Source organism: Helianthus annuus, chromosome 11 (genome assembly GCF_002127325.2).
Source record: "Helianthus annuus cultivar XRQ/B chromosome 11, HanXRQr2.0-SUNRISE, whole genome shotgun sequence".
Lineage (NCBI taxonomy): Eukaryota > Viridiplantae > Streptophyta > Magnoliopsida > Asterales > Asteraceae > Helianthus > Helianthus annuus.
The window spans coordinates 163,884,631-163,956,719 of NC_035443.2; the positions used below are offsets into that span (position 1 = coordinate 163,884,631).

The 72,089-nt window shown below is 36.8% G+C and overlaps 1 protein-coding gene across 1 annotated transcript; it reads right to left on the reverse strand.

The window, feature by feature from the left end:
* Positions 1-8,463: 8,463 nt before the first annotated feature.
* Positions 8,464-26,069, reverse strand: LOC110927144 (linoleate 13S-lipoxygenase 2-1, chloroplastic). The gene is made up of 9 exons (XM_022170757.2): positions 25,633-26,069; positions 15,704-15,972; positions 12,905-13,151; positions 11,481-11,801; positions 11,308-11,393; positions 10,602-10,712; positions 10,193-10,497; positions 9,843-10,109; positions 8,464-9,280 (listed from the first exon to the last, which is right to left on the reverse strand). Exons 1-9 carry the CDS (start codon positions 26,015-26,017, stop codon positions 8,521-8,523), a joined length of 2,751 nt encoding a protein of 916 aa, XP_022026449.1. The 5' UTR covers positions 26,018-26,069; the 3' UTR covers positions 8,464-8,520.
* Positions 26,070-72,089: the final 46,020 nt, after the last annotated feature.

Consider the following 72,089-nt stretch of genomic DNA (forward strand, 5'->3'; position numbering starts at 1 on the left):
TTCGGTGGATCCCGGAAGTTTAGGATAGTTTGTTATTTTATCTTTACTATAAATAGATAGGGGCGGATCAGTTTAAGGCACACAATCTCCACTAACACTCTCGCATACTTTCACTTTCTAGCTCATTGCAAACAACACACTTGTATTCAAATTTCGTTGTAACACTTAGTCGATCCGCACCACATCCTGCACTGTATCCTGATATTTGAAGCAATAGAAGAACAAGGCAGCTGCGATTGTCAGCTCCCGAGGTTTTATGCCGGCGATCTAGATTGATCAAGGGCTTTCCTCGTACATCTCGTGTCATTTACTTTACTTTTTTGCTCATTGTTTGATCACAGATACGACTCTATATCCTGAGCCGTATCCTGAAACTGTTCTTGCAAATAACTCAATTAACATATTTTTGAACACATTCTCTTAGCACACTACCTCACTTAACTAATTTGATCACTTAATTGCTTCGGTAATTTTTGACCAAAACATTCATCGTGTGAGTAACATCCTTCTTTCTCAAGGGGGAAATTAAGACTCGCTTTGCGCCCATGTATTTCAAAACAAGCTTTATCATAAGCTCTAGCAACTTCAATGGCAGAGTAGAAGGTACCTAACCAAACCCTAGCTGCGAGTTTCGGATCTTGGATCTCGGCGGCGTACTTTCCCTACGGCTGCCACCGCACTCCTCTGTACTGTATCTTCACCTCCTCGACACTCTTTGTGTTCTCCGAATTCGGTGTTCCAGGAGTACAGTCCATCAATGTCAATTGAAGCGGAAAAAGGTAATTTGGAGTCGTAAACGTGGTTTAAGACTTGAAAGGTGATCGATTCGAAAGGATGAAAAGTCAACAAATGGGGTTTTGGTTTATTTGTAGCCGGGTAGGAAGGAGGATGTGGCTGGCTGAATTTATGATTGGAAATGGGGTCACCATTGTTGACTTTCTTTTGCCAAATACACGGATTGGGGGTTAGTAAGTGAATTTGGATTCACAGTGGTGGTGGTGGTCGTGCGATGAGAGAGGTGGGTGGTGGTGGCGGCAACAAGTGGGTGGTGGTGGGTGGTTAGAGTGAGAAATAATGTAGAGATAGAGAGAGAATGTATGTGTGTGTTTGCATATGTATAACTAATATATAAACAAAATTCTTTTATTTATTATTTTTTATAATTGTTTATTTTATTTATTAAAGTAAAATGACCAAAATACCCTTATGTGGGTTCCACTAGATCAGATTTAACCATAAAAAATAACTGAGTTAGTGCTAAAGGACATACTTGCAAAGGTTTGCAAATATTGAGTACGTTTTTTTGTAACTTTTAAAGATAAAGTACACACTTTGCAATATAGTGTCAAGATAAACAACGATTTTTGTAATTTACTCTAACGGAAAAGGTTCTTTGTGTTAAACTTATGACAAGTTTCATAAGGTTGATTGTAATCAAAATGTTTTAAATCAAGATCATGTTTTATAACCTTTAATACACTCTCTGAAGAATGTACAAATCTAGCATGCCATAAACAAGCCCAAGTTTTAATCAACATTTAACATGCTAAAAAACAAACAACAAACATTAAAAGTATAATTATAGAATAATGTTTTATATAAAAGTGAATATACGTTTATATTTTTAACATGGACATAACTTACTCTTTTGGTTATTAGAGTAGTTAGTGCTCTAGTAAATTCCAAATTAATACATTGATTTGCCGAATTTTCTTTATATTCTTTTTTGACTTGTAAATTCTAAACAAGCCCAAGTTTTAATCAACATTTAACATGCTAAAAAACAAACAACAAACATTAAAAGTATAATTATAGAATAATGTTTTATATAAAAGTGAATATACGTTTATATTTTTAACATGGACATAACTTACTCTTTTGGTTATTAGAGTAGTTAGTGCTCTAGTAAATTCCAAATTAATACATTGATTTGCCGAATTTTCTTTATATTCTTTTTTGACTTGTAAATTCTAAATTCTAATTCTAAATTTATATATAATAAAATTCAAACTCAATGAACAGTGTTCATTTACTATTAAATTATAATATAATTAGAATTAGAACATCATTTAAGAGATGAGCAAATGGTATCGGGTATAGGTACCGGTCTCAAATTTACTAAACCGGTGTATTTTTTTTACCGGTTCTGCACAGGTATTCACCGGTTTTTACCTTCAAATACCGGTACCGTACCAGTATCTACCGGTACCGAACCGTACCATACTAGGTATATTCGGTACCGGTACCCACTTTTGGGGATTTCGGTAACGGTATTTTCGGTACCGGTTGGTACCGAGCTCATCAAATCCTGTAGCAACGCAGCAATGCAAGTAATTGCACCGTTTAGATTACTTTTCATACACACAGTAAGTAAACTGTATTTCGTTTGAATGAAGTTTTATAACACAACAACTTATTTTGCTTTTGTTTTTTGTCTTTTTCTGTAATGAATGAATTGTAACATGTAAAATTAACTTGGATATTTAGAATACTGATGAGCAAATCGTATCAAATCCTGTAAACGAAGATACGATCCTGTAAACGAACCGGTATCGTATTGATACCAAATTTACAATACCAAATCATTTTCGGTACCAATTTGGTACCCACCTTTTGGCGTTTTCAGAGTCGTTACTTTCGGTTCGACACCGGTCTAGCACCATACCTGTATTTATTGATTTTTACCTTCAAATACCATACCGTATTGTACCGAGCATTTTTTATGCCGGTACCTAATTTCAATGATTTTTCGGATCGGTACTTTCGCTACCGTTACCGGTACCGACCTCATTCATATTTTATTAATACATTGATTTGCCGAATTTTGTTTATATTCTTTTTTTACTTTATTTTTTTATGCTTGTAAGGCTACTGGGTATGGGGACCGTCCCCGGATAGTCCAGGAACAACGCCCCCAACACCATGCCGTCTGGACCGTCCCCGTCTTGACCGTCCTCACCTAGACGTTTGAAACGGGCCATGTGAAGACAAAAAAGCAAGCCCCCAAATACAAGTTACCGTTTAAAAAAAAATCCAAATTCAATTTAAAAAGTAACGGTAATATTTTAAATATTTACCAAAATATCCCCTAAAATTATATAAAACCCCCTTTTTTACACCATTTTCCTACTTTTCATCTACCACAACTTATTTCTCTCTCTCTCTCTCTCTTATTTTTTATAAACATCTTCAACATAAAATTATTTTCTACCATGGATTATTTATCTAAAATCCTGATGACTTGATTTTGTAAAAAAAAAAAAACACAATTTTGATATGATAGATACCATTTATATAATATTTACATGGTAGATTGCATTTCTTTTAATTTGTTTTTATATTGAGTAAATTACACAAATAGTAACTATTGAATTATCTTAGTAAGTTGCACTAATAGTCTTAGGTGAATTAATGAAATACACTTTCAAAAAGTAGCAAAATTTTAACAGTATTAGTTTTATGGAATAAAATGGCAAAAAAAACACCACCACATAGACCAGATACTAAAACAATGAAAAATGTACTATAGGCCTATAGCTATGATTTTCATCAAGTTCTATAGATATAAACTGTAGTTTGTTCTAGAAAATATTACCATTAAACCTGGAGCGGAGGTAGAGTCTTAACAGGGGCAGCACGGGTTAAGGCTCAATTCATCTTCATAATGTATTTTTTTCTACAAAGGATACCATTGAACAAATATGAGAATACACCTGAAAAAATAGGATACTTAAGTTTATTAAAATCCATAATTCTTTTTAAGCCCAAACTTTGTATAGCGCCAAATTTGTATAATTAATAAGCCCAAATGATAAAATTAGTCCAAATTAAGAATAGTTTAATTGAAAGGAGGCCCATTTAATAAATTTAACCCAATCCCTAAAATCCAAAACAATAAATTATTCAACTTTGATTAAGGGCGGCAATTAGAATTTGGAAACGACTTGTCGTTGGACACTGGAGACGAGTTGCACGCTGATATCACCCATGCTGCAGACTGCAGTGTTGATCGCCATTGACCGACGTTGACCTGCATTTGACCTTGGTGCTTTGTGAGTGTTTCTTGTCCTTTGATTTCATTTTTGTCATTATTGATTAGATAGAATTTTATAAAAATGTATACTTTTCTACTTTTTTTTTTTTTGTTAAACTAGGGACTTGAATTCTTTGAAATTTAAAGATGATTCCTTGAAGTGAAGATTAAACTACAATCTAAAAAACAATCTCTAATTGGGAATTTTTTTTCAAAAGAAAATTTGAGAAATTTGATGAAAATCGGGTTGCTAATGATACAATTCCAAATGATACAAGTGATAAATGGAACAAAACAAGCACTAAATGATTTAAGACAAAATGGGTATGAGGACTCTTTTAGGTGATGTTGAGACCTTTTTGTTGTAAAAAAAAAAAATTAGAATGTTGGACATGACGGAAAGTTATGGTAATCAAAAGAAATCGAAAGAATGGTATTACAAATCGAGACCTTTTTGAAGTTGAAATTTTTAGTAAGGGTTTGGATATTCAAATTCAAGAACAAGGGAAATTGATTTAGTAAGATAAGAACTAGTTTGATTGAAAATATGTCAGGTTTAAATCGTTGTAACGAGTATCGAAGTTTGACCCATCGAAGATAGTGGCGTTTGTTGAGATGCATCCGGATGATTTTACTACACAAGAAATAAGGACTCTTTTAGGTGATGTTGAGATCTTTTGTCACACTATAAGCGATGATGATAGATTTGCAAACTTGAATAGAATAAGTGATCTTGCTCATCTTATGGTGACCGGACACATAGTTGTTGTCCTTTGATTTATCAGTAAATGGGGCTAGCTTTGGTTTTACTGGTTGCAACCGAAACCGTTGAAAGATATGTTTCTAAATTGGATCTTGTCAAGACGAATTTACGCAATTGAATAGACACGAAATATTTGAACAATGTTATGGTTTGTACGATAGAAAACGAAACTTTTGTTAAAGCAAAAGACGACAATGTAATGGAACAATTTCAAGTTATGAAAACATGAAGAGGACAAATCTATTAGACATTTGTTTACCTTTATTTATTAACATGTTTTTTTTATTGTTGTATGATAGTAAGATAAAAAAAAAAAAAATTAAAAATTAATATCCTTGAATTAATGGTCCGCCACTAAACTAAAGTATAGTTTAATTAAGAAAAGAAAGGCCGGTAATACCTTATGATTCATTAAAAAAAGTTAGAGCACATGATTTGACACATTAGGTTATAGAAGTGTATGATCAATAATCAAAATATCTCGAGTATTTCTTTTGGCATGAATATAGGAAAAGTTCTTAAGTTATAGAAGTTTATGATCAATAGTTAAAATTTGTCTAGTTATTCCTTTTAATATGAATATAGGAAATGTTGTTAGGAAAATATTTTTTAAAATATTATATTTGACGATGTGAATAAATAAAAGTATATTTCTCATCAGTAGAAGAAGTGTTCCAATTTATTTATTTATATTTATAGGACAACATTAACCGCAAGTGTCCTATTTTACAAGTCATTGTCATCATTTTGGTCAATTATTTTTAATCATCAGGAGATGTTATTTGAAAACTTAAAGAATCTCGTCAATACTATACTAATCAACAAAATCATGTAAGTAATTTGTACTAGACATGTGACAAAAAGTTATGATAAAAACTAGTAAAAACAGTAGTCCAAAACAAAATCATTTCCTCTGCTAACAATTCACGTAGTGGGACACTTTTCAAGTATAAAATTATTTATTTTAATGAAAGTTCATTTCTTTAAATCATTGATGTATTGTACATGTATCTTTAATTCCTTATCTAAAATAATCAAACTTTTAATACTAAGTCACGAACTTTATATGAAAGTTCTAAGTTTATGAAATTTATTTTAACTAAACCTAATAGAAACAATTATTTTGTATAACCCTTGAGTATATTCTTTATCAAACTTAACAACTTGTGTCGTAGAGAAGTGAAATATAAAATGTAACAGTAAGTTGAGACGACACTATATGATTGGGTTATATATAATTTTATATAATAAAAAATAAATAAATTAAATGTGTCCTTAAGTGCGCGAGTCCACTGACATCCACCGCCCTAACTCCCATCGCTGCCCATGTGGTGGGGCTTAGCGTCCCATCATAATCCTCATAATATATGCCTAACTAATGAAAAACATTAATGACCTAACTAATGAAAAACACTAAAGCCAATCAGATTTGGAATCATACACCAAGAACATGCACACTCAATTCACTAATTAAATACGTTGAGGACATGTACAATCACGCATAGCGACGCATACAATCTCACATAAAATGTTAGAAGATTTTTTAGATGTTATGGATTGCTTAAGAAAAATTTGTACAAAGCTTTTTGAGCATTAATGATATATTCCATTACCACACATTTGTTTTTAAAAAAAAAAGAAAAAAGAAAAACTCTTGTTAATAGAAACGGAATATTAATTTCATTGCATAAATAAATAATAAATTCCATACAAGACTTGAGATCAAGATTTCTTGCCCCATTAGTTATCACCCACTCAAAATTCAAAACAAAAGCCCTTTATTAGAGCACTCGGGGCGGTACGTGATGAAGCTCGGACAACGCGTGAAACTATCACGCTACACCGTCGCCGCCGGTTTTATAACGCGTGAACAATATAACGCGTTAACTGTGTCACGCGTTGAACTTTTGAAATTTTCGAACGTTGGTTTATTTGACCGTTTTAAAACGGTAACAATGTTTAAAAAAAAAAAAAAAAAACCTTTCAACCATTTATCTATTTAATATCTCCATTTTAAAAAAAAAATTCACACACCAATCTACATCCTTTAAACCCATTTCACAATTTTTATATCTTTCTCAAATGGAATTCCCTACGGATTCGACGTTTCCGATGTCTAGCGATACCGATTCCGAGTCGTCTTCCGACAACGACACGCTAAACTATTTTGTGTCGGTGTATAACGAGCTTGATGCCGAGTCGTCCCGCCCAAAGAAGAAGATGGTCGACCGTGATCGTATACGTGCCAACGAAGTTTTGATGAATGATTATTTTGTGGAAAACCCGCTATACAATGCCGAAACGTTTAGAGATCGGTTTCATTTACCCAAAGAATTATTTTTAAAGATTGTTGGAGACATCGAAGCAAGCGAGGAATGGTTTCAAGAACGTTACGATGCGAGGGGCAAACCAAGTTTCACGCCGATACAAAAATGCACGTCCGCCATTCGCCAACTAGCGACAGGTAACCCACCCGATCAATATAATGATACCTAGCTATGTCTGAAAGAACTTCACGTGAATGTTTGCAATTTTTTTGCAATGCGGTCATTAAGTTGTATGCTAACGAGTTTTTACGTAAACCGACGAGCCACGACATCTCACGTATTTATGCCGCACACGACGCTAGATGGCATTTTCCCGGGATGCTCGGTAGCATCGATTGTACACATATCGAGTGGAAAAATTGTCCAAGAGAGTTGCGAAGGGCGTATGTGAGGGGAGACATCAAAAGACCAACCATCATGCTAGAAGCGGTGGCGTCGAATGATTTTTGGATTTGGCATTCGTATTTCGGTGTTCCAGGTTCAAACAACGACATCAATGTGTTGCACACGTCGCCATTGTTCCAAAGCGTAACGGATGGTACCGCACCTTCCTCTCCTTTCTATGTTAACGGTCGACATTACAGACGAGGCTTTTATCTTGTGGATGTTATCTACCCGTCTTGGTCTGTTTTTGTGAAAGCTCCCTCATTTCCTGTCAAGGCTAAAGAAAAGGCGTTCAAAAAATTGCAAGAATCGGCAAGAAAAGATGTTGAGAGGGCATTTGGTGTTTTAAAGGGTAGATGGGGTATACTACACCGACCGGTTCGTTCGATGACCAATAAATCAATACATAGCATAGTATATGCATGTATCATATTGCACAATATGCTGATCAAACAAGACGGACGTGCAATATCCCCGGATTGGGTGCCGGATCCTCCTACATAAGTTCAAGTTCCACAAGATATCCATTTACAATGGCGTAACGAAGAAACTCACTTTCGGTTGAGATTCGATTTAATCGAACTAGTAGGTTCTCTAGGTTTGGAGTTTCCGGATTCGGACGAGGAGTAGGTTTTTTTTTAAAATTGTATGTTTCTAGTATGTTAAATTGAAGTAGCATGTTTTAAATTTAATGAAATTTTTAATTTTAGTGTTTTATTGTTAATTTCTAATTTAAAATAAAAAATTAAAAGTTTAGTGAAATTTATAATTTTAAAATAAAAATTAAAAAAAAATTGGGAGTGATAGAATTTCATCACTAGTGATTCCACCCCTGCTACATTTCTATCACTAGTGATGGAAATTTGGTTGATGACATGGCATGATTTTATTGGACATTGAGAGTGATAAATTCTATCACTAGTGAACCACCCCTCCTCCCCTTATCACCTTAACAATTCAAAACAAGAACCCTTTATTATCACTTTAACAAATATACATATTCAACCAACCATTTAGATAGAAATACTATTTGGAATTCCTTGGCCAGTCACACCAGGGTCTGAATAAGGTTTTAGAAGGTTATAGGGCACAACACCAGCTCCATTTCTATTCTTCAGGTTCTCATCAGCATTCCTACCATCAATAATCCCTTCCAACTCCTTCAACCTCCCTGCAAACATTTCATAGGCAGCTTTTATCTCTGGAACTGCCTCAAAAGGTGTCTCCTTTGTAGCCCCAATATACTCCTCATCGGGCGAATGGTTCGATAACACATCCAAAACCGCCATAATCTTGGTGGCTTGAACCTGAGAAGGAAGTGTAGACAAAAGTTCATCTTCAGGCCTACGTTTAAAAGTTTCCCATTCATCATCAGTCGGGTCTTCACATGGCATCTTAACCCGGGCTATGGTGGCCCGGTTCGGAACATAACCTGCATAGTCATACTGCCCGAAGTTAACAGCTGCATGGTGGCCTGATGCTACCCATATGATTGTTGTGAGAATGCCGATAAGGTCGTTTGGTGTGTTGAGAACGGGCCACCATGGTTCGTCTTTTTTGTCTGCATGGCCCATTGTTCGGATTTCGGTCCACCATGCTTGGAGTTCTTGATCAGATTTTACAAGATTCTCTTCAGGGTAGTAGTGGTTCACGTAGTTTGTCACCCAATCTTTGATGATATCCCAAAGGATTAAACCGTCATTTGCATAAGGGTAATCTTCTATAGATAGCTTCAAACCATGTGGAGAATCTGGATCTTCCACAGCCAGACCCCTTAAAATAGTAATAGTAATATTTAATATAGTTAGATAAGTCAATTCAACACATTAGCGTGTAGAAACACAGCGTGGGAGTTGGCTACAAAGTCTATTTTTCCTACAAAGTGTAAAAAGTCATAAAACACCATAATCTCAACCATAAAACACTCTCAAACCCCATAAATAACAAAGTGAAGATTACTAAAATGTCATATTTGCGGGTTTTGTGTTGTGTTTTGGATGATAAGGCTCTGATTATCGACTTACTAACATTAGTGTGTTTTAAGTTGATTATCATGTTGTGTTTTATATTCATAGTTCTACGATGATGTGTTTAAAGTTTTTATGGATTGTTATGGTTTGGATATTGTGTTTTATTGATCTTCACTCTGTTATTTGTGGGTTTTTAGTGTGTTTTATGGCTAAAATTGTAGTGTTTTATGACTTTGTACACTTTGTAGGAAAAATAGACTTTGTAGCTGAACCCCACCCTATATATACACACATATATTGTATTCGAAGAAAATACAAAATGCGATAAAGGTTGGACCATATTCACCAAAAAAAAGATGAGTTACCTAGCAATAAGGTCAGCTGGCAATGCTTCATGATCAAAACGCCATTGTGCACCGTATACAGCTGAACTCATCTCAATACTATACTTCCCTGGTGAAAAGCCACCTTCGATAACGCCAGCACAGTTTATGAGTGCTTCTCGAGCCAAGGCATTAATCTCCATCGTGTACCGGAAATGAGGGTGTAAAAGATTATGTATTGGGTGCATTTTACTAAGCTGGCGATTAGTTGCAATTATATAAGGCTCGGTGCAACAATGTGTTCTCAACCTGAAAAATATATGATATCAAATTGTTATTTATAAAGACTAATTTTTTTTATTGGGACCAATAAAGGGTGGGTACTTAATTACCAGTGACTAACAAGCTGATGGTAACCACTATCATGAGCAAGAACATGCAGCTTAGCCAGCTTCCATAGCCACATGCCGGTTGCGTCCCAACAAGGAGTGAATACTCGTTTCCATTGAGGCTTGTCATCTTTAGGTGGGCGAACCAACTCGATGGCTAATGGTCTCAGCGTTCCAGTTGGAGTAAGGTACAACAGAGTTCTTGATCCATATAGAGTTGTTCTCATTTTCTGTTCTCTAACTTTGTGCACGTAAGGCAGGAAGAGATCATGATAGTCAAGTATGTAAAGCTTCTTGTTCTCTATTGCCTGCGTATGATTTTGGACTTTATGCTTAATTAATGAACTAGTATCTCTTTAATTTTACCTAGTTGGTCAAACTGATATCCTTAACTTTAGATAACAAATCATACCTCCTCAAGTGTGCAATAGCCTCTGATCTCTCTCTCAACAATCTCTTTGGTTATTGCAGATTCAGGGGGACCGTATTCCTTAGGGTCAAGTTTACTTTTCAATGGCCATTCCTGCACATATTCATATTTATACAATCTAACAAAAACGATGGTGGTGACAAAGTTATTAATAATAATGTTTTATTTTATTTTATTTTTTTTCGTTTTTCACGTTTATATGAATTTGGGTGCATTAATGATATGTCCAACATGGGTTTTATTTACTTCTACACAACATTTATTTTTAATTTCAAATCATTTATGATGTATTAATTTGATAAAATAACAAAACTATGATTAGCTTATATACATTTTACACTATCGTTTTCTTTTAGTTTATACTATGTTTTATTTTGGATAAACTATTTTTATATCAAAGTACTTATTTATAGCAAGTTGATTAAGCTTTTATAAATAGTATAATTCGGTATTAAAAAACAATTTGAATATTGAAGATGCATAAAAATGTGATGATATGAACATGTAAGTATTTGTAAGAATATTTGTTTTTAAAATCTTTGTGGAATTAACCTTATGTTCTCCAATAGAAAAAAAAACCTGTCATCCAACCACTTCCTTATTGGCGGAAAAAAATGCTCCGGCACGAATTATCAGGACCGGCCGTTGATAATATGAATATTTTATGGAAGGTAACTGAAAAACATACCTTTACCAAGGTTATACTCAACGGATTAAGACCAGCTAGAGTTTGGCGACCAAATTCTGCATCCTTCATCCAACCAAACTTATCTCCTGCGAATCATCAAGCGTAAAAACCTTTAAACATGACAAAAAAGAATTAAGAGTCTTTGTATCAAAGAATGAGAGAGTTGTAGTTACTATCAATCATTTCAGGAGTCTCAAAAAGCAAGACATTATTTTGGGCATCTGATATCGACTTTAAAAGTCTCGGTAGAACATTCCCAAGAAACACTTTGCTTTCGATCGTTGGCAAATTAACACCCTCATTGAACAGAGAATCAATGGCTGTGAAGTATGGGAACCCAAGATCCTGGTCAATCATTGACGTTTCGACTGAAGGTATCACTGCTTTCAGCACTGAAAATACAGTCTTGGCGTTAAACGTTAGGTTCTTTATCTCAGAAAAGGCTTCATCCCTTGGCACGTAAACGTCGCTGCTTCTTGATTCTGATAATGGATCTGCAATTGCATTATTTCTATTTAGTAAAATGTGGTTTAAACAAAGAATTATATAATTTTGTATAAAAGATTTGTTATTCTTAGCACTTATGTGCAGGGGCGGACCCACATTAAGCGGAACGGGGTCCTCCGACCCCAATCTTTTTTTAAAAGTAGTAGAAGCGGTATATAAAATTTTTTATGAGACCCCATAAAATAATTTATTTGGACCCCATAACAATGAGTGAGTCTGGTGCATTGGTAAAACCCCTTGTTTAAACATAAAAGGTCCTGAGTTCAATACTTGTTTGTTCCGGTTTTTTTATGTGTGTGTGTGTGTTTTTTTAAATCTGATTTTAAAGGGTATTAATTAAACTTTCAAAAGAACAAAATCACACAACGAAACCAAAAGTCATGCTTTGTTTTCTCCTGCGCACCATCCATAAAAGAAACCCTCCACCTTCTCCGGTTCTCCGATTCCTGCCTCCCTTCTCCTCCGCCTCCGGCCTCCCACCATCGGCTCCCCCTTCCTCCGCCCTCTCCGCCGCCCTCCGCCGCCCTATCCGCTGCCACTGGTAAGTTTCATTTTGGTATATATTTAGTTGTTTAAGGTTTGCTAATTTTGCTATGAATCTTTGTATATATCTACAGAATTTTTTTTTTGTTCTGTAACTTGAATTTAGGGTTTAGGGTTTGCTATGAAATTTTTTTTACTTTTGTTAGAAGTTCATGTCTCAGAAGTTCTGTAACTTGAACTTGTAATGATTTTTTTTTCGTTTCGAAAGACATCATGTGTTTATTATGTGTTTTCTAATGAGTAATGATTATATAATTTTGTTATGGTATTGTATTTTATTATGATCCTCATCCTGACCAAAACGATGACGACCCGAAAATTTTAACTTTTGTTTGTCAAAAATTTGAACACAGAAAAAAGTGGAATCCCATTGAAAAAAAAAATCCTGAGTTTGTTACTGTTTATTTGTTAGCTACAAAGATCAACCAATAGCCTTTAGCCTGTTGGACTAGTAGTGCCAAGTATAAATTTTAAAGAGTGTATGTTCATTGTTCAAGAGAAAAAGTTGCAAAGATAAGAATTAAACATAAAGAAAACAATTGGAGACCTGATTTGGTTGGAGGTCGGCCCGTTTTGCAACGCCTAGGGTATGGGTTTTTTTCAGTGCCGAGTACACAGCGGGCCAATTCAGGATCCTTGTCTGGATCGCCGAGATCATTATACACGTCATAATCATAAATTCTATCTTCCTTTTTCCGTGGTCCATCGGGGGCACCCTCACCACGAAGAGTCGCTAGTTCCTTCTCTCGGAAATTCTTCAGGCCGCTTGGCGTCTCAGATGGTAGGCATGCTACCTGCTCATGCATGCAAGAAAAAAGGTAGTCACACAACACAACTATAAAGTTAAAGGATGGATATGACAAAATATCAATAAAATGTTTAGAGAAACTTTTAAAGCCATCTTTAGTCACACATACTTAAATTTTTTTACAACGGTTACCTAATTAAAATCTTCAATTATACGCTAGTTTCTAAAGAATCTTAAACATGTCTGTTCATTTATCCTTTTAATTATTTTATAAGACGACAGGGTATGGGATCGGGGAGGCCATTGGTGAGCTGAGTTGGCCTTGGCCCCCGATCGGGAACAACTATAAAGTTAAAGGATGGATATGACAAAATATCAACAAAATGTTTAGAGAAACTTTTAAAGCCATCTTCAGTCACACATACTTAAATTTTTTACAACGGTTATCTAATTAAAATCTTCAATTATACGCAAAGACGACAGGGTATGGGATCGGGGAGGCCATTGGTGAGCTGAGTTGGCCTTGGCCCCCGATCGGGAACAAACCCCCCCCCCCCCCCCCCCCCCCAAGAGATTTCGGTGGAGAAGAGAAAGAAACGTTGGAAAGAGACGTTGTGCCACGGTTCAATTTTTTTTTAAACCTTTAATTAATTTTTTCTATTTAAACCCCTTTAACCATTTTTCATTTCACATTCTAAATTTCTCTCAACTATTCTTCAGCATTTTACCAAAAAAAATCATGTATCCGAGCCGATCAAACCCACGTCCATTCTTTCCGAACACCCCTGCTACTCCTTCGACTCAACCTCCACTCGTGTACCCCACGACACCGATGGTTCCATTTTCGATTAGTGGTTTTAGCCAAACTCCAAATGCTTGGCAAATTCAATACCAACATCAACAACATCAAATGCAAATGCAATCACAACTACCACAAATGCCGCCATCCCAACCGTTAGTCAAACCGCAACCGAGTTTGAAGACTACGTTTCTTTAGCCGTAAAGGACGATGTTATACTCGAAAACCCGACTAATGAGAACCGACATCAAAGCCGTACCAGAAAGACACCGTGCGGTGCTTTCAAGAATGAAAGACAATATCGCGAAGAAATGGCTTGGAGGAAGTGGAAGTGGGCTTTAGTTTTTATTTTTTAAGTTATGTTTATTTAAATTATGTTTTTTAATTATGTTTTTTTCAAGTCTATGTAATTTTAATTTAATTAATGAAAACTTTATTTTAAATTATGTATAAAAAAATTAAAAAAAAAATGAAAGGGGGAAGAGGAAAGAAAGGGGAACCGCACCCCATCCATTGGAGAGTAGTGATGAGGTGGACTGGGTGGTGAGATAACGTCTAAGTAGCCATGGGAACGGGAAAGTACACCCCATGGCCTAAATTTTAAATAGGTCATACTTTCTAAGGGTTATATTAAATACACTTAAAAGTCAACTTTTAAAGGGGTAGGTAGGAGAGAGAAAAGTTAATAGTAATCATGAATTATTAATTAACTATTTATTACTCAATTATTTGGCTTTATTATTAATTTTTTTTTGCTCCAAGTCTTATAAAAATTGAAAGACAACTTTGAAGACGTATTTCTTTTAAAAAGATCATTGATTTGAGTTATATAAAATATAAAACATAAAGTTAAAAAAAATATTTTTTTGAATATTAAAATATTTTTTTTATTAAATCTACTTTGGAAGAAAAGTTAAAAAATTATTTTAATAATAAGTCAAATTTATATACGGTAATTTGTGTATTTCCTTTCATTTACGTTTTTTATATAAATAACAAAATACAGTATAATTTTATAAAACTAATCACATTAGTTATAAGATATCTTCAATACAATGAATGAAAGATGTAAAAATATTTGATAGACAAATTTTTTTTATCAAAACAAAAATGTACTATTTAATTGGTAAAAATAAATAAATACTTTCCTACTATAAGATTTTCTTTGTTTTTTAAACGTTGTTGATTTAACTAGCACGAAAGAGTTCGTGAGTTCAAATTTAATCTTGATTATTTATTTATTAATATTGATATTCATACTAATAATAGTATAACAAAATATTAAAAAGTAATAAAAGTATTATAAAATAAAATAACATAAAAAACATAATTATTACTTTTGACTTTAGAATAAAATAATGTACTAAAATAGTTAATGATTACCAAGTTTGATCAATTTAATATATTAATCCATATGTTGTGTGTATTTATCACACCCCTTTTTAATCTAACTACTAATTATACCCGTGCGCGCGTTAATAGCTTACATTGTTATAAAATTCTGGTCCTAATACGTTAAACATATGTAAAAAACGTATTTTTAGTTTTGTTTATTTTTTCAACAAATCTAAAGTTATATATGCAAACAAATAAAATGAAATTTTATTGATAAATAAATCTCATCAATCAATAATTTGGTGACAAATAATACCTTATAACATCACAGCTATCGATTTGACCATTGTTTTTGGACTCATCCATTTTACGTGTTAGTTCATCTAATTCAGATGGTGATTTTTGTGATTGTTATCGTGATAAATTATGTGTGAACATTATTATTAAGAGAGATAGTTGCTAACCTTGTCAACGTAGAAAACACGACCCTCTGGGTTGTTGAATTTGGATTGAACCCATGACTCACATTGGACAGTAATAGGACCGATGGCGGAGCCTTCTATTACAACAGATTCAACGAATACCTCTTTATGGTGTTCGTTTTCTATCTTAATCGCTCCAATTGTACCAAAATCTTCTGGTACTTCAAATTCTGCTAAATATGTTACATCGTCTGCTTTTTTACCAGTTCGATGAGCATAATCCTTGATTGTATCTTTTAGCAATCCCGTCGCTTCCAAAACCAGAATGCAAGAATTAATATTATTAAATTAATTATGTATAAATTAGTTTAAGAAACAGATTCTTACATACAAATTTACAATATTTGAAATAATCTAAAACTTCCTGTTTTGAAAATAATACATCTATAATCTATAAAATTAACAACAATTCCTAACTATGAAAATAATGTCTTGGCAATCAAAAAATTAAAATCTTATTACAATATGAGACAAAGCTTATTTCCCTAGGCTATGGAGTATGGACCACGAGTACATGATGCCATAAACCTCCATCTCAACTTTACTGATACGGGTCCTTGATGTCGTTTACATCATTTTCCTATTTGTTATTTACTAGATTTTGCTCCGCCCGCGTAGCGGGGCACTAAGCCGAATATTTCTCTCTCATAACATGTATGTATGTGTTTTGGTTACTTGTACATACTAACAAAAAAATTACATTGAGTCAACCAATTAGATTAAAACACTATAATACTTTTGCTTAAGAAAAACAAAAACGATAGGAAAACAATAATTTTAAACTGGGGGAAAAATCGTAATTTTTCAGGATAGATGAGCGTGTGCCAAGCAGCCGCCTAACACAAATAAAAATTACACCGAGTCAAAAGATTAAAACAAATCAGTACTATAGCTTTGTCAAAAAAAAAAAAAAAAAAAAAAAAACACTAAAACGATGGCATGACTGTAATTTTACACTTGGGCAAAATCGTAATTTGACTAGGAAAACAAAGGAAAACGATGGCAAAAATGTAAATTTAGATTGAGGGCAAAATTGTAATTTGGCTGGGTGGGGAAAAACAAAACTAATGACAAAAATGCAAATTTAAACGGGTCAAAATCGTAATTTTGAATCAAGGGCAAAATGGTAATTTTTAGTTGGGGCAAAAGCATAATTTTTTTTCAACTGTGTGTAAAAACGTAATTTTGAATTGATTGCAAAATCGTAATTTTAAAGCGAGGATAAAATCTTAAATTGGTTGGGTCATTGGGGGAGTGCCAGACAACTTGCTATCACTATTCCCCCATCTTGTGTCTGTAGTTATACACTGGGGGCAAAATCGTAATTTTATTGGGAAAACAAACAAAAAATGATAAGAAAAATGTAAATTTAAATTGAGGGCAAAATCGTAATTTAGCTGCGAGGAACAAAACAAAACTAATGGCGAAACTGTAAATTTAGATGTGGCAAAATCGTAATTTTGAACCGAGGGTAAAATTGTAAATTTCAACTGGGGCAAAAGCATAATTTTATTTTGAAATGGAGGTAAAAACGTAATTCTAAACTATTAACAAAATCGTAATTTTAAAGCGGGGATAAAATCGTAATTTGATTTGGCCCAAACCCTAAAAGCTATGAGGTAAAACTAGGGTGCAAACGAGCCGAGCCGAGCCCGAGCTCGACCAGGCTCGAGCTCGAGCTCGTTTAACATATGAAAGCTCGAGCTCGAGCTCGGCTCGATTCGAGCTTTATTTCTAAAGCTCGAGCTCGGCTCGAAGGTAACTTTTCAAGCTCGAGCTCGGCTCGGGCTCGACTCATTTAGTATTTATTAATTATTAATTAATTTATATTAATTATAATTATTATTATACATATAATTAAGTTATTTTTTTATATTTATATAAATGGTAATTATTATTATATAAATATATGTTTAATATATTAATAAAAAAGATATAAACAGAAAGCTCGTTTAGGCTCGCGAGCCGGCTCGAGCTCGATAAACGAAGCTCGGGCTCGTGCTCGTTTACTAAACGAGCTTGTTTTTTAGGCTCGGGCTCGGGCTCGAGCTCGTTTAAGCTCGGCTCGTTCGAGCTGTTTTTCGAGCCGAGCTCGAGTAGCTCGCGAGTAGCTCGGCTCGTTTGCACCCCTAGGTAAAACTATAAAAATAAAAACATAAAAAGAGAAAAGAGGAAAAAAGTAAAAAAAAAAACAAAAAACAAAAAAAACCACTGTTCATGAAAGTTCGTAAATGTTATGTAGATAATAATAATAATAATGTCTATTCATGAAAGTTCGTAAATGTTATGTAGATAATATCGTATTCATTTCACCTAACGATCTAAAATGAGACCAACAAAAACATTAACTTTTAATGATCTTTCATTTAAATGGAATATCACACTATTTTTATTTTTATTTATATTAAAACAAATGTTATCTTTTTTATACCAATTTTCGCTATTTGAACTATATAAAAAATCTTATTTCTCAAAAAAAAAAAAATTGCAGTACATATGTGTAATAATACACATGTGTACTATTACACGCACTACAAAAAAAATTTATATAGTTCAAATAGCGAAAATTGGTATAAAAAAAATTTGGTATGTTTTTAGGTTTTTTTAGTTAGTTTTGGAGTTTTCGCGTTAACTAGTGGTTTTCATTTGAACCTTATATATATATATATATATATATATATATATATATATATATATATATGGATAGTTTAAATGAAAACCACTTTTATTGTGAAAACTCGAAAACTAACTAAAATAAGCCTAAAAGAACACACAAAAAAAAAATTTCAATTTTTTTTATAAAAATCGCAGTTTTTATATATAAAAAAAACTTTTTTTAAAAAAAAAATTGTATTACACATGTGTAATAATACACATGTGTAATAATACACATGTGTAGTACACATATACAGGTGTAGTATTACACATGTGCACTACACAAAAAAAAATATTTTTTTTATATATAAAAACCTGCGAAAATGAGTTTGAAAAAAAAATTGGCATGTTTTTTTTGGCTTTTTTAATTAGTTTTCGAGTTTTCACAATAAATAGTGGTTTTCATTTGAACCTTCCCCTATATATATATATATATGGAGAACTTTAAAAACTATACATATATATATATATATATATGAAAAACTTTAAAAACTAAATCTCCACCGTTTAAAAAAAATCTAAGATTAAGATATAATATTACATAAAGCAGCTTTTCCGACCATGTAATAGACTGACCAAAATTACAAGTAACAACTTTTCGTTTTTTCATTTTTCTAACTGACACACAGACACGTAGCAGGTTTGTCTGTTACACTAATTTTTTCTATAAAACATGTAACATATTTTTTACATACACTACACATTGAAAACTCAAAAAATTTAAGTTTGAAAATGTTACACTTCGTAAAACTTGTAAATTTTGCTATTGAAAACAAAAAAAAAGTGTAATATAACGTAAACGAACGAAAGATGTGTAACATATCAACTTTTTCTCTCCTAACAAAAGTTGTTACATATCAAAATTCTGAAAAAGGTTGTAACGCGTGACAACATATGATCCATCCATTAAATTTTGTAGAGTTTTTTGAACTTAAAAGCAATATTTTAAAAACCGGATTTTAAATCAGATCAGGTTTGACTCTAAAATGGTTTAACCTGTTGAACCAGGTTGTATCGGCCGGTTCAACCAGGTTACTAGTTAACCCTATAATTTCATAAAATACAATTTTATCTAAAGAAATAATCTAATATCTATTAGGATTTATATAACTGATCATGGTTTTATTTATAAAAACCATTTTCTTGTAAAATATTTTGCATTTTCAGAGGATTTTTATTACTTATAAACAATATTATATCGGACGAGGTGAATAACAGTTTCAATAGTGATAGAATATTAAAATGGAAGGCAATTTGTTAATTACTCGAAATATGGAAGGTAAATATTACCTTTATATTGTATTTTATTAAAATTAGAAAATAAAATTTTAAGAAAATGCAAACCAGTTCAACGGTTTGAACCGGTAGAACCGGATTTACCGCCGGTACATAAGACATACCGTATTCAGATTTTACCGGGCTTTATCGTACCGAACTGGTGTCCGATATCCTGTTAAACCGGTATAACCGGTCAGTTCATACCGGTATTTAAAACATTGCTTAAGAGAGTTTTTCCTCTATAATTGCCATATATATGTATATATACCTCTTTTACAGTTTTTACATGTAACAACTTTTGTCAAGAGAGAGAAAGTTAATATGTTACATCTCTTTTGTCATTTACATAGAGTTAACATCACATCATGTTACATTTTTTTTCAATAACACTTTTTGCCGGTTTACGTGCTTTTTAAGAAAAAAAAGTTAGTGTAACAGACAATCCTGTTACATGACATTGGTCAAATAAAAAACTGAAAAAACAAAAAGCTTTTATATGTACTTTTTTCACTATATGACATGTTTCTGAAAACTTACTTTATGTAACATGCAATCTTAATCATAGGAATTCTAGATAGACAGTGGAGATTGAGTTTCTTGAGTTTTTTAACTTATAAGAGTTTTCTTATTATCCTCTCCCTATATATATATATATATATATATATATATATATATATATATATATATATATATATATATATATATATATATTATGTTATATCTCTTTCGCCATTTACGTAGAGTTAACATCACATGTTATATTTTTTTTCAATAACACATTTTGCCGATTTTATGTGTTTTTTAAGAAAAAAAATTAGTGTAACAGACAATTCTCATACATGACAGTGATCAAATAAAAAAATTGAAAAAACAAAAAGTTGTTATATGTACTTTTGTCACTATGTGACATGTTGAAAAGTTACTTTATGTAATATGCAATCTAAATCATAGGAATTCTAGATGGATAGTGGAGATTGAGTTTCTTGAGTTTTTTAACTTATAAGAGTTTTCTTATTATCCCCTCTCTCTCTATATTATATATATATATATATATATATATATATATATAGGGGGCTGCTAGAATGAAAACCACCCCGAGTTGTAAGAACCGCGAGAACTACACCCCACGGAGCGCCGTTCGCCATGATTTTTTTTTACAAGTAGATGTGTGTATTATAAACACAGCCTTAAAAAATCATGGCGACCGGCGCTCCGTGGGGTGTAGTTTTTTACACCACAAGTTTGGTGTTTTTAATTTTTTTTCTTTTTTCTTTTTTTTTTCACCAAACTTGTGGTGTAAAAAACTACACCCCACGGAGCGCCGTTCGCCATGATTTTTTACGGCTGTGTTTATAATATACACATCTACTTGTAAAAAAAAAATCATGGCGAACGGCGCTCCGTGGGGTGTAGTTCTCGCGGTTCTTACAACTCGAGGTGGTTTTCATTCTAGCGGCTCCCTATATATATATATATATAGAGAGAGAGAGAAAGTATAATGTACTTCAGGGCTTAACCTACATTAACATACATGACAAAAAATATAACGTGCGTTATTATCATAGAACGTGCGTGATTATAGTCCCATGCGTGATTATGTGGTCCATGCGTGATTATGTGGTCCCATGTGGTCCCATGCGTGATTATACCCCTGATCCAACGGTTACCATTGTCTCCTACGTGATGTATGATAAGGCTTTTTGTATGTTAACCTTACTCTATATATATATATATATATATATATATATATATATATATATAGGGGAAGGTTCATTTGAGAAGAAAAATTTAATTGAGAAGAAAAAGAACAAAGGGTAATTTTGTAAAACATTAAATAGTTTGTTCACTTATCTTATTTATTATCATTTTTAACTAATTAATTAGTCATAAAGACTAGTATCCTCCACACTAACTTTTTTTGCCTACACACATCAAAAGTTATCTTACATATTTCGGAATTCATTCTACACGTTGAAATTTATCCTACACAACTTGTAATTTATCCTACACAACTCGTGATTTATCCTACACTTTAAATTATTTTATTTTATTTTTTTGAAAAAATATATATTTTGAAGTTAAGCTACAAAAAATTTAATGTAGTTAGCTATTAAAAAGGAAAACTAGAAATTAATTACCTATGTAGATTTACCAATGTACCCTTATAGTAACATTAAATACTTATATTAAATGAAGTAAAATAAAGCATTCTTATTGGTTAAAATTTCTTCTTTTTTCTTCTTACAAAAAATTTCTTCTCATTTGAACTCTCCACTATATATGTATACACACACATATATATAGGTTTTGGTTCATGTAAAAGGGTAAAGTTTGTGAGAAGTGTGAGAAATATTATTAAGACGACACATGACATTATTTTATTTTATAGATTAAGGATAATTAGGTAATTAACTTCAAAAACCAATTTAATTATAAAATATATTGTAACAACTTTAGGAGTTATTTTAGTAGATAATTCTTTTTTTACATATCAATAATTGGTCATCGTGTTTTATCACCTGCATTTTTTTTTGTTATTTTACAGGAATAAAACATCATACAGATTCCAAAAACACCACGACTTGAATCATAATACAGTCATGGTGTTTTAACATCTGGAATGATTGTATTATTATTCAAGTCATGGTGTTTAACAGCAACTAGAGATGTTTGTATTGATATTCCAGATGTTAAAATACCATGACTTGAATAGCAATAAAATCATTATAGATGTTAAAACAACATGATTTGAATCACAATACAATGTTTTTAGATGTTAGATGTTAAAACACCCTAACTTGAATCACAATACACAATGTTTCCAAATGTATAAAACATCACGCCTTTAATCACAATACAATTAAAACACCATTGTATGAACATAGAAACACAACATGGACTAAATCATCTGAGTCAAACGTATTTGATTCTCTATATAACTATAGCAATACGATAGGCTTATTAAAGATAAAAAATGATCGTTATTATGATGTATTTTTTTTAAAGTTACATATAAAAAGTTATTGACTTTTAAAAAAGACGGGGGAACGTGCATGTGCATTGAGGTTGATGACAATTTCTTTATTTAAACAAAAAGAGACAATTACCCCTAATCTAGCCAAATTAGTCAAAAAATTAAAACATAATTTACATTTTAAGCCCATTTTAATCTCAACCATTAACCACAAAATCTAACGGTTTAAAACATTCTCATAAAAAACCCCTTTTTACAATAAACTCACCCTATATATATAGAGAGAGAGAGAGAGACAATTGAAACTAACATTCCATAAAAAATCTACAAAGGAGTTAGATACATAAGAAAATACACCAAGAAAATGAAGGAAACACCAAAAAAAAAAAAAAAAACAAAAGACTTGTTAAAAATGAAAGTAGTTAAGAAAAAGAAAATAAGTTCAAGCTAAGTTTTGTATCATATCTTGGTAATTGGAAAAGGAAGTTAGTGTTTTTGTTATATGCATCTCTAAGAACATTTGTAGTGGAATAGTTTTGGGCGTTTTTCTCTAAACACGCCCAATCATGTGTCACCCTCAATCTCATGGGTGTTTTCTAGTGTTTTTTAAACCACGCTAAACATTCAATTGTTTGGCCAATCACATGCCTTTTTTACTATGCTTGCCCAATACCATTTTTTGGATGTTTTTTTATTTAATTGTTTAACACCTCTTTTTAATATAATGCCCATATCCCCACTACACCCATTTTAGAAAAACGTCCAATAATGCCCCTTGCTGACTGTAATGCCACATGGCGGAAAACGCCCAAGGGTAGGAGCTTTATTCACGCAAACCACTACACATGGTCTAACAAAGAACTGTTCGGTAGGCCTGTAAACGAACCAAACGTTCATGAAGTATTCATGAACTCGTTCGGCGGGAAGTTCGTTTATGTTCGTTTTTTAATAAACGAACGAACACGAACAAAAAATTTTGTTCGTTTAATTAAATGAACAAACATGAACACACCTTGTGTTTGTTCATTTATGATCGTCAACGTTCGTCTATGTTCATTTAAATAACATTAAATACATAAATAGTTATATTTATATAAATATTAGGTTTTTTAACTGCTTATATAAACATAACTTGAACACATAAATAGTTATATTTATATAAATATTAGGTTTTCTAACTACTTTTATAAACATAACTAATTAGTAATTGAGTTATCTAGTAATAGATATGAAATTTAAAATTTTTTCTTAGATCGTAATTGATAACTTACTTAATATTTATAGAAAAAACTATTAAATTTTAGTATCCATGAGTCCTAATTTAGATGTGTTTTCGGATGAACTGTAACATATTAGACTTGTTTGTTTGTATTCACTAATGTTAAATTGTGTTTGTTTATATATGTACAATTACGTTCATTTGTGTTCGTTTATGTTTGTTTAATAAATATTTATTTATGTTTATTTATGTTTATTCAAATATGTTCAGTTAATTTTAGTTTATTTGTGTTCGTTTATGTTCGTGAACTGTTCGTTTAGGCTTTAAACGAACAAACATAAACGAACACGAACATGCCTGATTTCTTAATGAACGAACACGAACAAAAAAATGTGTTCGATTATATGTTCGTGTTCATGTTCGTGTTCGGTTAAAGTTAAATAAACGAACACAAAGATGTCTGTGTTCGTGTTCGTTCGGTTTGTTTACAGGCCTACTGTTCGGTGTGTTTATACGAAAAAACCGAGTAAAAATTGCTCTCGAATTGATGTCGATATCTTCAATAAATAAAGGAAAAAAGCGATTGCGGCTATTATTGTAAAGTTAAGATTTGGATTTGATGTAGACTATTGTCCTAGATTAAGATGCAAGTGAATCCAATTTGCGACATCCATTGGGTTCTCATGTAAAATGCAACATGCTTGCTCTTGGTGAAACACTCATCTTGGTTTAGAGAGGTTGAAACTTAAAGATGCCAATTAAGACACCATCATAAGCATAGCTAATAATTTTAATAACTTGTTATTAAAAGGAGTTGTAAATCTGGTTTTTTTATTTGAAAGTGTGAAATTATATATCTCATGCTACTTTTTATTCTTTTAAGTGATGATCGACTACGAAAAGGAAATTCTAAGGGGCGGAGGTTGGTGCCAGAGAAAACAAATAAGAAAGTAGTTTGAAAACCGAGTTCATTTCTGGAAAATGTGAAAGTATATACTTTATGCTACTTTTTAATTCTTCTAAGGGTACTAGATGTATTCATCACACTATTACACTCAATTACCATTTGATACCTCATTCCATCATATTCCATCACATTATTACCAAAACACTGTAACACCTATCTTATTCAATCACACCCACTAAACCGTTGCCTAACGTTCATATCTAATCCATTTTCAATTATGACGGCCATTATGTACATCACACCCATCACAATCACTGTGTGAAAATGGGCCTTGAAGTGGTGTTTCACATGTCCAAGAAGAATTCTAAACATTAATCGAAGGTGATAAATGCCTAATATATGGAATGACATGTGAACAACCCGACATGGCTTGTAATTTTCATTATCGTGCTTTAATTTTCAACATGACGTCTTAATTTTTGATTTGATGTTTTAATCTATTTTAACATGGTGCTTTGATAACCACGTCTTATTTATTCCAAAAATGGCAACCAATGATATTTGTGACGTATTTATCCTTAGCCACGAGGGGCTTCCTGGTAGCTTCCTATATGGTAGCTTACAATACTTTTTATTGAAAGAACAAAAGAAAGAAATCTAGATCGTTAAACTAATTGTATCCTACATGTTTTAGTTTTGTACAGTTTCATACACATGTATATGTTATATATGTTATATACGGAAATCAAACTAATTTGTGCATACACTTTTTTTGTTAAATTTTGAGGAGAGTGTAAACCAGAACAATTATATTTTAACCATTTTTCTATTGGGTGACTTATATTTATTTCATAAAATACACTAGGATGTACAGTTACCAGGGTCAGTCTCGGCTGCAACAAGCTCCATAAGCAAAGATTTTCCAAGCAAATCGGTGAGGTCATCTAACCCTTTCGTTAAAATGTTTGATAAGAACCCACCCACGGTCACATTGACTGTAATCACGGCTTTGAGGCTGATGGTTTTGACGGTACTGGCAGTGGTGGATTCTCTAGCAATGGCTTTGATTCGGCCAGTTGAGTTGCCTGTGTGCCGCCGTGAAGCGAAATGAGTTTGACGTTTGACGGGCAACGCAAGCGTGTTATGTGATAGAAAGGAAGTAGGGTTTCCATTGTTGGAGATAAAAGACTTGTTTCCCTGTGTGGCTAACGGTGGAGTGGGGCATCTGTGATTGTAGAGGTTCTTGACTTGAGGTTTCAACATGTTTTGTGGTTATTGATTTACTGAATGTCTAGCATTCTTGTAGCTTTACTTATATAGAAGATCTAGTAGGGGACCGACGTTATAATAAGAACTAAAATAACAAAAAGAGTAAAATGTAAAAATGGTCCATGAGGTTTTGGCACTTTTGTCACTTTAGTCTAAATTTGAAATCTTTTGTATCTGGTCCATGAGGTTTTGGCAGTTTTGTCACTTTAGTCTAAATTTAAATCTTTTGTATCTGGGTAATTGTGGTTTCATTTTTTTTGCCATTTTGGTCCAAAATTGTAACAGAGTTAAATTTTTCTGTTAACACCAGGGTTTTGTCGTTTTCCTCCCTTTTAATGAAGGGTAGAATCATTACGATTTTGGATCAAAAAAATTTAACTCTGTTACGATTTTGGATCAAAATGGCAAAAAATGAAACCACGGGAACCCATATGCAAAAGATTTCAAATTTGGACTAAAGTGGCAAAATTGCCCAAACCTCAGGGACCATTTTGGCACTTTACTCTAACAAAAATGAATTCATCATGATGATGATCATCATCATCCCACCAATAACAAAGCTAAGCTAGGGTCTGAGAAGGGTGAGATATAGACAACCTTACCTCTACCCCGTAGGAATAGAGAGACTGCTTCCAATGTGACCCTCCGTTCGATAGTAGTTTTGTATCAACCCTTGGACATAAGGCACATAACACTCAACAATTGAGAAAAACGCCGATTAGTGCATGTACCCCCTTGTCTTTCGGTTATCAACACCACCACATGATGCATGATTAACCATCTCCCTCTTTTAATGTTATTTTCACGAAATTAGTAAAATAACATTAAAATTAGTGCACTTTCACTCCCCCCCCCCGAGCGCCCACACATGTATATATTATATGAGCCCGAGGCGTAAAATAACACAAATGAATGAATGACCCCAGAAAAAAAAAATCAATGCTTGCAACTATTGTTAATTTGGTTATCTTTATGGGTGTTATTAAGCTACACCTGATTGGATTATTTGACAACCAATATAAGACTCGGGATCTTTTGACACCCTAACATATATACACGATTTGTATAGAGCATATACGACTCATATGTTCCTTTTTACATGAACTCTACAATCCGTGTATAAATATACAAGTCATACATAGATACCTCAGTTGACATATAGGCTGTAAACGAATCGAACGAACACGAACAAGGCCATGTTTGTGTTTGTTCGTTAAGGAAATTAACATGTTCGCGAACTGTTTACGAACGCATACCGAACATAAGTTTATGTTCGTGTTCGTTCATTAAGGAAATTCAGTTGTTCACAAACAGTTCGTGAACACTGGTCTCGAACACAAACGAACACAAGCAAATAGAAATGAACGCAAACGAACATTTAACTTGAAAATAAAAAAGTAAAAATATTGTTATCCTTAAACATTGGATATAAGTAGTTAAATACAACCATCAAATGATAAATCAAAACACAAAAAGTCTACTACACCACCAAAAGAGATGAATCAAGTTTAACTAACTTAGCATAATTATCCCCAAAAATGTTTTAGAATGTTCAAATTTTAGCTAACTTAGAAAAAAAGCAGGGTTTCAAGTTTTCAAAATGTTTGGATAAAAGATTTATTATTTATTATTTTTTTCATATAATCAAACGAACACGCACGAACGTGACCGAACATATTACTAAACGTTCACGAACGCAGTCGAATGAACGAGACCTGTGTTCGTGTTCGTTCGTTAAGCTAACCGAACAAATTTTTTTTTTCGTGTTCGTTCGTTAAGCTAATCGAACCAACATAAACGAACTTCCCGCCGAACGATCCACGAACTGTTGCTGAACGTTTGGTTTGTTTATAGCCCTATTGACATATGACTTGTATATTTATATATGGGTTGTATAGTTGATGTAAAAATGGGATATGTGAGTCCTATATGATTTATACGGACCGTATATATATGTCTTGGTGTAAAAAAATACATTATGCGTATGTAAATTTCTTGAGCCTTTTTTTTTTTGTTATGCTTACTTAAATGTTAGTTTAAACAAAATGATCCATTGTTCTGCTCAATGACTATCTAAAATTTATTATGCAGGAAGTTAGTTTTATCATAAATCAATTTGGTACACAAAACAATGACCAAAAAAGAATATTGTTATGATGATAATAATTATACAAGTAATTAAGCTGAAAATAAAAAATTGTTACATATTTTTTATATACAAGTAATTAAGCTGAAAATAAAAATAAAAATAAAAATAAAAAATTGTTACATATTTTTTATAAGTTTTCGACGTCTCTATACCTACCAACCCAGTACCCACACATGTGTGGTACAAATTGTCCTGACATAATCCAACATGTTTTACACAACTTTTACAATATTATAAGAAAAGTTTTCATTCTAGAAGAGGAACAAGTTAGGTTGATTATAAATAATTCACATTCTTTTTTTGTTATGTTAGGGGATGTTTGGTAGCCTCTAGATGGTTATTAAAAGGCTACCTTTTAATGGAACCATTAAGAATTTTACCAATGAGAAGGTAGAAGAATGTGACATGTGATGATTTACCATTCAGAGGTTACCTCTTAACCATTCAGACTTGATTTACCAATAAGAAGGTAGAAGAATGTGACATGTGATGATTTACCATTCAGAGGTTATCTTTTATTTATCTGAATGGTCATTAAGAAGCTACCAAACAGCCCCTTAGTTGACTCAAGTAATACAATAGACCTTGTTACACATATTATTTATATAACTCTTTGCAAACTTTGGACGTGAGCATTCACTAAGGGCTTGCTTTGGATGTCAGCATGCACTAATGACATCGTCGCTAATATTCTTTTGTCGCTGCTAAAGTGTCGTCACTAAAGGCTTAAGTAATTTTGTAAATGCAGCACGTACCAATTTGCCATGCGTCGTGAGTAACCCCCAGTGCCAAATCAACAGGGGGCGTTAAACACCACATTGTGGGCGTTATTGAGGAGTGTCAAGGGCACCTCTGTGAGTGCAGTAACAAGCGCTGTTCTTGAATTCTGACATATGTGTGCGTTGGATTTGTTCCAGCCAATTATAGGGGCACAAAGTGACAGCAGGGACGCCGTGAGGTGGGACCACAATGCCCAACCCAAGTACCATTAACGCTACTCAGATTCATATTACATTTACAACCTAACCCAATCTAACCTATAATAAAAATAACAAAGTCTGTATCTTCCATCTACACGACTTTACCCAATTCAATTTTTGACACAAATTCCCAATTGAACCCAACCCAACCTAACCTAAGTTTTTATTAAAAAATGTAGCATGTGATTATTTTTTGTTCTATTAAAATGTCACACCCCAACCGACGGCGGAAACATCGGGGCGAGACGAGGACGAGATTGCTTGAGACTTCATAACACTATTTGCGACAATATTTAATCAAAACCGATTTTATTTCATTGCATAATTGTCAAGTACAACATTTGGAAATCAAAGTACAACAATTGTTTCGAATACAACATGGTACAACAAGAAACATAATACTTTGAGAATCATGAACAATACAACAAAATACTAGGTGTTCTAATCGAGTTTCTAGCCAAACCTACTCAATTTCATCATCATCAACGTCATCATCCTGCAACATGTTCAAAGTATAGTTCAATACAACAAGCATTGGCGAGTATACAAGTTTGATAATATCATAAGTATATAAAATGTTTAAACGAATCCACATGGCAAAATAGTTATCTAGATTAACGTAAAGCTGGCATGCAACTATACGTATCAAACCAAAGATTACCGCTAGCGTAATCCTATCGTAGCAACTATAGGACCGTTCTGTTTGAACTTAATATGACCTCAAGAATACGGGCAGTGCGTTACTCCTATTGCGTTTTACATGTTAAGGGGAGACTTATAAAAAGTTAATGACAAGTATACCACATAAGAATGTTCCAGCATGTACTAATCAAGTATAACGTATTAGCATGTATGATTGGATTGTTTGTTTTTGATTGCATAATGTCGCAACCCCGACCCCTACCCCGGGAGCGGGAGCCGCGAACCAGTCAAGTGGTATCGGTGTTTATTAATTTGGCAGCGGAAATGAGACATCAGGATCGTAGTTAGGAAATAATTTCAGAGTTTCAAAACGACAAACTTTTATAATAAACAAATGGGATAAAATCCATATTTCATTCATAATACATTTATAGGGATAAACCCTAGTTGCTGAAAACATAAACTTTTATTTACGTAACTTTTATAGCCACTTCCTTTAAGCCTTCAGTGCTTCATAGATGGCTTCTTATAGCTTCACATTAAGTTACGTGAAACGCTTTTAAAAAGATTTTATCAGCAAGAAATACTGGCGAGTGCATCCTAGTTTAATCAAAATAAGCTTTTATAACTTTACAGTATTGAGAGCGATTACAATGTTTATATCTACCCAATTACTCATTCAGTATTTGTCATGTTGGTAGTTCCATGACTTTGGTCAAATTACTATTGGCTAACTCTTTGTCCAATAGTAACGCTTGACTAGTAGTGTATACAAAACCCCACATACCGACAACAATTGTAGAATACAAAGACTCAATCACTGTAATTATAATTGAAAATAATTGAGATTTTGTAACACAGTTTGGTAGAAAAAGAGAATGACTCACATTGTAGACTTAGGTATTTCTACAGCTTTCTGTTGATTTTCCTGATTATTTTCTATTAATAACATACAATGCACACGTAGTAGTAAGATAACCCAAGTCACTTTAGCCATACAACACGAGATAGAACCCTAACGAACTTAGTCAGGCAGAGCCTCCACATGCATTACGGGGCCCTAGATCAATCGGGTAGGGTAACGAATTATTGATTGGGGTTAAAATACTTACAACGGGGCAGAGCTTCGTGTTTTAGGGGTATAATATCGAGCTATTTTCGTACTATAGGGACTGAGAGAAAGAAAAGAGATGAACGATTTGAGAAGTGCAGCCTCTGCTTCTATTTATAGCTGACTTCGGAGCTTCTCGCGCCCCGCGACCCACCTTGCCTTTCTCTTTGGCGCCCCGCGAGTGTCACCTAGCTACGACTAGGTTTGACCACTCACCACCGTAGGCTTAACACGAAGGGGGACACGTGTAAAAAATGTATGTCCGGCAAGTAAGGCCTGTCGCGCCCCGCGACATACCCGAGGGATCCTGTCGCGGCCCGCGAGCGACTCAATTTATTTATTTTATTTTTAATGAAATTAGGGTTAATCGGGTCCCGTTACGTGTGTACGGGGTATAATTAGGGCATTTTCGAGGGTTGTTATATCCTCCCCACCTTGTTTTAAATCTCGTCCTCGAGATTCACTGGAATAGGTGTGGATATTTTCGTTGCATTTCTGACTCGAGTTCCCATGTGTATTCTGGTCCTCTCTTTGAATCCCATTTTACTTTGATCAGAACTAATCTCTTGTGTTTGAGATTCTTGATCTTTCTATCTTTAATCTGAAGTGGTTTTTCTACGAACTTAAGTTTCTCATTTACCTCTATATCCTGAAGAGGTACTACTAATGATTCGTCTGCTAAGCACTTTTTGAGATTACATACATGAAATACATCATGTATTCCTGTCATTTTCTCTGGCAACTATAACTGATAGGCTACTGGTCCTATCCTTTTGGTAATCTCAAAAGGTCCAACATACCTTGGGCTTAGCTTTCCTCTTTTACCGAATCTGACCACTCATTTCCATGGAGAAACTTTTAAAAATACCTTGTCTTCAACTTGAAATTCCAATGGTTTTCGCCTGTTATCTGCATAACTCTTTTGACGATCTCGTGCTGCTTTTAGTCTTTCCTTGACTTGAATAATTTTGTCAGTTGTTTCTTGCACAATCTCAGGTCCTGATAGTTGTTTTTCTCCAATCTCTGCCCAACAGACTGGAGTTCGGCATTTTCGTCCATAAAGGGATTCAAATGGGGCAGCATTAATGCTGGTATGATAACTGTTGTTGTAAGAAAATTCTATTAATGGTAAATGATCGTCCCAATTTCCTCCAAAGTCAATTACACAGGCTCTAAGCACATCGTCCATTGTCTGAATTGTCCTTTAGCTTTGTCCGTCCGATTGAGGATGAGAAGCTGTGCTTAGATTTAATCTAGTTCTCATTGCTTTTTGGAAACTTTTCCAAAAATGAGAAGTAAAACGGCTATCTCTGTCAGATACAATAGATAAAGGAATTCCATGTAATGAAACTATTTCATTTACATATAACTTGGCTAACTGTTCGATACTGAAAGTTTCCTTCATTTGTAAGAAATGAGCAGATTTGGTTAATCTGTCTACAATCACCCAGACTGTATCATTACCTTTTCGTGTCTTGGGTAATTTGGTAACAAAGTCCATTGTTATCAATTCCCATTTCCAAATTGGCATCTCTAATTGCTGCAATAATCCTGAAGGTTTTTGATGTTAAGCTTTAACCTGTGAACAAGTTAGACATTTAGCAACATAGTTTGCTATATCCTTTTTCATTCCTATCCACCAGAAATTCTTTCTTAAATCTTGATACATATTGTCACTTCCAGGATGCATCGTATACTTAGACTTATGGGCTTCTTCTAAAATTCGTTTTCGTAGGTTCCCTTGAATATGTATCCAGATCCTTTTCTTATGGAATCTCCAAATTTCACCTGTTACTTGTTCTAATTCTTTAATCATTCCTTTTAAACCTTCATCATCGTCTTTGATTGCTATTTCTTGTATTTTTCTAATTTTCTCATTTAAATCTATCTGTAGATTAGTTTGATAGAGCGTACTCGTTTGGCTTTTCATGAAACTTTCTACTTAAAGCATCAGCTACTACATTAGCTTTTCTTGCATGATACTGGATATCACAATCATAATCACTAAGAATTTCCATCCAACATCTCTGTCTCATATTTAATTCCTTTTGCCCAAACATATCTTAAACTCTTATGATCTGCAAAATCCAATGAACTTACTACCACAAAGATAGTGTCTCCAAATCTTAAGGGCAAAAATTATGGCTCCTAACTCTAGATCATGAGTTGTATAATTCTCTTCATGTTTCTTAAGCTGACTATGTCTGACCCTGGTCAATCCGCTATCCCACAAACAGTTGAGGAGGCTACACCTCTTGAGTTTTATGAAAGTCTTGGTGGTAGTTCAAGTGGAGCAGCTACTACAAATGTTGAATCCACTGATTTACATTTGGACAGTAGTTTCATCTCTAAGACTCCCTTGAAGGCAACCACTGTTAAGGTTACAACAGTAACCTCTGTTCCAGTGGGAAGTCCCCAGAACCAAGAAAAAAGGGCATTTGTTTCTGATGATATGGAGTCTTCTTCAATTATCAAAGCAGATACAACCACCTCCGGTGGGAATTCAAATGATCCTATTAAGTTAGGTGATGAATTAAGATACAAGGAATTGACAGATAGAATGTCTTCAGTTGAAAACACTGTTGGAGAAATGAAACAAATGATGAAACAAATGTTCAAGGCTTCTAAAAGTCAGGCTAGCCATCAGCAAATCACCCAAGAGCTATGGAATTCTATTCAACCAGTCCTTGCTACTCAAAGGGGAATTAGCTGAACTCAACCACAACAAGCATATGGCATTGATCAGAGTCATGGTTGAGGCTAGATATAAGGATACTCAGGCAGACATCAAGGGGTATCAAAGAATCCCTGCAAAAGCTTATTGGCTCTTCCCCTGCACCTGATTTTGAAAAGGATGATGATGATGACGATTGTCACACCCTGACTTTTGTGGAAGCGTATGATGTGTGACTCGTTTAATATCATTGCATTCAATCGTAATAAACAACTACATGATCAAAACGATGTTCATCCATTCATAAAATTTTTTAGTATTACAAACACTTGTTATTTAAGTTTTAAAACACAACCTTCGACTAGGTTACAAACCAACAAAAATGGATGACATCTAAACTTGAAGTCTACTTCTAGATATGATACCCGCGCCCAAGATCCATCCTGTCACCTGAAATACATGTAATTTTGGAAAACATCAACAAAAGTTGAGCGAGTTCATGCGTTTAGTGTGAGTGCTAGCAATCTTGTAAATCTTTGAGAGACTCCTTTGAAAACAGGTATGAAAAGCGTGTATGAACATAAATGTTTTACAAGGACTTTAAGGCATGTGAGGACATAGGGAGCACTCGTAATGAGTAAGCATATACCCTTGTCGATTTTCCTCGACTGTGTCGATTAACCTCGACTGTGTCGATTAACCTCGACTGTGTCGATTAACCTCGACTGTGTCAATTTAACTTGACTGTGTCAATTTCCCTTGACTGTGTCGATTACCCTCGACTGTGTCATTACCCTCGACTGTGTCGATTAACCTCGACTGTGTCGATTAACCTCGACTGTGTCGATTAACCTCGACTGGTACTCCGAACCACTGCTTGGTACTAGTTGTGAACATGAGTGGGGTTCGGCCATCCCCGTTAGATCTAACCCTCGTCCCTAATGGATGTTTTAATGGCATTTCAGTATTAAGTCTATGCTCACATGATCTAGTATTTCATAGGCATTTCATACCGTTCAAGCATTCGTAACATGTATTTCACCCCCGAGAGTTATAAAACCAAAAACAGTTAAAGAAAAGGGGGAGCATGAACTCACAGTTTTGCGTCTTTAGTACTCGTAACTCAAATCTCGTCGGCAAACACGACTACCTACAATGTGCTAGGGTCTATTAGACGAGCGGCCCGTGCCTTGCCTTAGTAATCATGTTTTGAGTTATGTTTCCTTTATGTCTTTAACATTATCCGAAGTTATAATACTTCTCAAGTATTTATTTTCGTATTTCCTTCCCAAGGATGGGAGTATTTCATACATGTGTATTTGTATTCTTGTATTTGTAGTTTCCGAAATAATATATTTTCAAGTTTCACTTAGAATATATATATATATATATATATATATATATATAGATTTGTTTTGTCCAAAAATAATGTATTGCCAAGAAAATATATATTTTTCTCTAAAATCATATATCTTCTAAATATTCTAAGAAAATATATTTCTTACTTCCAAAAATAATATATTTTCTCTTGGTCGAAAATACAATATTACTCTTGTAATATTTCCAAAAATCGTATTTTCATTTCTTGTATCCAAAACAATATTTGCCAAAAATATATTTGTAATGGCATTTTCTGGAATATTTTATAAGTTACGTTCTTGTTCGGTTTGCCAAAATTTAAGTGTGTAACTTATATACTTTATTCCTTGTGATTTTTTTGTATTATTTTGGATTGTAAATTCTTGGTATTTTTGTTAAGTCATATTACTTTAAATCCAAAATAATATAACCATACACAAAGTATACACATATTCACACAAGTATCTTTAGTATAAAATATATATTTACCCATTTTTATTTACAAAAACCAACCTCCAATACTTGTATTTTTGTAAGAAGGCCTATGGCAAAGTTTATATTGAAAACATAATTTAAAACATCCTTGTAAACACTTGTTTAGAAAATATTTTCTAAGTGTTGGTATTTTTAGAAAATTTCGCCATAGTTCCCTTTGAAAATGGAGGTGTCCATTCTATTTAGCATATCATTTTCTTTTCAAAAATCATCACACAATGATCAACAATCAACCCTAAACCATAATATAATTATCAAGTGCAAAAACTACACACCTTTCATAATAACATGAACTTGATCTTTTATTAAATACTTGTAGTGACTTGGTAAAGTGTTTAGTGGGTTTAGTTATCCTCCAAAATGTATTTACTTCATGTTAATCTTCTTTCTTGACGGTTTTAGATGTTTACAACTTGTAAACTCATTTTGCAAAAATGTTTATTCATTAAACCTTCTTCTTTTTCTAGCATTTCTACACTTGTTTCATCACTAAAAATAGTGCAAGTTTAGTAAAAATCATGATCTTTCAAAAATCACCTTCTTAAACTTGGTTCTTTTAGAAAAATTATTCACAAATCTTGGATCTATAAGTTTACTAGTTCACTTTGTTTATTACTTTTCAAGAAATCATTTCATTCATCAAGTTCATGCGTTCACAAGAAGAGGATCATCATATGTTGTTACATAATCATCCTCCCACTTGCTAGATTATGTGTTTAATCACCATCTAGCAAGCTTCATGTGATGATTAACATCATCATCTCAAGAAATCAACAAACAAATATCATTCATGCACTAAACAACATCATTTCAACAAGATTTCATCATATTTCATCTTATGTTTCAAGATTCAAGTGTATGTCTTTTAGTGTTCTTGTGTTAATCATCATACTACAACTTTTAACCACTAAAAATATGAAGTAACAAGGATCAAGAGAGTCTTACTACTAGCTTTAAGCTAGGGAAGAACACTAGTTGATGATGAAGACAAAAGTGGTGGATAAAAGCAAGCAAAGGAGGTCCTTGATGATCCGTGAGTTCCAAGCTTCGTTAATCACCTTGTTACACCTTTGAGAGCACTTGGAATGGATGAATGAAAATCAAAAAATGTGGTGGTACTTGGAGGGTGTTCGGCCCAGAGTTTAAGGGGAGGAGGAAGAGAGGTGATTGTGATGAAATGTTGAAGATGGTGAATGATCTTGTTGTACTTATAATCCCTAATCTCTTTGTCCATTGGTTTATATGTCCAAGAAGTACACAACATGATTTAACCAAATCCAAGAAAAGATTAAGTGGAGATTTAGAGAAGATTGAAGAGATCTTGATGTGGGGCCACTCCTTTGGGCCGTAGATAAGCAGGGGGGGTCTAGTTGTAACATTTAACCATTTAGTTAGTTCATACATCAATTTCAAGTATATAGTTGCATGTATTAGTTAATAGATATTCTAGTGGGTGTTAGGGTGTTCGGGGACCATAACTAGCTCAAAAATAATAAAACAAAGCTTCTAGCAATATTTTGGTGTTCCGGGTAATGTCCGGTTGTTCGGTTAGATACCGGTTCGTTAAAGTGTCTAACTTTACCGTTTAGTGTTCTTTATGTACCCTTTTGTGATACTTTTAATTCCCGACACTTAGGAAAAAGCTGAATTTTGCTTAATTATGCAGAATTCTGCACTTTGGGTGAGTTTTAGGCACTTCCCGGCACTTAAACTATCACCTAGATAAGCAGTTTTGTGGTCTTTACTTCCCTACACACTATACTAGTGTAATACGTCGTCTCTGGCTTATACTAGCCTCAAAATATTGTCTGTCTATGTACTGAACTTCGTCAGCATTTTCAGTTTGTCTGGCAACGGTGCCAATTCTGTTCTGTGTATCATTAGAACTATCTTGTGTTGCATGTAGCAACGAATAAAGTCTTGCAACATGAAATGCCATTGTATATATATAACAGTAATAAAAAATTCATTTGTCTTGTAAACTAGATCATGCACAATTATTTAAGCACAAATTACTGTTCAATTAGTGTACGGAATGTACGGAAAAGTGTCGGTTGTCACAATGATGATGATGATGATGATGATGCGAAAATGGGGAGAAAGACTCATTGAGAAAGTTTGAGCCTGATCCTAAAGTAAAACTAAAGGGCCAACAAAAACAAAAGCCAAGGTCTGCCAAAGAAACTTCTGCTAAAACTTCAGAAAAATCAGATATTGGAAAGAAAAAGGGAATTGATGAGACCCTCAACATCCAAACTGATGAGGATATTGTAGGATCGAGTAGTGACCCAAACGAGTCAATCGGAAGACCTCTTATCCATTTCAGAGGCGGAAACTAAGAAACGGACTTGAAAAACAGCTTGTTTCACTTAAATTTGCCTTGTATATTGATAATATTCAGATTACAGACAGACGGCACTTCGGCAGCACTTCGGTATCGGAAAATCAGAAAACGTTTTAAATGATTACGCTTAAAGAGTATTTTAGGAGTAAGGTTCCGCTTGAAAGTGTCAAGAACCATTTCAAGCGGAATCACTTGATTGTGATTTCGCTTGAAACTGTTACTTGACATTTCAAGCGAAATTAACCATTCAAGCGGAATCAGCTCAATAACACCCTAAACCGACCTATTTTCTCGTACAACTTGCCCTGATCTAACAATTCTAATACTAGACTCGATACAAGACGAAGTCGACAGACGTATGCACCAACAGAGATTTTAGCAAAGCAGAAGAAGCATGATACGAAAAGAGCAAAGCCTACAACTAGAAAAAAGAACAGGAGGAAAAGATGAAAAGATAAAACATTGGTACTTCTCAAAGAAGGAAGTCTTTCAGAAACAATAGACCACCAATAGCCACCTTTCCCAAAACATCTGCTGCTCCTAAAAGGCCTGTATCCTCTGCTTCACCAAAAACAAAACCTTCACCTCAAAAACCACCAAAAAAGAAGCAGAAAATAGCTTCAAAACCACCATCCTCACACATCAAACTAATAGATGTTGATGCAACATAAGCATCAACAGATGTTAGGCCAACAGGTGTTGAGACACCTGTTGTCTCAGCATAGGTTAGCCAATCCACTACTACCATCAATTTCAACACACCATCATCAACACAACAATCACCTACACCTCAAAGATTCCCTTCACAACCACCTTCTTCACCTAAACCACCTTCTCCATCAAAAGTTCCTTTACCACCCAAATTTGCTTATTTACGCAAAAGGAAATTTGTTGTGCATGATGATGATATGGAGATTCCATCACCAATCCCTTTATCATCTGTTTCCATATAAACCACTCTACTCTCATCATCTTCACTTATATATCCACTTCACAATCCACCCACTGGTTACAGGCCATTAGCTGCTCAATATCCTCTAGAACTGTTTGCAGTTCAAAGTGAAATGGAATCTTTTTACAAGATAGAGGATCCATCCAAAAGAACCTTCCCATCTCTCTATGGCTTCAGATAACCTCAGGATATTGATGAGTATTTGAAAATGAAAGCAAAACAAGCAGAGGTTACAACCAGAGTAGAAAGCGAAGGGTTAGGTGACAGGAAATACCAAAGTCTACTATCACATGGGCTTGACAAAGTCAGAAAACTTGAAGACTTTGCTAAAGACCTTAGAAAATCCATGTCTGAGCAACCATTGGATACTGAGCTTCAAAAGAAACTAAGGGTTGATTAGTTAGAACACATAATGAAGTACAAGCCCTACAAAGCAACCAAGGCCTAATTCAAGGACTGGTCAATAGATGCTCTCAGGAAAGAAATTGACAGAATTACAAAAATGAACAATGATCCTCTGCTCAAGAAAACTGCATCAAATTGGAATAAATCCAAGCAAGTTGATCCAGATGATGCCTTAAGGTTCAAGAGAATGAGAGCAGAGCTTGTTGCTGCTAGTTATGGGTCTACAACATCAATAGCCAGATGGTCAAAACTAAATGTTGAAGAGACCTACAAAAAACCTAGAAGAGCATAGAAAGAAAGACCCATCTGTTTCTCAAAAACCAGTTTATCCTGAAACCACTACTGGTAGGCCTCAACAGAGCCATGCCTTCAAAAAGTTTTCATTATCATCTGCTTTACCCACAAATGCCTTCAATCAATTAAAAAGGCAGAAGCAGACTGATGAGGAAGATGAGCAGAGGTATGAAGAATATAGAAAAGCGGCCATTAAATACCAGATTGATTACCCCATGGATGGTGCTTCCAATTAACTAACTGGTCAACTAGCTGAAACAATCAAAAGGTTGGCAAGCAGACCTCATTCACCAAACTCATCACAATAACTCTTGTCCCTAGATAACCATTTGATCCAAAAATACTAAAGTGGAAGTCATCCTCAGACACCCACGCATTGACTTTGCTCAGATCAGATGGTAATTTTGAAAGGATAATAAGGAAGGATGCATATAGTCTGAGTGCTGATGTATACAAAATGCAACATATAAATTACATCAATAGAGGTATAAAAACAACCCTTTTTAGTACTAATGTCGGAAAAAGTGCGTTTCTTTCTTCCTTTTGAATTTACAAGACCAAATGAGCTTAAAAGAACAAAAGGAACCAATAAGCAGCCAAAAGCAAACATAATTACAAGAAGAAGGAATAACGTGACATGCCCGACCCCTCGGTAGCATCTCCCAAGACAAAAACAAGAAGACAGAGACTGACCACGGGCCCATGCCCAGCTCGGCATGGGGCGTGGTCAGCCCTAACACAAGAAGGATGATGTATTGCAAAATACATCCTTTATTCGTGTATAGTTTGTATAGTTTCCGTTATTTTTAGTTCTGTTTTAGTTAGAATGTGAATACTTTGATCAAATTCTGTGTTTCCAGGTCATTCGTGCTAAAAACATTGAAAAACCGAAGTACTAAAGGCTGGAAACAAGTTGGAAAAGAGTTAGAACTATTTCTGAGAATTTGGAGAGTGGAAGCTGGGAAATTTTCGCATCAGGCTGTGAAAAATGAGCTGTGGCGTCGCGCCACGGCTATGCACCTCCTTCGTCGCACCCCGCCACAATAAACAAATGATTTCCGAATTGTCACACTGTCACGCTACGCGATTGCAAGAATGGATACCCGTCGCACGACGCGACGGGGGTAGATTACGGCGATTCTTTGTTAATCGTTAGGGTTTACTATAAATTCGAAAGAAACTCATCACTTAACCTTAATTACGATTGGAGAGCAACCATAGGCGATTTTGGAGCATTCTTGGAGCTGAATTGAAGGTCTTGAAGCATACGAATCAGTGGTACGAGTTCGGGACGAAGAATCAAAGACTTTCTCGGGTTTTCCATTCCCTTGTTTTGTCCATTTCTTTCTTGAAAGTTGTTATCATGAATTCTCTGTTAAACATCTTTGATTTGTTTTCGTTATTTGACATGCTTGGCTAAACTTTTAAGCCACCTAGACTTAGATGAATGGATTGATATGAAGTTTTTACTGTTTTCGTTAATTGCATGAATATTATGGATTGATTGTGTTTAGTAAAGAATTTGTTTTATTGATTTGATGCGCATGCGTACTTTAATTTGGTTTATTATTGTCAATTGCTTCGTATGATTCTTAGTGACGGTCTTTATCACAATATAGAGTCATGCTAGGGTTTAGATTTTGGTGAGTGTCTATATCATGTAATAAATTTTAACTCTTTAGGGTGAAACTGCGCAGATAACCTTAGATGTAATTGTTGGTAATTTGCTAGGTTTTAGTGTTCTGCTAGTCCCAATAGCTGGAAGGTGCAGGGCTATTGATAGGTCTTACCCGACGAATTGCTTTAGACAGTCCTTGGAAAGGGTCGTGCCTTAGTTGCCCCATAGGTTTATTAGTCTATCAAGTCAAGTTAACAAACCTAAACTACCCTAGATCTATGATTGGAAAAGAGTAGGTCAATATTAGGGTACTTACACAATAATTAGACAACTAGAAAGACGTCTAATAACCAGTAGGATTAACGGCCTAGGTAGCGCCATAAGTTTCACCTCGAGAAGGGTTGAGGGGCTTAGTTGTTGTCTTAATAGGTTTAGTACTTTAAGATCCCGGTTGCATAAATCATGCAGTTAACTTAATCGGTAATTTCATAAAAACAATCCAGGATTCTAATCTTGGTGGTCTCGTTTATCATATAAAAATCGTCTTTGCCTTCTTTCATATTTAGTCTAGTTCTGGTTTAACATTTATTTTAAATAGATTTCCTTAGATTTTCCGTAACCCCCCCCCCAAAAAAAAAAACAATTAAACATTTTAGGTCGTGTCTGTCAGTGTCTGTTAGAGTCTAGTTTACGTGATACATAGAGTCTCATGGTTCGATATCCGGACTTCCTAGGGTTATACTACAACGATCGATACACTTGACGATTGTGTGGTTTTAGCTCGAGTATAGAATTAAAGCTTTTTAGTGTCTAGCATAAAGAGTCTGATTTAGTTAATTTTAATAGTCTGTTTAGCACACTTCAGGTTTTTGGCGCCGTTGCCGGGGACTCTTGGCAATCGCGTTCGTTAGCTTTGATAGACTTCATTGACATATACGTGCTACGTGTTTTGTTTGTTTTGAGTCTTTCTTTTGTTTTTATTTTTATTTTGAGTCGTAGTGACTAGTGTTGCTTTTCTCATATCCAGGTTTTTGCTTGTAGTGGATGCCACATCTGCGCTCGCACGGACCGCCGAAGCCGCCAGTCACCGAGTCATCATCTCGATTGGGCCAAGTCCCACAGGTTAGTACTTCATCCTCTTCTCAATTTCCCAATTTCGATTCTACTCCGTTACCCACCCCACCTCCAACACCACCACCTTTACCAAACCATTCACCTAAAACATCACCTAAGGTTTCCCCACCCGATAGCCCTACTTCTAGCACCTCTAGCATCCCAGAAAACTTAGAAAACATGGCCAACGCTAGGCAAACCGTCCATCAGCAAGCCACTTAGAATTTCACTGGTCTTGCTTCACCCATCACCGTTCCACCCATAGTTAGCGGAAACTCATGGCAGATTCCATCTTATGCCATGCATGCCATTACCAATAGCATCCAGTTCCATGGCCGCAAGGACGAGGACGCCCCCGACCACATAAACCGTTTCTCCTGTATCCTAGCTACTTTTAGCCTTCACGGAGCCCCGAATGATGCTACTTACTTGCAGCTTTTCCCATTTTCACTAGCCGGCCGTGCGGCTACTTGGTTGGACTCTCAGCCAACCGGTACTTTTACCACATGGGCGGGCCTCCGTCAAGCTTTTCTGAACAAGTACTTTCCACCCGTGAAGGCCTCATGTCTTCATGATCAAATCCACTCTTTCCGCATGGAGCACGACAAGCCTTATTACCTTGCTTGGGAGCATTTCCAAAACCTTTGTGCTCGTTGCTCCCAGCATGGTTATTCCGATTGGGCTCTATGTGAGAAATTCTATAATGGTCTCACCCAAGAGACTCGTGATCGGTTTGATACTAATGCGGGGGGTCACATGATGGGTATTCTTACTGTTTCTGATTGTTTAGAGCGTTTCGAGGCATTTTCCCAATCTCAATCTCAATCGCGAGCCGATCAGCGGTATCAAAGTGGTAATTCGAACACCACTACTAGTGCACCCGCCCGAGGGGTGAACCATGTCACCATGGACCCTACTTTAGCCGCTGTTTTGGAAAACATGACTAGGGAGCTTAAGGAGATTAAGGCCAAGGTAGATAAGTGTGAGTTTTGCCGAGGGGGTCACGATACGAGTGCGTGTCCATTGCTAGTTGGTGAGGAGGAAGTTGATTTCGTAGGAGGAGGTTTCGGTAGACGTCAACCTAGTGGGTTTGGTAATAATAATTTTGGTTCAGGTTGGCGAAATAATAATAATAATAATAATAATAATAATAATAATAATAATAACTTTAATAATAATACTAATTTTCGCTCAAATGGACCCCCTTGTTTTCAAATAGCTCAAAATCCAAATAGGGGTCAAGGTTCACTTTTTGGTGGGGGTTCAAATGGGCAGTTCAACAAAGTGTTCAATTGGCAGGTTAAAGATGAGGGGTCAAATAATCAGGTTCAACCAAGTCAAGGTCCAAGTTATGATCTTGGGGGTAGCCTAGAGAGAATGGAGGCAATGATGAGCCAATTAGTTGTTAGGGACCAAACCACCCAAAAGACACTTAGTGAACATGACCTTATGCTTAAGAACCATCAAGCCTCTTTCCAAGACCTCCAAAAGGTTGTAGGAGATATGTCTAGGAAGCTAGAAGAGAGATTACCCGGTCATTTTACGGGTAACACCCAACCGAACCCTAATACTCATGCAAAAGCCATTACCACTCGTAGTGGCAAAACTGTAGGTAACCCGAGGGTTGAAGAAAGGGTAGTTGATGAGGATGGGGATACAATTGATGAAGAGATCGAGATGGAGGCTCCCGGCAAAGTGCAACCGAGGCTAATCCCAGCAAGTACCGCACAGCCCGATGAGTCTCAAGTTGAGAAGAAGGTAGAGAAAACAACCGTAGATGTTAGACCTTCACCGCTAGTAGACCATTCACGTGTCCCGTTCCCTTCACGTCTTAGGAACCAAAAATACGCAAGGGAGTACGGGCAATTTTTAGACATCTTCAAGCAATTGAAGATTAATCTTCCTTTTATCGAGGCACTCCAATCTATGCCTAAGTATGCAAAATTCTTAAAAGATCTTCTTAGGAATAAAGAGAAATTAGGGGAGTTGTCCAATGTCCCATTGAATGGAGGGTGTTCAACCATTGTTTTATATAAGCTCCCCGAAAACCTTACCGATCCTGGTATTTTTACAATTCCTTGTCTATTCGGTAGTAACACCAACACTAGAGCTTTAGCCGACTTAGGTGCTAGCATCAATTTGATGCCCTTTTCTCTCTATGAGAAGCTAGACCTAGGAGAGCTTTCACCTACCCGAATGACATTGTCATTTGCCGATCGGTCCATTAAATACCCTAGGGGTATAGTTGAGAATTTGCTAGTTAAGGTAGACAAATTTGTGTTTCCCGCCGATTTCGTCATTCTCGATATGGAAGCGGATGAGAGAGTTCCCATTATCCTTGGTCACCCATTCTTACGTACTGCCAAAGCACTCATAGACGTTCATGATGGTAAGATCACCCTTAGGGTCGGTGAGGAGAGAGTCACATTCGAGATAGATCGTTCCATGAACCACCGGAGTGGTTCCGATGACTATAGTGGTCCTTGCCATTCCGTCTACTTCTTGAATTCATTCATCTCGTATGTCGACCATTGTCTAGAGTATATTAGTGGTGCGGACCTAGTGGTAGGAGAGAAGGTAGAAGCGGAGTTGAAGTTGGTAGAGGAAGTTGAAGTTGAGGGAATTCCTTTAATTCCCGAAGTCTTAGCTGTTAGTGATGACACCACCCAACCCCCACTCTTAGAGCTTAAGGTACTTCCATCGCATTTAGAGTATGCTTTCTTAGGGGAGGGTTCCGAGCTACCCGTAATAATCTCATCAAAGTTAGAAGAAGGAGAGAAAATTAGGCTGTTGGAGGTGTTGAGGGCCAACAAGGAGGCCATTGCATGGAGGTTGTCCGACATCAAGGGAATAAGCCCGTCTTATTTCACCCACCGGATACTCATGGAGGATGATTATAAACCGGTGGTGCAACCCCAAAGGCGGCTCAGCCCTAACATGCAAGACGTTGTGAAGAAGGAGGTTCTTAAACTCCTAGATGCCGGGATGATATATCCCATTTCCGATTCACCTTGGGTGAGTCCTACTCAGGTTGTCCCTAAGAAGGGAGGGATGAACGTTGTCATGAATTCGAAGAGCAAGCTTATCCCTTCACGTACGGTCACGGGGTGGCGCGTGTGCATCGACTACCGAAAGTTGAATGATGCCACCCGAAAAGACCACTTCCCATTGCCCTTCATCGATCAAATTTTGGAGCGTCTTGCCGATCAACAATTCTATTGTTTTCTCGACGGCTTTTCCGGGTACTTCTAGATCCCCATCGCACCAGAGGATCAGGATAAGACCACTTTCACATGCCCCTATGGCACCTATGTGTATCGACGCATCCCATTTGGGCTATGTAACGCTCCAACTTCTTTTTAGCGGTGTTAGGACACAAGATCTTTAAAGAGGGTATTTTGGTAGATCGTGCGAAAATAGATACCATTAGTTGGTTACCTCGACCCACGAGTGTGAAGTCGATTTGGAGTTTTCTAGGGCATGCAGGCTTCTATAGGCGCTTTATTAGGGATTTCTCAAAAATTACCGGCCCCTTGACCCGTTTGCTAGAGAAAGATGTTCCATTCGTCTTTGACGAGGAATGTCTTAAAGCCTTCAACTTTTTGAAGGAGCAGCTTGTGAGTGCACCTATTCTTATCTCGCCCGACTGGAGCTTGCCGTTTGAGCTCATGTGCGATGCGAGTGACTATGTCGTTGGAGTGGTATTAGGACAAATAAAGGATAAGCACTTCCACCCTATATACTATGCGAGCAAAACGCTAAATGATGCTCAAGAGAACTACACCACCACGGAAAAAGAACTCTTAGCCGTAGTATTTGCTTTCGACAAATTCCGTTCATACCTCGTTCTATCCAAGACTATAGTCTTCACCGATCATTCCACGTTACGTTTTCTTTTTCAAAAGAAAGACGCCAAACCCCGACTTATTCGGTGGATTCTATTGCTTAGTGAGTTTGATATTGAGATTAGAGACAAGAGAGGGGCTGAAAATGTGGCGGCCGATCATTTATCGCGTCTAGAGGACCCCAAGAGAGAAGAGATTCATGAGGAGGAGATAGGAGATACGTTCCGTCACGAGTCTATAGAGTTTGTTGATGCCGAAAAGGAAGGATTGCCTTGGTTCTGTGACTTAGCAAATTATCTTTCGAGTGGCAACATTGTGAGAGGGATGACCACACAACAACGTAGGAAATTCCTTAGTGAGTCAAGGAAATATGTGTGGGATGATCCTTTTCTCTTTAGGATAGGAGGAGATAGGGTTCTTAGAAGTTGTGTGTCGAGAGAGGAGGGGTGGAACGTCATTAAACATGGGAGGACATCATGGTGCATATGCCACCGCTCAAAAAGTGTTCGATTGTGCTTTTTATTGGCCTACCGTCCTTAGAGATGTCGTTGAGTTCGTGAAGACATGTGATGCTTGTCAACAAACCGGCAATATTTCCGCCAAAGATGAGATGCCTCAAAACCCTATCCAAGTGTTGGAGGTTTTTGACATTTGGGGCTTCGATTTCATGGGACCCTTCCCAAACTCCAAAGGAAACTATTACATACTCGTGGCGATCGACTACGTGTCCAAGTGGGTAGAGGCTCAAGCTCTTCCTACAAACAAAGCCCGAGTAGTTTTGAAATTCCTTAAAAATCTCTTTTCCCGATTTGGTACCCCAAAAGCCTTAATTAGTGACCGTGGTACTCACTTTTGCAATGCATTAATGGAAAAATTGCTTGCACACTACGGAGTCACTCATCGTTTGTCTACCGCATACCATCCACAAACAAGTGGTCAAGTGAAGAATGCGAATCGCAGTATTAAACGAATCTTAGAGAAAACAGTTGGTAAGAATAGGAAGGATTGGTCCGACAAGCTAGACGATGCATTGTGGGCATTTAGAACCGCCTACAAGACGCCTTTAGAAACCACACCTTTTATGATCGTCTATGGAAAAGCTTGTCACCTTCCCGTAGAGCTAGAGCATAGAGCGCTTTGGGCATTAAAAACCGTTAATCTTGACATGACCGAAGCCGCTAGGAAGCGGTTCTTTCAAATCCATGAGCTTGAGGAGCTTAGGGATGCGGCTTATGCTAGATCGTTGGGAATCAAGGAGAAAACAAAGGTTCTACATGATAGAAAGTTGAGAAATGTGAAGGAGTTTAGTAAAGGGGATAAATTGCTTCTTTACAACTCAAGATTGAAGTTATTTGCGGGGAAATTGAAATCGAAGTGGTCAGGACCTTATATGGTTCACTACGTGTTTCCGTATGGAGCGTTGGAGATCATGGATGAGATGGATGGCCGAAGTTGGAAGGTGAATGGCCATCGGTTGAAGCACTACATTGCAGGAGCGATAAACAAGAACGAGATGGAGGAAACTTCTCTCGAAATCCCATCCAAAGCCGCCAATTAGTGTTTTGGGATGAAGTCCCAAGTGTAGAGTATGTACCGTTTGTAAGTTCGTTATTTTTCGTATTTCTCGTAGTTTTTCGTATTTGTGTTTTGTGTGTTTGAGAAATTTTGCAGGAATCATACCATTGAGGAGTTGAAAGTTCAAAGAAAACGACATTCCAGTTAAGCCCCAACACTTAGAAAAAATTTGGATGGTTTGGGGAAGGTTTGGTAAGAGTTAGAAAATTTTCTAAGGCATAAAACTCACAAATTTACGCACCTTACTGCCTAAAACACACTGTCGCGTCACGCCACGGTGAAAAGACCCCCTGGTGGCGCGACGCGACCCCTAAGGTCACATAAGCATACTGAACCTACCTGTGGCGCTACGCCACACCATATTCATTATGAGGTTGCGCGACACGACCCCTCTTTTGAACCTTGACTTTTGAACTACCCCGTGGTGCTACGCCACGGGTAACATGTTTCGGTGTGGCCACACACGACGATGTGCCAGGTCGGTTTAAGTCCCCTTTTCATCTCTTTTCACCAAATCAAACAAAACCCTTCTTTCTTCTAAACCTCACCGCAAAGGAACATTTAACTTGAAAATAAAAAAGTAAAAATATTGTTATCCTTAAACATTGGATATAAGTAGTTAAATACAACCATCAAATGATAAATCAAAACACAAAAAGTCTACGACACCACCAAAAGAGATGAATCAAGTTTAATTAACTTAGCATAATTATCCCCAAAAATGTTTTAAAATGTTCAAATTTTAGCTAACTTAGAAAAAAAGCAGGGTTTCAAGTTTTCAAAATGTTTGGATAAAAGATTTATTATTTATTATTTTTTTCATATAATCAAACGAACACGCACGAACGTGACCGAACATATTACCAAACGTTCACGAACGCAGTCGAATGAACGAGACCTGTGTTCGTGTTCGTTCGTTAAGCTAACCGAACAAAATTTTTTTTTTTTCGTGTTCGTTCGTTAAGCTAATCGAACCAACATAAACGAACTTCCCGCCGAACGATCCACGAACTGTTGCTGAACGTTTGGTTTGTTTATAGCCCTATTGACATATGACTTGTATATTTATATATGGGTTGTATAGTTGATGTAAAAATGGGATATGTGAGTCCTATATGGTTTATACGGACCGTATATATATGTCTTGGTGTAAAAAAATACATTATGCGTAAGTCAATTTCTTGAGCCTTTTTTTTTTTTTGTTATGCTTACTTAAATGTTATTTCCCGTCCCGGTTTTCGGGGTCGGTGGTGTTTAATGAAGTTCTCCTTTCAAAAAAAACTTGTTAGTTTAAACAAAATGATCCATTGTTCTGCTCAATGACCATCTAAAATTTATTATGCAGGAAGTTAGTTTTATCATAAATCAATTTGGTACACAAAACAATGACCAAAAAAGAATATTGTTATGATGATAATAATTATACAAGTAATTAAGCTGAAAATAAAAAATTGTTACATATTTTTTATATACAAGTAATTAAGCTGAAAATAAAAATAAAAATAAAAATAAAAAATTGTTACATATTTTTTATAAGTTTTCGACGTCTCTATACCTACCAACCCAGTACCCACACATGTGTGGTACAAATTGTCCTGACATAAATAATCCAACATGTTTTACACAACTTTTACAATATTAGAAGAAAAGTTTTCATTCTAGAAGAGGAACAAGTTAGGTTGTTTATAAATAATTCACATTCTTTTTTTGTTATGTTAGGGGATGTTTGGTAGCCTCTAGATGGTTATTAAAAGGCTACCTTTTAATGGAACCATTAAGAATTTTACCAATGAGAAGGTAGAAGAATGTGACATGTGATGATTTACCATTCAGAGGTTACCTCTTAACCATTCAGACTTGATTTACCAATAAGAAGGTAGAAGAATGTGACATGTGATGATTTACCATTCAGAGGTTATCTCTTATTTATCTGAATGGTCGTTAAGAAGCTACCAAACAGCCCCTTAGTTGACTCAAGTAATACAATAGACCTTGTTACACATATTATTTATATAACTCTTTGCAAACTTTGGACGTGAGCATTCACTAAGGGCTTGCTTTGGATGTCAGCATGCACTAATGACATCGTCGCTAATATTCTTTTGTCGCTGCTAAAGTGTCGTCACTAAAGGCTTAAGTAATTTTGTAAATGCAACACGTACCAATTTGCCATGCGTCGTGAGTAACCCCCAGTGCCAAATCAACAGGGGGCGTTAAACACCACATTGTGGGCGTTATTGAGGAGTGTCAAGGGCACCTCTGTGAGTGCAGTAACAAGCGCTGTTCTTGAATTCTGACATATGTGTGCGTTGGATTTGTTCCAGCCAATTATAGGGGCACAAAGTGACAGCAGGGACGCCGTGAGGTGGGACCACAATGCCCAACCCAAGTACCATTAACGCTACTCAGATTCATATTACATTAACAACCTAACCCAATCTAACCTATAATAAAAATAACAAAGTCTGTATCTTCCATCTACACGACTTTACCCAATTCAATTTTTGACACAAATTCCCAATTGAACCCAACCCAACCTAACCTAAGTTTTTATTAAAAAATGTAGCATGTGATTATTTTTTGTTCTATTAAAATGTCACACCCCAACCGACGGCGGAAACATCGGGGCGAGACGAGGACGAGATTGCTTGAGACTTCATAACACTATTTGCGACAATATTTAATCAAAACCGATTTTATTTCATTGCATAATTGTCAAGTACAACATTTGGAAATCAAAGTACAACAATTGTTTCGAATACAACATGGTACAACAAGAAACATAATACTTTGAGAATCATGAACAATACAACAAAATACTAGGTGTTCTAATCGAGCTTCTAGCCAAACCTACTCAATTTCATCATCATCAACGTCATCATTCTGCAACATGTTCAAAGTATAGTTCAATACAACAAGCATTGGCGAGTATACAAGTTTGATAATATCATAAGTATATAAAATGTTTAACGAATCCACATGGCAAAATAGTTATCTAGATTAACGTAAAGCTGGCATGCAACTATACGTATCAAACCAAAGATTACCGCTAGCGTAATCCTATCGTAGCAACTATAGGACCGTTCTGTTTGAACTTAATATGACCTCAAGAATACGGGCAGTGCGTTACTCCTATTGCGTTTTACATGTTAAGGGGAGACTTATAAAAAGTTAATGACAAGTATACCACATAAGAATGTTCCAGCATGTACTAATCAAGTATAACGTATTAGCATGTATGATTGGATTGTTTGTTTTTGATTGCATAATGTCGCAACCCCGTCCCCTACCCCGGGAGCGGGAGCCGCGAACCAGTCAAGTGGTATCGGTGTTTATTAATTTGGCAGCGGAAATGAGACATCAGGATTGTAGTTAGGAAATAATTTCAGAGTTTCAAAACGACAAACTTTTATAATAAACAAATGGGATAAAATCCATATTTCATTCATAATACATTTATAGGGATAAACCCTAGTTGCTGAAAACATAAACTTTTATTTACGTAACTTTTATAGCCACTTCCTTTATGCCTTCAGTGCTTCATAGATGGCTCTTATAGCTTCACATTAAGTTACGTGAAACGCTTTTAAAAAGATTTTATCAGCAAGAAATACTAGCGAGTGCATCCTAGTTTAATCAAAATAAGCTTTTATAACTTTACAGCATTGAGAGCGATTACAATGTTTATATCTACCCAATTACTCATTCAGTATTTGTCATGTTGGTAGTTCCATGACTTTGGTCAAATTACTATTGGCTAACTCTTTGTCCAATAGTAACGCTTGACTAGTAGTGTATACAAAACCCCACATACCGACAACAATTGTAGAACACAAAGACTCAATCACTGTAATTATAATTGAAAATAATTGAGATTTTGTAACACAGTTTGGTAGAAAAAGAGAATGACTCACATTGTAGACTTAGGTATTTCTACAGCTTTCTGTTGATTTTCCTGATTATTTTCTATTAATAACATACAATGCACACGTAGTAGTAAGATAACCCAAGTCACTTTAGCCATACAACACGAGATAGAACCCTAACGAACTTAGTCAGGCAGAGCCTCGACATGCATTACGGGGCCCTAGATCAATCGGGTAGGGTAACGAATTATTGATTGGGGTTAAAATACTTACAACGGGGCAGAGCTTCGTGTTTTAGGGGTATAATATCGAGCTATTTTCGTACTATAGGGACTGAGAGAAAGAAAAGAGATGAACGATTTGAGAAGTGCAGCCTCTGCTTCTATTTATAGCTGACTTCGGAACTTCTCGCGCCCCGCGACCCACCTTGCCTTTCTCTTTGGCGCCCCGTGAGTGTCACCTAGCTACGACTAGGTTTGACCACTCACCACCGTAGGCTTAACACGAAGGGGGACACGTGTAAAAAATGTATGTCCGGCAAGTAAGGCCTGTCGCGCCCCGCGACATACCCGAGGGATCCTGTCGCGGCCCGCGAGCGACTCAATTTATTTATTTTATTTTTAATGAAATTAGGGTTAATCGGGTCCCGTTACGTGTGTACGGGGTATAATTAGGGCATTTTCGAGGGTTGTTATATCCTCCCCGCCTTGTTTTAAATCTCGTCCTCGAGATTCACTGGAATAGGTGTGGATATTTCCGTTGCATTTCTGACTCGAGTTCCCATGTGTATTCTGGTCCTCTCTTTGAATCCCATTTTACTTTGACCAGAACTAATCTCTTGTGTTTGAGATTCTTGATCTTTCTATCTTTAATCTGAAGTGGTTTTTCTACGAACTTAAGTTTCTCATTTACCTCTATATCCTGAAAAGGTACTACTAATGATTCGTCTGCTAAGCACTTTTTGAGATTACATACATGAAATACATCATGTATTCCTGTCATTTTCTCTGGAAACTATAACTGATAGGCTACTGGTCCTATCCTTTTGGTAATCTCAAAAGGTCCAACATACCTTGGGCTTAGCTTTCCTCTTTTACCGAATCTGACCACTCCTTTCCATGGAGAAACTTTTAAAAATACCTTGTCTTCAACTTGAAATTCTAATGGTTTTCGCCTGTTATCTGCATAACTCTTTTGACGATCTCGTGCTGCTTTTAGTCTTTCCTTGACTTGAATAATTTTGTCAGTTGTTTCTTGCACAATCTCAGGTCCTGATAGTTGTTTTTCTCCAATCTCTGCCCAACAGACTGGAGTTCGGCATTTTCGTCCATAAAGGGATTCAAATGGGGCAGCATTAATGCTGGTATGATAACTGTTGTTGTAAGAAAATTCTATTAATGGTAAATGATCGTCCCAATTTCCTCCAAAGTCAATTACACAGGCTCTAAGCACATCGTCCATTGTCTGAATTGTCCTTTAGCTTTGTCCGTCCGATTGAGGATGAGAAGCTGTGCTTAGATTTAATCTAGTTCTCATTGCTTTTTGGAAACTTTTCCAAAAATGAGAAGTAAAACGGCTATCTCTGTCAGATACAATAGATAAAGGAATTCCATGTAATGAAACTATTTCATTTACATATAACTTGGCTAACTGTTCCATACTGAAAGTTTCCTTCATTTGTAAGAAATGAGCAGATTTGGTTAATCTGTCTACAATCACCCAGACTGTATCATTACCTTTTCATGTCTTGGGTAATTTGGTAACAAAGTCCATTGTTATCAATTCCCATTTCCAAATTGGCATCTCTAATTGCTGCAATAATCCTGAAGGTTTTTGATGTTCAACTTTAACCTGTGAACAAGTTAGACATTTAGCAACATAGTTTGCTATATCCTTTTTCATTCCTATCCACCAGAAATTCTTTCTTAAATCTTGATACATATTGTCACTTCCAGGATGCATCGTATACTTAGACTTATGGGCTTCTTCTAAAATTCGTTTTCGTAGGTTCCCTTGAATATATATCCAGATCCTTTTCTTATGGAATCTCCAAATTTCAGCTGTTACTTGTTCTAATTCTTTAACCATTCCTTTTAAACCTTCATCATCATCTTTGATTGCTATTTCTTGTATTTTTCTAATTTTCTCATTTAAATCTATCTGTAGATTAGTTTGATAGAGCGTACTCGTTTTGGCTTTTCATGAAACTTTCTACTTAAAGCATCAGCTACTACATTAGCTTTTCTTGCATGATACTGGATATCACAATCATAATCACTAAGAATTTCCATCCAACATCTCTGTCTCATATTTAATTCCTTTTGCCCAAACATATCTTAAACTCTTATGATCTGCAAAATCCAATGAACTTACTACCACAAAGATAGTGTCTCCAAATCTTAAGGGCAAAAATTATGGCTCCTAACTCTAGATCATGAGTTGTATAATTCTCTTCATGTTTCTTAAGCTGACTATGTCTGACCCTGTTCAATCCGCTATCCCACAAACAGTTGAGGAGGCTACACCTCTTGAGTTTTATGAAAGTCTTGGTGGTAGTTCAAGTGGAGCAGCTACTACAAATGTTGAATCCACTGATTTACATTTGGACAGTAGTTTCATCTCTAAGACTCCCTTGAAGGCAACCACTGTTGAGGTTACAACAGTAACCTCTGTTCCAGTGGGAAGTCCCCAGAACCAAGAAAAAAGGGCATTTGTTTCTGATGATATGGAGTCTTCTCCAATTATCAAAGCAGATACAACCACCTCCGGTGGGAATTCAGATGATCCTATTAAGTTAGGTGATGAATTAAGATACAAGGAATTGACAGATAGAATGTCTTTAGTTGAAAACACTGTTGGAGAAATGAAACAAATGATGAAACAAATGTTCAGGCTTCTAAAAGTCAGGCTAGCCATCAGTAAATCACCCAAGAGCTATGGAATTCTGTTCAACCAGTCCTTGCTACTCAAAGGGGAATTAGCTGAACTCAACCACAACAAGCATATGGCATTGATCAGAGTCATGGTTGAGGCTAGATATAAGGATACTCAGGCAGACATCAAGGGGTATCAAAGAATCCCTGCAAAAGCTTATTGGCTCTTCCCCTGCACCTGGTTTTGAAAAGGATGATGATGATGACGATTGTCACACCCTGACTTTTGTGGAAGCGTATGATGTGTGACTGGTTTAATATCATTGCATTCAATCGTAATAAACAACTACATGATCAAAACGATGTTCATCCATTCATAAAATTTTTTAGTATTACAAACACTTGTTATTTAAGTTTTAAAACACAACCTTCGACTAGGTTACAAACCAACAAAAATGGATGACATCTAAACTTGAAGTCTACTTCTAGATATGATACCCGCGCCCAAGATCCATCCTGTCACCTGAAATACATGTAATTTTGGAAAACATCAACAAAAGTTGAGCGAGTTCATGCGTTTAGTGTGAGTGCTAGCAATCTTGTAAATCTTTGAGAGACTCCTTTGAAAACAGGTATGAAAAGCGTGTATGAACATAAATGTTTTACAAGGACTTTAAGGCATGTGAGGACATAGGGAGCACTCGTAATGAGTAAGCATATACCCTTGTCGATTTTCCTCGACTGTGTCGATTAACCTCGACTGTGTCAATTTAACTTGACTGTGTCAATTTCCCTTGACTGTGTCGATTACCCTCGACTGTGTCATTACCCTCGACGGTGTCGATTAACCTCGACTGTGTCGATTAACCTCGACTGTGTCGATTAACCTCGACTGGTACTCCGAACCACTGCTTGGTACTAGTTGTGACCATGAGTGGGGTTCGGCCATCCCCGTTAGATCTAACCCTCGTCCCTAATGAATGTTTTAATGGCATTTCAGTATTAAGTCTATGCTCACATGATCTAGTATTTCATAGGCATTTCATACCGTTCAAGCATTCGTAACATGTATTTCACCCCCGAGAGTTATAAAACCAAAAACAGTTAAAGAAAAGGGGGAGCATGAACTCACAGTTTTGCGTCTTTAGTACTCGTAACTCAAATCTCGTCGGCAAACACGACTACCTACAATGTGCTAGGGTCTATTAGACGAGCGGCCCGTGCCTTGCCTTAGTATTCATGTTTTGAGTTATGTTTCCTTTATGTCTTTAACATTATCCGAAGTTATAATACTTCTCAAGTATTTATTTTCGTATTTCCTTCCCAAGGATGGGAGTATTTCATACATGTGTATTTGTATTCTTGTATTTGTAGTTTCCGAAATAATATATTTTCAAGTTTCACTTAGAAAATATATATATATATATATATAGATTTGTTTTGTCCAAAAATAATGTATTGCCAAGAAAATATATATTTTTCTCTAAAATCATATATCTTCTAAATATTCTAAGAAAATATATTTCTTACTTCCAAAAATAATATATTTTCTCTTGGTCGAAAATACAATATTACTCTTGTAATATTTCCAAAAATCGTATTTTCATTTCTTGTATATCCAAAACAATATTTGCCAAAAATATATTTGTAATGGTATTTTCCGGAATATTTTATAAGTTACGTTCTTGTTCGGTTTGCCAAAATTTAGGTGTGTAACTTATATACTTTATTCCTTGTGATTTTTTTGTATTATTTTGGATTGTAAATTCTTGGTATTTTTGTTAAGTCATATTACTTTAAATCCAAAATAATATAACCATACACAAAGTATACACATATTCACACAAGTATCTTTAGTATAAAATATATATTTACCCATTTTTATTTACAAAAACCAACCTCCAATACTTGTATCTATGTAACAAGGCATATGGCAAAGTTTATATTGAAAACATAATTTAAAACATCCTTGTAAACACTTGTTTAGAAAATATTTTCTAAGTGTTGGTATTTTTAGAAAATTTCGCCATAGTTCCCTTTGAAAATGGAGGTGTCCATTCTATTTAGCATATCATTTTCTTTTCAAAAATCATCACACAATGATCAACAATCAACCCTAAACCATAATATAATTATCAAGTGCAAAAACTACACACCTTTCATAATAACATGAACTTGATCTTTTATTAAATACTTGTAGTGACTTGGTAAAGTGTTTAGTGGGTTTAGTTATCCTCCAAAATGTATTTACTTCATGTTAATCTTCTTTCTTGACGGTTTTAGATGTTTACAACTTGTAAACTCATTTTGCAAAAATGTTTATTCATTAAACCTTCTTCTTTTTCTAGCATTTCTACACTTGTTTCATCACTAAAAATAGTGCAAGTTTAGTAAAAATCATGATCTTTCAAAAATCACCTTCTTAAACTTGGTTCTTTAGAAAAATTATTCACAAATCTTGGATCTATAAGTTTACTAGTTCACTTTGTTTATTACTTTTCAAGAAATCATTTCATTCATCAAGTTCATGCGTTCACAAGAAGAGGATCATCATATGTTGTTACATAATCATCCTCCCACTTGCTAGATTATGTGTTTAATCACCATCTAGCAAGCTTCATGTGATGATTAACATCATCATCTCAAGAAATCAACAAACAAATATCATTCATGCACTAAACAACATCATTTCAACAAGATTTCATCATATTTCATCTTATGTTTCAAGATTCAAGTGTAGTGTTCTTGTGTTAATCATCATACTACAACTTTTAACCACTAAAAATATGAAGTAACAAGGATCAAGAGAGTCTTACTACTAGCTTTAAGCTTGGGAAGAACACTAGTTGATGATGAAGACAAAAGTGGTGGATAAAAGCAAGCAAAGGAGGTCCTTGATGATCCGTGAGTTCCAAGCTTCGTTAATCACCTTGTTACACCTTTGAGAGCACTTGGAATGGATGAATGAAAATCGAAAAATGTGGTGGTGCTTGGAGGGTGTTCGGCCGAGAGTTTAAGGGGAGGAGGAAGAGAGGTGATTGTGATGAAATGTTGAAGATGGTGAATGATCTTGTTGTACTTATAATCCCTAATCTCTTTGTCCATTGGTTTATATGTCCAAGAAGTACACAACATGATTTAACCAAATCCAAGAAAAGATTAAGTGGAGATTTAGAGAAGATTGAAGAGATCTTGATGTGGGGCCACTCCTTTGGGCCGTAGATAAGCAGGGGGGGTCTAGTTGTAACATTTAACCATTTAGTTAGTTCATACATCAATTTCAAGTATATAGTTGCATGTATTAGTTAATAGATATTCTAGTGGGTGTTAGGGTGTTCGGGGACCATAACTAGCTCAAAAATAATAAAACAATGCTTCTAGCAATATTTTGGTGTTCCGGGTAATATCCGGTTGTTCGGTTAGATACCGGTTCGTTAAAGTGTCTAACTTTACCGTTTAGTGTTCTTTATGTACCCTTTTGTGATACTTTTAATTCCCGACACTTAGGAAAAAGCTGAATTTTGCTTAATTATGCAGAATTCTGCACTTTGGGTGAGTTTTAGGCACTTCCCGGCACTTAAACTATCACCTAGATAAGCAGTTTTGTGGTCTTTACTTCCCTACACACTATACTAGTGTAATACGTCGTCTCTGGCTTATACTAGCCTCAAAATATTGTCTGTCTATGTACTGAACTTCGTCAGCATTTTCAGTTTGTCTGGCAACGGTGCCAATTCTGTTCTGTGTATCATTAGAACTATCTCGTGTTGCATGTAGCAACGAATAAAGTCTTGCAACATGAAATGCCATTGTATATATATAACAGTAATAAAAAATTCATTTGTCTTGTAAACTAGATCATGCACAATTATTTAAGCACAAATTACTGTTCAATTAGTGTACGGAATGTACGGAAAAGTGTCGGTTGTCACAATGATGATGATGATGATGATGATGCGAAAAGGGGGAGAAAGACTCATTGAGAAAGTTTGAGCCTGATCCTAAAGTAAAACTAAAGGGCCAACAAAAACAAAAGCCAAGGTCTGCCAAAGAAACTTCTGCTAAAACTTCAGAAAAATCAGATATTGGAAAGAAAAAGGGAATTGATGAGACCCTCAACATCCAAACTGATGAGGAGATTGTAGGATCGAGTAGTGACCCAAACGAGTCAATCGGAAGACCTCTTATCCATTTCAGAGGCGGAAACTAAGAAACGGACTTGAAAAACAGCTTGTTTCACTTAAATTTGCCTTGTATATTGATAATATTCAGATTACAGACAGACGACACTTCGGCAGCACTTCGGTATCGGAAAATCAGAAAACGTTTTAAATGATTACGCTTGAAGAGTATTTTAGGAGTAAGGTTCCGCTTGAAAGTGTCAAGAACCATTTCAAGCGGAATCACTTGATTGTGATTTCGCTTGAAACTGTTACTTGACATTTCAAGCGAAATTAACCATTCAAGCGGAATCAGCTCAATAACACCCTAAACCGACCTATTTTCTCGTACAACTTGCCCTGATCTAACAATTCTAATACTAGACTCGATACAAGATGAAGTCGACAGACGTATGCACCAACAGAGATTTTAGCAAAGCAGAAGAAGCATGATACGAAAAGAGCAAAGCCTACAACTAGAAAAAAGAACAGGAGGAAAAGATGAAAAGATAAAACATTGGTACTTCTCAAAGAAGGAAGTCTTTCAGAAACAATAGACCACCAATAGCCACCTTTCCCAAAACATCTGCTGCTCCTAAAAGGCCTGTATCCTCTGCTTCACCAAAAACAAAACCTTCACCTCAAAAACCACCAAAAAAGAAGCAGAAAATAGCTTCAAAACCACCATCCTCGCCCATCAAACCAATACATGTTGATGCAACAAAAGCATCAACAGATGTTAGGCCAACAGGTGTTGAGACACCTGTTGTCTCAGCATAGGTTAGCCAATCCACTACTACCATCAATTTCGACACACCATCATCAACACAACAATCACCTACACCTCAAAGATTCCCTTCACAACCATCTTCTTCACCTAAACCACCTTCTCCATCAAAAGTTCCTTTACCACCCAAATTTGCTTATTTACGCAAAAGGAAATTTGTTGTGCATGATGATGATATGGAGATTCCATCACCAATCCCTTTATCATCTGTTTCCATACAAACCACTCTACTCTCATCATCTTCACTTATAAATCCACTTCACAATCCACCCACTGGTTACAGGCCATTAGCTGCTCAATATCCTCTAGAACTGTTTGCAGTTCAAAGTGAAATGGAATCTTTTTACAAGATAGAGGATCCATCCAAAAGAACCTTCCCATCTCTCTATGGCTTCAGATAACCTCAGGATATTGATGAGTATTTGAAAATGAAAGCAAAACAAGCAGAGGTTACAGCCAGAGTAGAAAGCGAAGGGTTAGGTGACAGGAAATACCAAAGTCTACTATCACACGGGCTTGACAAAGTCAGAAAACTTGAAGACTTTGCTAAAGACCTTAGAAAATCCATGTCTGAGCAACCATTGGATACTGAGCTTCAAAAGAAACTAAGGGTTGATTAGTTAGAACACATAATGAAGTACAAGCCCTACAAAGCAACCAAGGCCTAATTCAAGGACTGGTCAATAGATGCTCTCAGGAAAGAAATTGACAGAATTACAAAAATGAACAATGATCCTCTGGTCAAGAAAACTGCATCAAATTGGAATAAATCCAAGCAAGTTGATCCAGATGATGCCTTAAGGTTCAAGAGAATGAGAGCAGAGCTTGTTGCTGCTAGTTATGGGTCTACAACATCAATAGCCAGATGGTCAAAACTAAATGTTGAAGAGACCTACAAAAAACCTAGAAGAGCATAGAAAGAAAGACCCATCTGTTTCTCAAAAGCCAGTTTATTCTGAAACCACTACTGGTAGGCCTCAACAGAGCCATGCCTTCAAAAAGTTTTCATTATCATCTGCTTTACCCACAAATGCCTTCAATCAATTAAAAAGGCAGAAGCAGACTGATGAGGAAGATGAGCAGAGGTATGAAGAATATAGAAAAGCGGCCATTAAATACCAGATTGATTACCCCACGGATGGTGCTTCCAATTAACTAACTGGTCAACTAGCTGAAACAATCAAAAGGTTGGCAAGCAGACCTCATTCACCAAACTCATCACAATAACTCTTGTCCTTAGATAACCATTTGATCCAAAAATACTAAAGCGGAAGTCATCCTCAGACACCCACGCATTGACTTTGCTCAGATCAGATGGTAATTTTGAAAGGATAATAAGGAAGGATGCATATAGTCTGAGTGCTGATGTATACAAAATGCAACATATAAATTACATCAATAGAGGTATAAAAACAACCCTTTTTAGTACTAATGTCGGAAAAAGTGCGTTTCTTTCTTCCTTTTGAATTTACAAGACCAAATGAGCTTAAAAGAACAAAAGGAACCAATAAGCAGCCAAAAGCAAACATAATTACAAGAAAAAGGAATAACATGACATGCCCGACCCCTCGGTAGCATCTCCCAAGACAAAAACAAGAAGACAGAGACTGACCACGGGCCCATGCCCAGCTCGGCATGGGGCGTGGTCAGCCCTAACACAAGAAGGATGATGTATTGCAAAATACATCCTTTATTCGTGTATAGTTTGTATAGTTTCCGTTATTTTTAGTTCTGTTTTAGTTAGAATGTGAATACTTTGATCAAATTCTGTGTTTCCAGGTCATTCGTGCTAAAAACATTGAAAAACCGAAGTACTAAAGGCTGGAAACAAGTTGGAAAAGAGTTAGAACTATTTCTGAGAATTTGGAGAGTGGAAGCTGGGAAATTTTCGCACCAGGCTGTGAAAAATGAGCTGTGGCGTCGCGCCACGGCTATGCACCTCCTTCGTCGCACCCCGCCACAATAAACAAATGATTTCCGGATTGTCACACTGTCACGCTACGCGATTGCAAGAATGGATACCCGTCGCACGACGCGATGGGGGTAGATTACGGCGATTCTTTGTTAATCGTTAGGGTTTACTGTAAATTCCCAAGAAACTCATCACTTAACCTTAATTACGATTGGAGAGCAACCATAGGCGATTTTGGAGCATTCTTGGAGCTGAATTGAAGGTCTTGAAGCATACGAATCAGTGGTACGAGTTCGGGACGAAGAATCAAAGACTTTCTCGGGTTTTCCATTCCCTTGTTTTGTCCATTTCTTTCTTGAAAGTTGTTATCATGAATTCTCTGTTAAACATCTTTGATTTGTTTTCGTTATTTGACATGCTTGGCTAAACTTTTAAGCCACCTAGACTTAGATGAATGGATTGATATGAAGTTTTTACTGTTTTCGTTAATTGCATGAATATTATGGATTGATTGTGTTTAGTAAAGAATTTGTTTTATTGATTTGATGCGCATGCGTACTTTAATTTGGTTTATTATTGTCAATTGCTTCGTATGATTCTTAGTGACGGTCTTTATCACAATATAGAGTCATGCTAGGGTTTAGATTTTGGTGAGTGTCTATATCATGTAATAAATTTTAACTCTTTAGGGTGAAACTGCGCAGATAACCTTAGATGTAATTGTTGGTAATTTGCTAGGTTTTAGTGTTCTGCTAGTCCCAATAGCTGGAAGGTGCAGGGCTATTGATAGGTCTTACCCGACGAATTGCTTTAGACAGTCCTTGGAAAGGGTCGTGCCTTAGTTGCCCCATAGGTTTATTAGTCTATCAAGTCAAGTTAACAAACCTAAACTACCCTAGATCTATGATTGGAAAAGAGTAGGTCAATATTAGGGTACTTACACAATAATTAGACAACTAGAAAGACGTCTAATAACCAGTAGGATTAACGACCTAGGTAGCGCCATAAGTTTCACCTCGAGAAGGGTTGAGGGGCTTAGTTGTTGTCTTAATAGGTTTAGTACTTTAAGATCCCGGTTGCATAAATCATGCAGTTAACTTAATCGGTAATTTCATAAAAACAATCCAGGATTCTAATCTTGGTGGTCTCGTTTATCATATAAAAATCGTCTTTGCCTTCTTTCATATTTAGTCTAGTTCTGGTTTAACATTTATTTTAAATAGATTTCCTTAGATTTTCCGTAACCCCCCCCCCCCAAAAAAAAAAAAAACAATTAAACATTTTAGGTCGTGTCTGTCAGTGTCTGTTAGAGTCTAGTTTACGTGATACATAGAGTCTCGTGGTTCGATATCCGGACTTCCTAGGGTTATACTACAACGATCGGTACACTTGACGATTGTGTGGTTTTAGCTCGAGTATAGAATTAAAGCTTTTTAGTGTCTAGCATAAAGAGTCTGATTTAGTTAATTTTAATAGTCTGTTTAGCACACTTCAGGTTTTTGGCGCCGTTGCCGGGGACTCTTGGCAATCGCGTTCATTAGCTTTGATAGACTTCATTGACATATACGTGCTACGTGTTTTGTTTGTTTTGAGTCTTTCTTTTGTTTTTATTTTTATTTTGAGTCGTAGTGACTAGTGTTGCTTTTCTCATATCCAGGTTTTTGCTTGTAGTGGATGCCACATCTGCGCTCGCACGGACCGCCGAAGCCGCCAGTCACCGAGTCATCATCTCGATTGGGCCAAGTCCCACAGGTTAGTACTTCATCCTCTTTCAATTTCCCAATTTCGATTCTACTCCGTTACCCACCCCACCTCCAACACCACCACCTTTACCAAACCATTCACCTAAAACATCACCTAAGGTTTCCCCACCCGATAGCCCTACTTCTAGCACCTCTAGCATCCCAGAAAACTTAGAAAACATGGCCAACGCTAGGCAAACCGTCCATCAGCAAGCCACTTAGAATTTCACTGGTCTTGCTTCACCCATCACCGTTCCACCCATAGTTAGCGGAAACTCATGGCAGATTCCATCTTATGCCATGCATGCCATTACCAATAGCATCCAGTTCCATGGCCGCAAGGACGAGGACGCCCCGGACCACATAAACCGTTTCTCCTGTATCCTAGCTACTTTTAGCCTTCACGGAGCCCCGAATGATGCTACTTACTTGCAGCTTTTCCCATTTTCACTAGCCGGCCGTGCGGCTACTTGGTTGGACTCTCAGCCAACCGGTACTTTTACCACATGGGCGGGCCTCCGTCAAGCTTTTCTGAACAAGTACTTTCCACCCGCGAAGGCCTCATGTCTTCATGATCAAATCCACTCTTTCCGTATGGAGCACAACGAGCCTTATTACCTTGCTTGGGAGCATTTCCAAAACCTTTGTGCTCGTTGCTCCCAACATGGTTATTCCGATTGGGCTCTATACGAGAAATTCTATAACGGTCTCACCCAAGAGACTCGTGATCGGTTTGATACTAATGCGGGGGGTCACATGATGGGTATTCTTACTGTTTCTGATTGTTTAGAGCGTTTCGAGGCATTTTCCCAATCTCAATCTCAATCGCGAGCCGATCAGCGGTATCAAAGTGGTAATTCGAACACCACTACTAGTGCACCCACCCGAGGGGTGAACCATGTCAACATGGACCCTACTTTAGCCGCTGTTTTGGAAAACATGACTAGGGAGCTTAAGGAGATTAAGGCCAAGGTAGATAAGTGTGAGTTTTGCCAAGGGGGTCACGATACGAGTGCGTGTCCATTGCTAGTTGGTGAGGAGGAAGTTGATTTCGTAGGAGGAGGTTTCGGTAGACGTCAACCTAGTGGGTTTGGTAATAATAATTTTGGTTCAGGGTGGCGAAATAATAATAATAATAATAATAATAATAATAATAATAATAATAATAATAATAATAATAATAATAATAATAATAATAATAATAACTTTAATAATAATACTAATTTTCGCTCAAATGGACCCCCTTGTTTTCAAATAGCTCAAAATCCAAATAGGGTCAAGGTTCACTTTTTGGTGGGGGTTCAAATGGGCAGTTCAACAAAGTGTTCAATTGGCAGGTTAAAGATGAGGGGTCAAATAATCAGGTTCAACCAAGTCAAGGTCCAAGTTATGATCTTGGGGGTAGCCTAGAGAGAATGGAGGCAATGATGAGCCAACTAGTTGTTAGGGACCAAACCACCCAAAAGACACTTAGTGAACATGACCTTATGCTTAAGAACCATCAAGCCTCTTTCCAAGACCTCCAAAAGGTCGTAGGAGATATGTCTAGGAAGCTAGAAGAGAGATTACCCGGTCATTTTGCGGGTAACACCCAACCGAACCCTAATACTCATGCAAAAGCCATTACCACTCGTAGTGGCAAAACTGTAGGTAACCCGAGGGTTGAAGAAAGGGTAGTTGATGAGGATGGGGATACTATTGATGAAGTGATCGAGATGGAGGCTCCCGGCAAAGTGCAACCGAGGCTAATCCCAGCAAGTACCGCACAGCCCGATGAGTCTCAAGTTGAGAAGAAGGTAGAGAAAACACCCGTAGATGTTAGACCTTCACCGCTAGTAGACCATTCACGTGTCCCGTTCCCTTCACGTCTTAGGAACCAAAAATACGCAAGGGAGTACGGGCAATTTTTAGACATCTTCAAGCAATTGAAGATTAATCTTCCTTTTATCGAGGCACTCCAATCTATGCCTAAGTATGCAAAATTGTTAAAAGATCTTCTTAGGAATAAAGAGAAATTAGGGGAGTTGTCCAATGTTCCGTTGAATGGAGGGTGTTCAACCATTGTTTTATATAAGCTCCCCGAAAACCTTACCGATCCTGGTATTTTTACAATTCCTTGTCTATTCGGTAGTAACACCAACACTAGAGCTTTAGCCGACTTAGGTGCTAGCATCAATTTGATGCCCTTTTCTCTCTATGAGAAGCTAGACCTAGGAGAGCTTTCACCTACCCGAATGACATTGTCATTTGCCGATCGGTCCGTTAAATACCCTAGGGGTATAGTTGAGAATTTGCTAGTTAAGGTAGACAAATTTGTGTTTTCCGCCGATTTCGTCACTCTCGATATGGAAGCGGATGAGAGAGTTCCCATTATCCTTGGTCACACATTCTTACGTACTGCCAAAGCACTCATAGACGTTCATGATGGTAAGATCACCCTTAGGGTCGGTGAGGAGAGAGTCACATTCGAGATAGATCGTTCCATGAACCACCGGAGTGGTTCTGATGACTATAGTGGTCCTTGCCATTCCGTCTACTTCTTGAATTCATTCATCTCGTATGTCGACCATTGTCTAGAGTATATTAGTGGTGCGGACCTAGTGGTAGGAGAGAAGGTAGAAGAGGAGTTGAAGTTGGTAGAGGAAGTTGAAGTTGAGGGAATTCCTTTAATTCCCGAAGTCTTAACTGTTAGTGATGACACCACCCAACCCCCACCCTTAGAGCTTAAGGTACTTCCATCGCATTTAGAGTATGCTTTCTTAGGGGAGGGTTCCGAGCTACCCGTAATAATCTCATCAAAGTTAGAAGAAGGAGAGAAAATTAGGCTGTTGGAGGTGTTGAGGGCCAACAAGGAGGCCATTGCATGGAGGTTGTCCGACATCAAGGGAATAAGCCCGTCTTATTTCACCCACCGGATACTCATGGAGGATGATTATAAACCGGTGGTGCAACCCCAAAGGCGGCTCAGCCCTAACATGCAAGACGTTGTGAAGAAGGAGGTTCTTAAACTCCTAGATGCCGGGATGATATATCCCATTTCCGATTCACCTTGGGTGAGTCCTACTCAGGTTGTCCCTAAGAAGGGAGGGATGAACGTTGTCATGAATTCAAAGAACGAGCTTATCCCTTCACGTACGGTCACGGGGTGGCGCGTGTGCATCGACTACCGAAAGTTGAATGATGCCACCCGAAAAGACCACTTCCCATTGCCCTTCATCGATCAAATTTTGGAGCGTCTTGCCGATCAACAATTCTATTGTTTTCTCGACGGCTTTTCCGGGTACTTCTAGATCCCCATCGCACCAGAGGATCAGGATAAGACCACTTTCACATGCCCCTATGGCACCTATGTGTATCGACGCATCCCATTTGGGCTATGTAACGCTCCAACTTCTTTTTAGCGGTGTTAGGACACAAGATCTTTAGAGAGGGTATTTTGGTAGATCGTGCGAAAATAGATACCATTAGTTGGTTACCTCGACCCACGAGTGTGAAGTCGATTTGGAGTTTTCTAGGGCATGCAGGCTTCTATAGGCGCTTTATTAGGGATTTCTCAAAAATTACCGGCCCCTTGACCCGTTTGCTAGAGAAAGATGTTCCATTCGTCTTTGACGAGGAATGTCTTAAAGCCTTCAACTTTTTGAAGGAGCAGCTTGTGAGTGCACCTATTCTTATCTCGCCCGACTGGAGCTTGCCGTTTGAGCTCATGTGCGATGCGAGTGACTATGTCGTTGGAGCGGTATTAGGACAAATAAAGGATAAGCACTTCCACCCTATATACTATGCGAGCAAAACGCTAAATGATGCTCAAGAGAACTACACCACCACGGAAAAAGAACTCTTAGCCGTAGTATTTGCTTTCGACAAATTCCGTTCATACCTCGTTCTATCCAAGACTATAGTCTTCACCGATCATTCCACGTTACGTTTTCTTTTTCAAAAGAAAGACGCCAAACCCCGACTTATTCGGTGGATTCTATTGCTTAGTGAGTTTGATATTGAGATTAGAGACAAGAGAGGGGCCAAAAATGTGGCGGCCGATCATTTATCGCGTCTAGAGGACCCCAAGAGAGAAGAGATTCGTGAGGAGGAGATAGGAGATACGTTCCGTCACGAGTCTATAGAGTTTGTTGATGCCGAAAAGGAAGGATTGCCTTGGTTCTGTGACTTAGCAAATTATCTTTCGAGTGGCAACATTGTGAGAGGGATGACCACGCAACAACGTAGGAAATTCCTTAGTGAGTCAAGGAAATATGTGTGGGATGATCCTTTTCTCTTTAGGATAGGAGGAGATAGGGTTCTTAGAAGTTATGTGTCGAGAGAGGAGGGGTGGAACGTCATTAAACATGGGAGGACATCATGGTGCATATGCCACCGCTCAAAAAGTGTTCGATTGTGCTTTTTATTGGCCTACCGTCCTTAGAGATGTCGTTGAGTTCGTGAAGACATGTGATGCTTGTCAACAAACCAGCAATATTTCCGCCAAAGATGAGATGCCTCAAAACCCTATCCAAGTGTTGGAGGTTTTTGACATTTGGGGCATCGATTTCATGGGACCCTTCCCAAACTCCAAAGGAAACTATTACATACTCGTGGCGATCGACTACGTGTCCAAGTGGGTAGAGGCTCAAGCTCTTCCTACAAACAAAGCCCGAGTAGTTTTGAAATTCCTTAAAAATCTCTTTTCCCGATTTGGTACCCCAAAAGCCTTAATTATTGACCGTGGTACTCACTTTTGCAATGCATTAATGGAAAAATTGCTTGCACACTACGGAGTCACTCATCGTTTGTCTACCGCATACCATCCACAAACAAGTGGTCAAGTGAAGAATGCGAATCGCAGTATTAAACGAATCTTAGAGAAAACAGTTGGTAAGAATAGGAAGGATTGGTCCGACAAACTAGACGATGCATTGTGGGCATTTAGAACCGCCTACAAGACGCCTTTAGGAACCACACCATTTATGATCGTCTATGGAAAAGCTTGTCACCTTCCCGTAGAGCTAGAGCATAGAGCGCTTTGGGCATTAAAAACCGTTAATCTTGACATGACTGAAGCTGCTAGGAAGCGGTTCTTTCAAATCCATGAGCTTGAGGAGCTTAGGGATGCGGCTTATGCTAGATCATTGGGAATCAAGGAGAAAACAAAGGTTCTACATGATAGAAAGTTGAGAAATCTGAAGGAGTTTAGTAAAGGGGATAAATTGCTTCTTTACAACTCAAGATTGAAGTTATTTGCGGGGAAATTGAAATCGAAGTGGTCAGGACCTTATATGGTTCACTACGTGTTTCCGTATGGAGCGTTGGAGATCATGGATGAGATGGATGGCCGAAGTTGGAAGGTGAATGGCCATCGGTTGAAGCACTACATTGCAGGAGCGATAAACAAGAACGAGATGGAGGAAACTCCTCTCGAAATCCCATCCAAAGCCGCCAATTAGTGTTTTGGGATGAAGTCGCAAGTGTAGAGTATGTACCGTTTGTAAGTTCGTTATTTTTCGTATTTCTCGTAGTTTTTCGTATTTGTGTTTTGTGTGTTTGAGAAATTTTGCAGGAATCATACCATTGAGGAGTTGAAAGTTCAAAGAAAACGACATTCCAGTTAAGCCCCAACACTTAGAAAAAATTTGGGATGGTTTGGGGAAGGTTTGGTAAGAGTTAGAAAATTTTCTAAGGCATAAAACTCACAAATTTACGCACCTTACTGCCTAAAACACACTGTCGCGTCACGCCACGGTGAAAAGACCCCCTGGTGGCGCGACGCGACCCCTAAGGTCACATAAGCATACTGAACCTACCTGTGGCGCTACGCCACACCATATTCGTTATGAGGTCGCGCGACGCGACCCCTCTTTTGAACCTTGACTTTTGAACTACCCCATGGTGCTACGCCACGGGTAACATGTTTCGGTGTGGCGACACACGACGATGTGCCAGGTCGGTTTAAGTCCCCTTTTCATCTCTTTTCACCAAATCAAACAAAACCCTTCTTTCTTCTAAACCTCACCGCCGAAAACCCTTACCCACCCTAAAATCACCATATCTCCATCATCCCGCCATCGATTTCCACCATTTCAACACCCCCGTGGCCAGAATCTCACAGCGACTAAACCCCTCTGAACGAAATCATCATCTAACCGTCACATAGCTCCGATTCGGGACACCTTTTTCACGAAAAATCTCAAGTTTTTCTTGCGATTTTCAGCAAATCAGGTATGCATTCTTCTTATATTCTTACTTGGTTAATGTTTTGAGTCTCTTAGAGTTCAGTTAGGTTAGTTGTTCGGGTCTTGTTTGTCGGGTCAGTTGTCGGCCCGCCACGAGTCGGCCCGTCAAGTTGTCGAGTCAGTCCATGAGTCATTTGCTTAGGTAACAAGTCATTTGGGTCAGTAATGATGGTTGTGTTTGTGTGTTCATTTGCGAGTCATTGTTTGTCGGCTAAGTGTTTGAATCAATTTTGTTAAGGTTGTTAGTCTAAAGGTCTTGTGCTAGTTATTTGTTTGGGTTGCGGGTCGGATATGGTTTGGGTTTTTCAGCAGAGCATATGGTTGCGGAAGGTTCGGGTTGGGACTTGAGGCCAAGGTTAACTAACATTGAGTGTGGGGATGCGGTTGGGTAATGTTTGAGTTTTAATTCAGATTCACAAGCCGTTTTTGACCCGTTTCATTGCTTCGACATTAAAGTTTTAACCTTTGCTTTGTGGCGACTCAATGTTAGTTTGGTTTGTGGTTCGGTTTCGGGGTGGATATGTTTGTCGGGTTGGTTATGGAACTTGCTTTGCTGAATTTTGATTGGTATTTCGACACATAAAGTTTCCAAGCTTGCGCAATGAAACAGATTTTTTGCAAAGATCAAAACCTCCTTTAACTAGGCGGAATTTTTCAATGCTAAATTTGTTTTAAAAACTAATAAATCGCTGATTTTTAAGCAAGTTTGGACTTTAATGTTTTGCTTAGGCACTTGTTTTAATTGCGGACAATTAAAGTGCTGAGGGGGGTAGTTTACTTTGAGTCCAAGTTTAGTGTCTTTGTGTCGTTTTAGTCAAGTTTTAGTATAGTTTGAGTCATAGTTAGTTGTGTTTGGGTTTACTTGCACGTACAAGTAATTTAAGCTTGCCCGTACTCAATCTCCATTCGGCCGAGTTTAACTATCACTTAGCAATTGTAAAAGGTAACCCATTTGTTTCAGAATTGGCCGTGAATGAAATGTTATACGGCTATTCTATTTTTTTGAAAAAATTTATAAAAATCCAAAAAAATATAAAAATTTCAAAAATTCAAAAATTCAAAAAAAATAAAAAAATTAAAAATACCAAAAATAGTTTGTTATTACTGATGGTCTGCTTGTTTTGTCTTGATTGTATCTGTTTTGCAGGCATGGCTAGTAGTTCGCGCAGAGGTAGGTCGCGAAAGACAGGTGCAGGTCAGTCAGCACCGCAATAGGATCCACCTCAGCAAGACGCGGTCCCACAGGAGAACCCGATCATTCAGATAGATGCCGATGATCCTAAGTTGAGAAAGATCGAGTATCAATCAGCTTATAATTTTATCCCGGAAAGGAAATGTAATAGAGCCGACCACCCGATATTGAAGTTTGAGCCGAGTACACCAGAATGGAATAAGTATGATAAATTGAAGAATACTGATATACTTCAGCACAGGGTGATAGATTGGCTGTGGTTGAGTGAAATAGGCTCGAAGCAGGAAGTGTTGGACCTTTTGGGTCCGAAGTTGACTAATGCGATGGAGTGTACGTAGCCGCAGTATGAGGAGTTGGTGCTAGAGTTTCATAGCACATGGATGCATAAGGAGAGAAAGTTTAATCACGACACAACTGTGTCGTTCAGTTTAGGTAGGCAGGTTTATGAGATGAATATGGCGAGGTTTGCCATAGTGTCGGGATTTTATATTGAGGAGGAAGTGAACCGGCCGGGGTTTGTTACTAGTTTGAGGGGTGCTTATTCGACTGTGAGGGATTACAGTGTTGGTGCGACTGAGCTGCGGAATTTTTGGAAAACGATTTCCGACCACCCGTTCACTACTACAAACCTTATCACTTCGGTTCGTAACCCGATTTATAGGTATGTGTTGAAGATTTTATCTACTATGCTGGTAGGTCGGAAGTCGGGGGAGAACACGGCGAACTGGATAGAATTGTTCATTCTCATGTGTCGGGTACAGAACAGGGAGATGAACTTGGCTACGGTCTTAGCAGATTCGTTTAGTAGGGGACGTAGAGGTGGTCCTCGTGCTGGGTTGGATATGGGCCCCTATATTACTTGGATTTCACAAAATTTGGGGGTGTTCACCAAGTATGTCCCTGAATTTCTACACGAGGGACCCAAGACGGTGACATTTGGTTTGAGAGAGTTGCAGCAGGCAGGTATAGTGTCGTGGACGGAGCCTTACGGCTGAGAGCCGATTAGGCAGGGTCCGCGGGTGCAGCTGCCGGAGGGACATCCCGCTGAGGATGTGATGATTCAAGTTGATCCCGCACACCGACAGCGGCCACCACAGAGACACGAGCTACCAGCACGTCAGTATCCGAAGAGGCAGCCTCCACCTGAGCCTCTCACGTTGCAGTCACTCTCTGGCTATGTGGAGCAGAGATTTGATAGGCTGGAGCATCTTATCGAGGCGATTCAGTTGGGTTAGGAGAGCCAGGATGATGCTCTCTGTTACATGATGACTACACACAGTATGACGATCCTAGACTTCTTTCAGTCGAGGCGGCAGGAGGGCCCGGCTGGTGCTGCTGCGAGGTTTGATCCGGATCCTCCATTCCGTGTATTTGGTGAGAGTAGTGCTGGTGCAGCTGGGCCGGAGGAGGATAGTGACGAGGACTAGTGTGGGGATGGCATGAGGATGCAGGAGCAGCTGCTGACTATATCTTTTGATATTTTTTTTTCTTTTATGTTGTTTTCAATCCTCACTAGTTGGTCTGTACTGATATTGATACACGTTAAACAGGTTGGTCGGGAAGGTTGGGTTGGTATATGGTTGAAACTGATGATATTTTGATGATATATATATTACTATGTTTTTCTAGTGTGTTGACGATTGATAGGTTGATGTTTAGCCGCTTTCGTTCGCGTGTCTGAGGTTAGGAGTTGTTTGCTGAGCGCGTATCGAATTGGAGGGCTTATGTGGAAACGACTGGCACTTTGACAG

Coding starts and splice junctions, on each gene's coding strand:
- LOC110927144 (XM_022170757.2), bottom strand. CDS start 26,017: ATGTTGAAACCTCAAGTCAAGAACCTCTACAATCACAGATGCCCCACT. Junction 11,394..11,480: donor GACTCCTGAAATGATTGATA/GTAACTACAACT, acceptor GATGATTCGCAG/GAGATAAGTTTGGTTGGATG. Junction 10,498..10,601: donor GCTATTGCACACTTGAGGAG/GTATGATTTGTT, acceptor AATCATACGCAG/GCAATAGAGAACAAGAAGCT.